The 72,089-nt window shown below is 41.3% G+C and overlaps 1 protein-coding gene across 2 annotated transcripts; it reads right to left on the bottom strand.

Annotated features, from left to right (window-relative positions):
• Window positions 1–15,558: 15,558 nt before the first annotated feature.
• ABCB7 (ATP binding cassette subfamily B member 7) lies at window positions 15,559–62,751 on the bottom strand. 2 transcript variants are annotated; one of them, XM_035113544.2, is made up of 15 exons: window positions 62,570–62,751; window positions 49,876–49,962; window positions 43,843–43,962; window positions 33,928–34,060; window positions 33,262–33,530; window positions 32,014–32,102; window positions 31,838–31,925; window positions 30,038–30,212; window positions 28,993–29,150; window positions 28,119–28,282; window positions 27,864–27,993; window positions 26,067–26,238; window positions 20,333–20,436; window positions 18,970–19,077; window positions 15,559–16,203 (listed from the first exon to the last, which is right to left on the bottom strand). In XM_035113544.2, exons 1-15 carry the CDS (start codon window positions 62,726–62,728, stop codon window positions 15,985–15,987), a joined length of 2,175 nt encoding a protein of 724 aa, XP_034969435.1. In that variant the 5' UTR covers window positions 62,729–62,751; the 3' UTR covers window positions 15,559–15,984. The 2 variants fall into 2 exon arrangements, with proteins under 2 accessions (XP_034969435.1, XP_034969437.1); XM_035113546.2 differs by lacking the exon at window positions 20,333–20,436 and having other exon boundaries at window positions 16,060–16,203.
• Window positions 62,752–72,089: the final 9,338 nt, after the last annotated feature.

Raw genomic sequence — 72,089 nt, 5'->3', positions numbered from 1 at the left:
GTCGGAATCTCCTTTTTTGCAAAATGATCTTAACAGTTGAGAAACCTGGGCCCAAACTAACAACGTACTGCGCTTAGGCAGGAAGAACCAGGCACACAAATATAAGATGTGGGGGGGGGGCAATCAGGCTTACTAGCACTACATGAGAAAAGCATCTAGGAATCTTGGTGGACCACAAGCTTAACATGAGTCAACAGTGTGATGGAGCAGCAAAAAAAATCTAATGCTATTCTAGGCTGCACCAACAGAAGTATAGTTTCCAGAACAAGGGAAGTAATAGTACCACTCTGTTTTGCCTTGTTCAGACCACACCTGGAATACTGTGTGTGGTTCTGAGTGCCTCAGTTTAAGAAGGATATTGACAAGCTGGAATGTGTACAGAGGAAGGCAACTAAGATGATCAAGGGTCTGGAAAGCAGGCGTTATGAGGAGCGGTTGAAAGAGCTGGGTATGTTTAGCCTAGAAAAGAGGGCAATGAGAGGAGATATGATGATGATGGTGGTGGTGGTGGTGGTGATGATGATGATGATGATGATGATGATGATGATGACAAAGACAACAATTTGACTAGGTTGGCCCAGCCACTCTGAGTGGCTCTCAGCAAAAAAAGGTAAAAACACAAGGCAACATCAAAACTAAAAACTTCCCTAAAACTAAAATATCCCTGAACAAGGCTGCTTTCAGAGGTCTTTTAAAAAATAGCATAGCTGTTTATCTGTTTGGCATCTTTGGAGGTCTTTAAGCAGAGTCTTGACAGCCATATGTCAAGAATGCTTTGATGGTGTTTCCTGCTTGGCAGGGGGTTGGACTGGATGGCCCTTGTGGTCTCTTCCAACTCTATGATTCTATGATTGTATGATTCTATGATCTGCTGGGAGGGCATTGCACAGGGTGAGCAACACTACTGAAAAGGCCTTCTGCCTTCTTCAAACATCTCAAGTTCTGCCACATGCAAGATGGAGAGCCAGCATCCTGTTCTCACAATGGCTTACTAGATGCCTGTGAAGATCCAGCAAGAAGGACCTGAGCTATAAAGTAAATCTGCTGGTTTTTCAAATCCCTGGACAGTATTTTCCACATAAAAGGCCCAAATTACATATTGGTATAAAATGTTGGGGTTTTTTTAATTAAATTTTTTGATGCAGCAGCATTTTATGAGCATGGCTTGGAATTATTTCAAAATAATAGTGTGCTTTTGTTTTGTTGTCATTTATAAGCTGCCTTGAGTGCAGTATGACAACAGTTGGGAGACCACATAAAAAGAATATATTGACTCAGATGATAACCATCTTGATGAGTACCCATTGCTAGTTTCCTCCTCCATATACCGGTATTTAACTACAGTAATACCTCGGGTTACGAACACGATCCGTTCTGGATCGCAGTTCGTAACCCGAAAAGTTCGTAACCCGAACACGACCCGAAGCGCCATTTTGCGCATGCGCAAAGCGCTATTTTTGCTATTTTTGTGCTTTGCGCATGTGCAGACCGCGTGCGCCGCTTCTGCGCACACACACGCGGCGAAAACACTTCCGGGGTTGCGCAGTTCGTAACCCGAATTGTTCGCAAACCGAGGTGGTCGTAACCCGAGGTACGACTGTAATCATCTTTTAAAGCCATCCAAGTTGGTTTCCATCACTGCCTCCTAAGGGAGTAAGTTCCAAAGTTTAACTCTGCACTATACAGTACGAAGAAGTATTTGCTTTTATCTGTCCTAAATCTCAGCATTCAGCATCACTGGATGCCCACAAGTTCTAGTTGATATGTCAGAGGAAGGGAAGCATTTTTCTATCCACTTTCTCCATTCAGTGCACAATTTTATAAACTCCTGCCATGTCACCTCTTACTTGCCTTTTCTCTAAACTGAGTGGTAGTATTCCCAAAACAGCATTATACTTCCTGACAATTGCCCTTCATAAACATAAAACCCAAGGATGTTTTTTCCAAAGGAATTCATGAGAAGAGGGCAGCTGCCAATCATGTTTCTTTACTTTATTGTTTTCAGTAAATGAATGCCAAGCTTTAGAAGAAGAAACAAATGTCATTCATTTTTGAATGCCATAGGGTTTGGGTACGTTTTGCTAACTTTTCATTTAAAACAATGGTACCAGATCTGGAGGTACTGATAATCTTGCAAGTCACCTGTAGCTAACGTCCAGTGTCTGGCCATTGTGAGCCTGGCCACTGTGAAAGGAATAAAAGTATCTTTTTAATGGAAACCTCCAAACAAGCATGAAAGGGCCATCATTGGATGTAATCTGGCCTATTGACTTCTCCTTGACAGTCCCCTCCTTCCTTCCTTCCTTCCTTCCTTCCTTCCTTCCTTCCTTCCTTTCTTTCTTTCTTTCTTTCTTTCTTTCTTTCTTTCTTTCTTTCTTTCTTTCTCTCTCTCAAAGTAATCAAGAAAGAGAAAAAGGTTAACCATGGATGGTGGCACAGTGAGGTTCCATCACAAGCTAGTGCCAATTAAAATTCTCATGAATTATAGGGAGCCAGGGGTGAGTAATGAGGGAGCCACATCTGGACAGGTGATAAGGCTGGCTTTGAAGATAATTTGGAAAATGCAGTTAGTCCAGAGCACAGTAGTTGCATTGCTAATAGTGATCAGGGAGAGGCACCATGTATTGCCTGTACTGAAACAACTCCACTGCCTCCCAGTAGGTTTCTGAGATAGTCCTGCATTTATTTGTTGAACTGCCTTGTCCCATACCTGTCCACTGAGATGTGTTATTCTCAGCTCCCCCCCCAACCTCACCTTCTGAAGGGCAGCAGGTGGCAACGGGAATGAGCAACACTGGGAGTCGGGTCAAAAGTCCATTTAGCTCAGTATTACCATCACAAACTGGCAGAGGCTCTCTGGGGTTTCAGACAGGATCTTTCCCATCCCTACCTAGAGATGCTGGGGATTGAACCTGAGACCTTTGACATGCAAAGCAGGTGCACCACCACTGAGCTGCAGTTCTTTCCCCTATATCCCTTTTTGTGTGGGATGTTTGTGTTTCCCTGTCTTTGGGACATCCTCCTGGAAACCTTAAAGAACTGCTGATATATGCTTTTCAAAAATTCTTTCCAACTTAGTTCAATTTAATTGTTTGAATGAGCTGCTGCTTTAGGTCGCTGTTTCGAAGTTCTGTATTGCTGTATTTCTGCATTACTTTGTATGTTTACATCCACTTAGCACCTCCTGCAGCAAACTCCTTTTCCCCTAAAAGATGCCCCACACCCCTCTTGTGGCAGTTGAAGTTGTGCGTGCTATGATTCTTTAGCTGGGTGTGAGTGGGTGGAAGCAGTTCTATACCTTCTAGGGTAAGAGCCTGCTCTGGTTTAGATCTGGTGAGTAGTAGGGGACCTTGGGGTCTCAAATTTCGGCGGCACCCTGTGCGACATAAAAATTCAGCACTCCCTGCCTCTTGCGCTCCTTAATCTAAACAATAGTTGTAGTGTCCCCTGCAATGCCCCCGAGGTGCCAAACCCACTGTGACCCAACTGGTCAAGCCTTTGTGGTAAGAGATGGGAGAGAGGAGTATCAGATGGCTGATTGGGAGTGGAGCATGAGTCAGCCACACCTGTCTTTACAGTATCTGTGGCTGAATTCAGCCATCACATCAAACCATGGATTGTACTAACCCAAACCATAACTGAGGTTTTTTGATCCAGGATTCACACCATGCCATACCATTGATTTCACAGCTTAATTAGCACTAACCCACTTCAAAACATGGTTTCCATTGTTGATTGCTTGGCAACATATCACGCTTTGTCAATTCAGATACAGAAAACTGTAGTTAAGCTTGTGTCATCTAACATTAAAAATATCACTCAGCTTTGGCACACACATTGGTGCATTGTGGAGATTTAAGAAATCAAACACTTCACTTGGTATCATTTCAAGATTTCTAGTGAGAGCAAATGTTCTTCCTTATTCAGAACCATTATTTTGCCTTTCAATTTTCAAGTGAAAGAAGGCACATAAAATTTCAAAATGCATTAGAAAGTGGCGAGGGGGGGAGGGAATGGTAGGTGGGGGTTTTTTGGTTTGTTTTTTTGGCAGATTGCTATTGGTACCAGAGCCTTTTTGAACATATATTTATAAACAGCTTGAGTCCTAAAGCTTGACCAGATGGAAACGTGCCTACAAAGAATTGGACTTTGTTCACGATGGGCCGACTGCCAATGGATGAACAACTTGCACCAACATATGCCAAAAATGGTCAATCGTGTAATCTTTAAGTGTGTCTCTTACACAGCAGATGCCAAATCTATGCAAACAATTTTAAGTGTCTTTTCAGAAGACAGGGGAGCATTGTACAAATCCATGCCATGGAGATTAGTAGCAATGCCTTACTGAAACAGCCCACTGAGTTTCAGCCCTTCCACAGCTGGCTTAAAAAATAAAAAATGGTCCAACTTAATAAACATTTTTCAGTCCATCATAGCTTAGTTGTTGTTTTCATCTTGCCAGTACTACAGTGATAAACCCCAATTTCCTTGGGACCCTGAGTAAGAGAAAAGCTCTTCATGCACACATAATTTTGTAGTATCTACTTGAAAAAAAAGTGCCTGTAAAAAAAGAGAGAAATAATAGAGGGATTACAATAAATAGAGATGTAATGGGTTTGGTGCTGCCTTCTCTTGCCCACTGAAAGAGTCTGGCAAAAATCCTAAGGACAGAACCTTTGCACAAACAATCCAGACAGGAAAAATGGTTTGTACACAATAAGAGCATTCAGGTGCCATCTAATGACTCAGGAACAACACCAGATTACCTCCCTGCAGGTACTAAACTAAATTGGCAGAGACGCACACTTGGCTCAAGCAACCTCAGAGGATCTCCCCCTCCACACTTCATTGGTGATAACTATAGTCCCTTTAGTGAACACAGAACTAACAGGATCACTTTGTCTTTTCTCTGGTGGCATTTAAGGCTTACTACAGCCATCAAATGGATAAAAAAGATCTTATAGTTAGGCTGCTTTGCAGCTCCCTAAGCAACAGGGAGTTCAGAGCAACCTTCACAGGTTGCTTTTTCTCTGAGGAGAGCACTCTGACTTCTAGTACCTTGGCAATTATTTTCCAATAAGCCTAGGAATCTTGTTGCCGGCTCCAGCCTTGTTGATGCCTGCCACTGGGGATAGAATTCCAGGATTTGGCTCAGTCTAACATTTGCTTCCTACAGTGACCAACTGCATGCCTCTGGAAGCAGCATTAAATACATCTAGGTTCAGGGTTGTCTGAGCAGAAGCAACTAGGAGTGGCCCTTGGTGATGTCACAGGAGTAGGCACTGGAAGCAGAGGGGAACAGAGGGATGCAGACCCCTTCCCACCAAGTGTCTGTGCTGTAACTGGCAATAAGCTCCTGCTGAGCTGAAGCTTGCAAGCGGCATGCACAGTCTTCTTCTTTTTAAAAAAGTAAATGCATTCTAGCCCACCTGGAGACTCAAGCCCTGTACCTGCCACTTGGAGGTGGGGGATGGTAAAAATCTGGAGAATTCAGTTCAGACCTGAAGACTGGCATCACAAGCTATACTCTAGAGTGGCCTCCTGTCTTTGGAAACTGAGGCTCCATTTGGGTGTTATGGCCAACATCCATTGAGATGCGTTCTCTCACATGGATTTGTCTAGGAAACCCAATACCCTCCAGACCTTGCTGGAGTTAAATTTCCATCAGTCCTAGTCAGTATTGCTAGGGTTGCCACCATTGTTTTGGCAAAATACAGGACCATGGGGCAGGGCGGGGTGGGGTGGGGTGAAATATGTATATGTATATTAAGTGAAACGGCATACAAATTACATACAAAAATGTGTATAGGAGGAGAAATCAGCACTATTGATAAATTTTTGCTGAGAGCATAAAAAAACAATTGCAGACTGGTGTGGAAATGTGGACTGAACTGAACTCAAGACTGGAAAAAATGGGGACCCAACAAGGACATGTCTGCCCCTACCTCCTTGCTTCAGCATAATTGAAAAATATTTGAAGGGCTGGAAAAGTTTCCCTATACAAAGCAAGAATACAAAGGTGCCTTATAGCAAATCTGCATATTTCGAGCGGGGGTGGGAGCAAACAAAAGGAAGTTCACCTATCTGACAAAATTCAGACGAATGAAGTAAACCTTGACCTTTTAATTAACCCAGAATTGGAAAGGATAATTATATTGTTAACACATTATTTTGGTAAAGTTTGCTTTATATGTTTTATTTTGCTTTGACTTCAACTCTTGATTATCATGAAATGATGATGATGATGATGCAGTGCAGAGTGCTGTCCTCATTGACTGTACCACCTCAGAATGTGGAGGTGGGGGGAGAGCTTTAATACTTAATACCATATAACACTCTTGCTCTCTCGGAACACAGAAAACCAAGCATATGGAGAAGGTGAGGCATGCTGTCTTTTCAAGGATAGGGTTTAGTTTGGTTTTTTAAGTAGAGAATAATTTAATCATGTGGTCTATCACTGCACAGACCTACGTAACTTGGTTGGTCTGTGTTCTTACTCTGAATGGATAGATTGGCCTTTGGTCTCCTGTCCTATGAATAATCAGAACATTCACATTGTTAGAAGATTAAAAAAGGTAAAGGGACCCCTGACCATTAGGTCCAGTCGTGACCGACTCTGGGGTTGCGGCACTCATCTCATGTTATTGGCTGAGGGATGACAAAGCCGCTTCTGGCGAACCAGAACAGTGCACAGGAATGCCGTTTACCTTCCCGCTTGGAACGGTACCTATTTATCTACTTGCACTTCGATGTGCTTTTGAACTGCTAGGTTGGCAGGGATCTGAACCGCCAACCTTCTAATCAGCAATCCCTAGGCTCTGTGGTTTAACCCACAGTGCCACCTGCGTCCCTAGAAGCTTTACATACACTCTAAGTTGGCCCAAATATTTAATGGCTAAAAATGTGTAGCCACAGGTAAACTTTTGCATACAGTGTGCACAGAGCACTTTGGTGCAGTCCTCCACCAGTTCTTAACAAACAAACAAAAAAGTAGCAGCCAGTAGCAGAATTTAAGCACTAGAACCATTGCCAATTTCTGCTAATGTGCCTTAAGGTTCTCAGATTCCAGAGGGATGACTGATAATATGTTGCAGGAAACTCAGCCTTGTGGAGGGCCACAGATAAATTCATGGGGTGGGGGGAGAGAAGTATATCAAAACAGGTTAAACACACACACCATTTTAAAAGAACAATTTGCTGTGCTGTTTACTTTCATGGACTAAAGTTCACTTCATCGTATGTGCGAAGAGCTATCCTCAGTTGGAAGGCACAGATAAAAGTTGCAAACAGTGAGCCCAAAAGGCAATGAACCACAAGAGATCCAGTTGGTCTGTGACACTTTACATGCAAAGCTCAAAAGTATACAAGATAAGAACAAATCTCATCCTGGCGGCTTTTGTATGTGTTTCAGCTTTGCATAAAATTTCACAAACCAACTGGCTCTCCTCCACTTCTTGGTCTCTCATAATTTCCCCTTTCCTCTGTATGTGTGTTTAGATATACAGTACGATCACATCTTATGCTCAGGTTCGGTTTCAAGGGTTCCACATAGAAATGAAAATCACATATACACAAACCCTTGGAGCTGCCCCATGACTAGGGAATGAGGGGGGAGATAGAATGAATCCCCTGTACTCACAGAGCCAGCATACCAGGTGGGCCTTGCCCACCAAGCAAGGCAGAGAACTTAAAAGCTCTTTTCATGCCAGGTAATCCCAAGCAGACCTGGTGTAAAGAGAGTTTTCATCTTGCTTGAATTTAATTTGCACAATTTTGACAAGCTGGAACATCTGCAGAGGAGACTGACCAAGACTCTGGAAACAAAGCATTATGAGGAATGGTTGAGGGAGTTGGGGATGTTTAGCCTGGAAAAGATTGAGGAGACATGATAACCTTCTTCAAATATCTGAAGGGCTGCTGCATGGAAGATGGACCAAACATGTTTTCTTCTGCTCCAGAGGGAAGGACCCAATCAATGAATTCAAATGACAAGAAGGGAGATTCTGAATAATCACTGGGAAGAACCTTCTAATTGTAAGAGATATTGGACAGTGGAATGGACTCCCTCGGAATGTGGTGGACTCTCCTTAACTGGAGGTCTTTAAACAGAGGTTAGATAGCCATCTGTCAGGGATTATTTAGCTGATTCCTACACTGCAGGGTGTTATAAGAAAAAACTGCTCCTTTTCCCTTATGAGCCGTATAGAGTCCTTATGTAGGTTCTCTATCGGTAGGAGAAAATAATGAGGCCAACCAGAGAATATTGAGAAGCAAGGCAGCTAATAAGCATGATCTTTTATTAAACTGTTGCAACAGGGTCCCCTACTCAACACATGCAGCAGAGGAGAGGAACCCCGAACAATGGTGTGCCAACTCTTATACTAGGCGTCCCCAAACTGCGGCCCTCCAGATGTTTTGGCCTACAATTCCCATGATCCCTAGCTAACAGGACCAGTGGTCAGGGAAGATGGGAATTGTAGTCCAAAACTTCTGGAGGGCCGAAGTTTGGGGATGCCTGCCTTATACTGTATAGACTTTTGAAATTGCCCACCCTGTAGCTCAAGACCAGGGGTCAGCAACCTTTTTCAGCTGTGGGCCAGTCCACCGTCCCTCAGACCATGTGGTGGGCCAGACTATTTTTTTGGGGGGGGGATAATGAACAAATTCCTATGCCCCACAAATAACCCAGAGATGGATTTTAAATAAAAGGACACATTCTACTTATGTAAAAACATGCTGATTCCCAGACTGTCCACGAGCTGCATTAAGAAGGCGATTGGGCCACATCCACCCCATGGGCCTTAGGTTGCCTACCCCTGCTCAAGACTATCCCCTAAAACATCACACATATATCACTGAAGGGGGTGGTCTACAATAGAAATCCTGTCTGGCAGGATCCTGATAATGGTCACTGATGACTTTACCTGGGCAGCCTGGCCATTCCTTTTGAGATGTTAAATATACTTAGTTCCTGAATCCAGGTCACAGGCTCACCCTATTCATACAGAAATACACCCTTAAGACAGGATTTGTGAGCAAAGAGACAATGGGGTGGTTTTCCAATTTCCTTCCTCACTGCAGATAATTTTTGAGGTGGCTGGAGGAGTCAAAATGGCTTCGGGATGGTTCTCTTGTACTATTTCAGACACGTGGTTTATATACAGTGGTACCTCTACTTACGAATTTAATGCGTTCCGAACGCACATTTGTAAGTCGAAAAAAATTGTAAGTCAAATCCCATAGGAATGCATTGGGAGAAAAAAATCGTAAGTAGAAGCAACCCTATCTAAAAATTCGTAAGTAGAAAAAATCCCTATAACACAAGGGGTTGGACTAAATGACCCCTTGGACCACTTCCAACTCTACAGTTCTATAATTTCACTCCATCTTGAATCCTTGGAGAGTCACTACTAGTCAATATAGAAGGGAACATAGAAGTCCAGAGATGTCTGACTACCATTCCCATCAGCCCGAGCTGGCATGGAAGAGAGAGACCCTCCTTTTCGGTTTCTGGCAGATTTTGAGTGCCCTCTTGCATTTGGTATAAGTATTCAGTATTCAATCCATTTCCAGCTCCGAAAGCTTAAATCTAAAGGCTTATCCCTGTCAAGCCATTTTACGGTCAACAATATTTTTCTCCTTCTTTTCCTTTTCAATTTCCTTATGGAGTTGTTATCCAGGCCTTCCTATTGTTCTCCTTTCTTTCAACTTACCATCCATTATGTTTTCAATTAGTCCTGTATTTCTTAGAGCTTGCCCTACCATACTTGATCGCCTCGTCTGCGCTCTGCATTAAGCCCTTGTACCTCTCCAATATCTCTTTATTAGTTTTTCCTCTCTAACTCTACACTTGCTCTTCCAAGACTGCATTTCAAAAGCTTCAAGTTCTCTTTCTTCCATTTTTAATCCAGTAATGTACTACTAGTTTCAACTAGTGCTGGTAGAAGCAGCTGACCTTCACATTATATTCTCTCTCTATATTCATGTTTATTTTCTGTTTCTCAGAATTTCCCTGGGTTAGGACAAGGCCTATAAATCTGAGCTCAAGGCATGTTGCTTGAATAGAGATTCAAAAGGATGCTGTATGCACAAACCAGAGTCCAGAGTCCTTACTACATTTTACTTCTTCATACTGTAGGTAACACCCTTCCAAAAACAAACAAACAAACAAAAACCCTCACACACAAACCCAAAAACTTTAAAGTAGGGGTAGGCAACCTAAGACCCGGGGGCTGGATCCCGCCCAATCGCCTTCTAAATCCGGCCCGCGGACGGTCCGGGAATCAGCGAGTAGATTTTGCATGAGTAGAATGTGTCCTTTTATTTAAAATGCATCTTTGGGTTATTTGTGAGGCCTGCCTGGTGTATTTACCTGAGTAGAATGTGTGCCTTTATTTAAAATGCATCTCTGGGTTATTTGTGGGGCATAGGAATTCTTTTTTTTTCTCTTCAAAATATAGTCCGGCCCACCACATGGTCTGAGGGGCGGTGGACCAGCCCATAGCTGAAAAAGGTTGCTGACCCCTATTTTAAAGGGCATGTTTTAAGGCCGGGGTGATGTGTTCTCATTGACCATTTTACTGATGGTGACAAAGCATGAAAGAACAGTAGTGAACATGCCATGCTGCTAGGATGGCAAATTCATGTCAGTTCTTGAGATTCAGCCTTACGTATGGCCTCAGGCAGCTTTTAAAAATGTTGTTTCTTCCCATCATAAAAAACCAGTACAATTTAGTACAATGGGTTGTGCCTGATGGATGAAAGGCAGAACGCAATGATGGTGGCTGTGTATATCGAATAAAACTTAGGTGGACTTGGAGCTACATGCTGAAAGGATGCAGAGCATCAGCTCATCCTAAACCTACCAGAAACTGATTCAGGGACAAGTGTTCATCACAGATCAGCACTGGTTGATTTGCTCCTGGGCCAAGTTCAAGGTATTCATATATATAAAACCCTTAAGAAGAAGAAGAAGAGTTTGGATTTGATATCCTGCTTTATCACTACCCGAAGGAGTCTCAAAGCGGCTAACATTCTCCTTTCCCTTCACTTGATTTCCAGTTTTTCAAAAAATGCAAAAAAACCCACACCCCCATATATGTTTTATTCATTGTTGCAAGTAGCTTTGTATTACTTTTGTTAAAAAGCAACGAAGAAATTTGAGAAATCAATAATAAATAAAACCCAAGTTAAGCTAGCAAGGCAGCAGAGCGTTTCTTAAGCTTCTGTGGAGTGTTTCACAAATGCTGAAGATCTCCTAATAAAAACTAGTCAAGAGATTAGTTCCCCCCCCCAATAATCTACTAGGTGCATAAGAAATTACATACCTGTACATGCAGATCAACCTGCCCTCGCAAAATTTCCATCAGAAGAGTAATTTGCTACCAAAACTGTCTGAACTATGGCAGGTATTTGGACAAGACTTGTCTGTGGTGGCTCCCAGATGCTAGAATGCCCCACCAAAAGAAACAAATGTGTCTTATGCTAGAATGCCCCACCAAAAGAAACAAGTGTGTCTGGACAGCCAAGACATATTGTCCTCAGCAGGCATCTTTAAAAGATGGATCCCACTTGCTGCTGTATGTGTAGTGTAATTCTATTATTTATTAATTAATTAAATTTGTATGCCTCTGGTCTTATTATTTGGAACTCACGTGTGCTTGAATAGCTCCTTGAATATTCCAATGGAAAAGCAGGATACAAATGTTGAAAACTGATTAATAACCGAGCTGCCAACCTGGGTCACCGCCGGCCAGGAAGCTCCCTATCAATTTAAATTAATCTTAGAAAGAACTGCCAGTAAGAGGTGAGTCCACTTTCCCCAGAGTTAAATTGGGGAGGTTATACTGTTAGTAAATGAAATCCTCAACAGCTTAGGACCCACTTGGCTGCTTCAATCCATGGAACTGAAACCTTTATGAGTGCCAAAAAATGCTTGTTCTGCACTTGCAAGGAACCAATTCTTCAGGGTGATGCCACCTATTTCTCAGGAACCCCCTGACCACTGACATTAGGTAGGCACCTTCACTGTGCTTTCCGTGCCTGCTAAAAACTTGTTTCTGCAAGCCTAGCAAGACTTTACCATGAATTGTAAATTTAAGGCAAGGGGAGTAAATTTAATACATGGGCATATATACTTACCTGGACACTTTTTGAATTTAGCCAGCTTTCTGGATGGTTCTGACAAAAGGAGGGGATGCAGGTCTCCATCAATTTCCTCCAGCTGCCTCCAGCTCCTTTCCTCTCAATACAGGCTCTGTCCTCACTCCTACTGCAGTCGAGAGCCAGTATGCTGTAGTGCTTACACTACCAGACCTGGATTCAAATCCACTCAGCCATGAGGCTCAGTGGGCAATTAATGGCCAGTCACTATCTCCCAGCTGAACTTACCTCACAGTGTTGCTGTCAGGATAAAAAGTAGGGAAAGCTCCTTGGAGGAAAGTATAATTAAAACAAACCACAAGGTGGCTGTAGCTAAGCTTAGTGAATATTGCAAACACTTCCAAGCTGAGTTCAAGGATTTTCTTTGGTGAGGCGAGAGAACAGAAGAGAGAAGGTATCCTTGCTACTTTCAGAAAAACAGGTTCCTATCCAATAACATCTTTCTGATCTATATAAATACTTTGTGGCTGCACAATTACAAAGCTTTGATATACATAATCTGGCAACATCTTCCCTGGCACAGATAGGCTAAAGGCGAATTGTGACCATAGCTAGATTAAAAGGTGTGATCTAAAATCATTAGGCAGAGCAACTTCCATACTTCTAATAATGAGAAAGATAATTGTGGGAGGTGACAAGGCACATAAAGAACTCTCCCTTCTTCTAAACAGTCATGCAAGATTTTCCACCAACCACTGTTGTTGTTTAGTCATTTAGTTCGTGACCCCATGGACCAGAACATGCCACCAACCACTATTAGAACTCAAAACACTATAATTTCTTCTCATATCACTTATGTTGCAGAATAATTGCAAGACTGCTCTGTCAGGGCAGATGTGATCAGGGCTTTTTTTCCATACGAGGGACAGAGAAAATGTTGGGTTCCCCTCTTGGAACTGATGTTGAAGCTGGCTACTATAATAAGCCATGTTAACAGGACACTCATTTGTATTCAGAAATAATTTATTCTAGTAATAATTATCTACACACACAATAAATGAATGATGATAAAGTAACTTCCTGATGAATGTTTTGTATACAACAATTTTACTATGGGTGCTTTGGGGGGGGGCACTATTATCTGTACTGTACAAGTTGCAACCGAAATAAAGACCTGATATAATTTCATTTTTTAAAAAATGATATTATTAGGAATAAAAATGCAGTCAGGAATAAAAGCCAAAAGAAATTTCCAGAGGTATGCCTATTGACAGCCAATGTGTTGGCTAACAGCATCCCATCCCCCCTGGCTATTTCACAGCATTCTGTTTTTAAGGAGTTTGCCCATTAATTGCAACTATTTAGGAATTATGTCTAAGATGTTAGAAGAAGCAAAAAAAAATTAAAGCCGTGAACTACTCCCCTCTACAAAGGCATACACGGGGACAGATCAGACACCAGTTCATATCTAGGTCTCTACCTGGGTGAAAAACAGGTATTGGCTTTCACCATGTACTCCACATACTTCAGCTTGCAGGCAAGAGGCAAGCAATGAAATGGGAGATCCCGTAGAACTTACCATTATCTATCCTGCTCCATTTTGATGTTATATGCTTTTTATTTTGTTATCTGGTTGAGCTACAGCAAAATGACCCATCTTTGCATCATTAGAATATGCAGATATGTTTATAGAGCCAAGAGATTCTACGTTTACAGCTGTTGTCCATGACTATTAAACAGCTTCAGTGTTTTGCATGGCAAGACTGGTGTTACATTACAACATCCAGTTGCCTCAAAAGGCAAAACCAAGATTGCCTTGCAATTTCTATATACACAAATGACATTTGAGCTCAGATGGAATCCTACCAGGTCCAATATAAGTATTCAATAAGTTGTAAATGAGTGTAAAAAAATAATCAATGCCAGCTTTGTAGCAAATATCAAAAGCCAAAATGTGAAGACCACCCATAATGCAAAACTACTACTTTTTTTCAACAAAATCAAGGATATTAACAAAGTATCACTGTTCCTTTAGGGTAAAGGTAATGAATGAGAACACATTTACAGTTTTTAAACTGAACTTAAGCCCAAAGTATACAGAATGTGCTCATCTGCTAACATGTTTCTTTATTTACAGCTCTCCACCAGATGCTTCCTTAAGGAGAAAAACCTGCAATAGGAACAAAGAAAATGCCACAGAACTAGAACTCAACAGTAACAGGTAAGTGTATCTGGACTAAATGTCATCAACCTAATATGTTAAAAGTTTAGAAGAGTCACTATTTATGAGAACAGTATATTTTTAATCAAAGTCATGTCATACACCAATTTATTACATAAATACATTTTCTTCATCAATACTTAACAACCTACTTGGGCCCAAATGAAAGGGACTCCTAACGGTGCCCACAGATTTGAAGACACCCTGCACCGCTCAACAGAAAACTGACTTATTGGTAAAACAATAACTGACAATATTTTTATTGAATTTTCATTGGAATTTAACAGAATCATTTCCTGAAAGTTTGATTCTTTTCTTCACACTATTCAAAAGTTGTTACTTAAAATATTTATAGAATTTTGCTCAAATATGAACCCAGACACTAAATAGGCTTAAGAATGACCATCACAGAGTTTTGGGAAAATGTAGATGGTGGGGTCAATCTTACTACTTGGTAAACTACTGTGTGGTATATTGCCCTGCTGGAAAAACTAAGGAAGAAGCTGAGAGTCCTCAAGGACTAAAGAAAAAGGAAGTACATTGCCAAGGACCCCACCTGGCCTACAAATGAATACAGCTGATACAGTGTCTCAGGGCGTTTGAATACTTCAATTAATTTCCCTTTCTATAATAGGGTCCATGTTTTATAATCCTGTCTTATTTCAGCACTGTGTCTATACTATAAACAGTTCCAGTCGCTGCCTTCTGTGCAGTCACATACATGTAGTTTATTTATTTGGTTTTATTTTATGTTAGTTTTGTTTGACAGTAGTCTATAATTGTATATGGACTATGTGTACTATCATCAGATTCTGTTTGATAACGCTGTATTTTGCAGAATTTGAGATAACTTTCTTTTGAAAATTCATTTTTAAAAAATGGGGGGAGGGGAATCAATTACTTGTGCAGTTCCAGGAGTAGCTGAGAATGGAGATGACTAACCTTCATTATTTTACCTTGCAAGGTACACTGATCATTTAAAAAGAGACATTCTCTTCATAATTTTGGGAGCTTAGTCCCCCCAGAAATATGTATTCTTCCCTTGTGCTATAAGAAAGGGAATGAGTTAAGGGACTAAGCAGAAATCTTTGTGTTTTGAATTTGCTGCCACAGGCTTGAAATCCATTATTCCTTACAAAGGGATACAAATTCTAACAAACCAAACAATTATTAAAGAATGTTAAAAAATCATTTTCTTCACTAACAGAGACATTTTAGTTAACTGGCTTTTGTTAAAAAAACATTTCTAATCCACCATCAGTGGGGAAGAGTAATATAACACAAACATATCACAAGGCAGGTCATATTATTATATTCTGGCCAGAGCAAAGGGATTTACACCACTTTACAAACAATTGCTGAAAAAGTGTATACATGTCTTTCACCAAAAACATGTTATCAATCAGATGTTCTGAGGCAGTTTTGACTTGATTCCTATGACTTCATTAATATCTGAGGTAAGGGGAGGCAGATGTAAAACCATCCTTTGGTTAAAGAACTTGTGTTCCACGGGGAAAAGCCTTTTCTTTATTTTTTTAACATGGACAACAGAATCTCTGAACTGTTTCTTCTGTTGAATGCAGAAAACAGCTTCAGTGTGAATTTGTGCCACCCTTAAACCAGGGTTGGGATGAAGAAGGGGACATGAATTGAGCTCACACTCAGCAAGAACAATTCCCACAGCCTTTCACGCTGTTGATGATCTCTTCTTGCAGCTTCTTCCTTTCCTCGTCTTTGGACAGGTGATTGGTTCTCTCCTCCCACCTTTCGTTAGTATTTCTGTTCAGCATCCTGCTGCTCTGCGTGTGCCACATTTCATAGTAGAGGCTGCTGGGACTGGTAAGGAGATCTATATGCCTGCCACGCTCTGCAACTTTACCCTGTTTTTTTTAAACAACAACATGAAGTTGGTGATCAAAACAGACTCGAGCAGGAAGGAACAAACAGTGCACATATAGCCACCCTGATTTTGAATAAGGAAAGAGCACCCTTGGCTACTTGTGTATACTCTGTTTTCTCCTTTCTTCCATGCCCTTCTTACATCTTAGCTCATCTATAATGTTGCCTCTTACTTGTCTTCTCTATAAACCAAAAAGTTCTAAATACTGCAACTTTTCCTCATAGCAGTCATTCCACACACCCCTGATCATTTTGTTTGCTCCTCTTTGAACCTTTATGAACTTGACAATAACCTTTTTGAAGTGAGGTAACCAGAACTGCACACAGTATTCCAGAAGTGGTTGCGCCATAGATTTATATAAAGGAGTTGTGCTATAGACAGCTTATTCTTCATTTCCTAATGATCCCTAGCATGGAATTTGCCTTTCCCACAGCTGCCACACCCTGGGTCAACATATTTATCAAGCTAACTGCTATGACCCCAAGGTCTCATTTCTAGACAGTCACTGCCAGTTCAGGCCCCATGAGCGTATGTGTGAAATTTAGATGTTTGGGCCCTGACATGCATCACTTTACACTTGTTTACACTGAACTGCAAAAGTCCTTTGGGAGCTCTTCACAATCTCTTTAGGTTTTAACAATCCTAGATAATTTAGTATCAGCAAACTTGGCCACTTCAATCTCTCTCTTAACTCTAGATTGTTTATAAACCAGTTAAAAAGCACAGGTTGCAATATTAATGCACTTTCTACACCTCTCCATTTGAAGAACTGTCCATTTATACCTACTCTTTGCTTCCTGCAGCTTAACCAATTTCTGAACCACAAGAGGACTTCTCTTATTCCTTGGCAGTTGAAAGCTTTTTGAAAGTCCAGGTACATTATTGTTAACCAGATCATCTTTATCTATATGCTTGTTGGTACTCTCAAAGTATCTGATAGGTTCATAAGACAGGACTTGCCCTGCTGGCTCTGCTTCATTACAACTTGTTCTTCTATATGCTTGGTTATTTTATTTTTAACCACAATTTCTACCAGTTTTCCCAGGACAAACATTAAGCTAACCAGGCTGAAATTTGCTGGATCCATCCCCATAGATACTTAAAAAAAAAAAACTGGTGTCGGAAGTACATAGAAGAGAGACAATGGGAAAAGATGGCTGTCCCACACCCAGCACTCTGTTGTAAAAGATTGGTGGTGGTGCAAGGCACTTTAAAAGAAACTGGGATGCTATTACTAATTGTCTCATCAAGGAAAATCACAGAAATGAAAGCCACTCCACTAAAACAGAATCTGTTGGATCCAAAAAAAAAAAAAGAGGACACATGAACATGGGAGAGAACTGTGTATGAACAGCTTAAGGTTTTCAAGTGATTTTCCTTGCAGCCATTCCCACCAGTGAAGGAACAAACACTCTTTCACTTTATTTCCTGCACACACACACACACCCTATATTTGGGTGCCAGGCAGAGACAGCAGACTAGCATAACTCTTTTGCAGTACATATTATTCAAACAGGCCCTATCCTGCCAGATAGTAATTCTAAAACGAGCAACAAAAGTGCATTTGGAAATTTGAAATGAAGCATTTAGAAGTTCTCTTCTCTAAATTCTTCTGCTTAACTCATATATTTAATAAGAGGAACAACACGGAAGTTTAAAATAAGCAACACTGAAGAATTCATTGTTGAACCGGAAACTATAAGAGCCACTTAAAAAAACATTTTTATCTTGTTACTTTCCTCCAGAATTTGTTGATTTTCCCCCACCTCTTTTTTTAAAGTCAATTGGTCTTTATTTTATTGAATTTACATTGCATTTTTTTAAAAAATAAGTGGGTGTGGGACCCAAAGCAAAATGAGTGCTCCTTTTGGGGTCCCCACCCAGAGGCTTTCCAGGGATACTCCATTTCCCTCTCCTAACCCTGATTTTTTGTCTATCATGTCTCCCAACTCCAACAGTCAACATTTGTGACTGCTGAGAATGTTTGGTCCTCATCAGGCTGTTTCCCCTCACCCACCTCAGTTTTCTTTCTGAATCTATTTTTGTTACTTCTGCAAACCTCAGTGTCCCCCTTGAGTCTGATGATACCCCCCCTTGTGCACGGAACTGGCATTTGGACAGTGGAGTCTGCTGTTAGCAAATACGATGCAAGTTGCCTTGGATAGTTTTGTGGAAATGTGGGTTACAATTTATTTAAAGCAAGGGGGGGGAAAACCTAGAGATTTTGCAACAGGGTCTAGTGTATTAAATTTCTCATTTAGTGAAGAGTATCTTGCTGCAGAAGAAATGTCCACAGGGATGTGATCTTATTGTCAAATTTCTATTGAATGGCAAAACAATTGCAAGCTTTTGAAAAGTAGTCACATTCCTGGTACGCTTTCATGTAGATGCACATTAGAAATACAGCAGAGTAAGAACAGAACAAATGCACTAGGGTTTATGAAACACACAATGCTTCTTCCACCACCACCAAGTCACCCAGTGAAACTAAGTAGGCAATATTACCAGTTTGCTCCTATGTCCTTGAGTGTATGTGAAAATGCACGCACACTTTCAGATATTGATAACTGATGGAGAGTGTGTTTGTAGTGAAATGACCTTAAAGAAAGCTGGGCTATATTCTTTAGCATGACTGGATTTTAAGAAAGATTGCATAATTCCAGAGAGAAGATTACAAATTGTGTACCTTCGAAAGACTCACACCCAGATTACTACAGCAACTTTCTACCAGGAAGTTGGGTCTCACCTGATCCAGGACAATGATTTCATCTGCATCAACCACTGTTGACAATCTGTGTGCAATAAAAATGGATGTTCTGTGTTTCACCACATCCCTCATGGCATTCAAGATGTTCTGTAAGATTAAAGATATGTGAAGCATTGAACATTTTATGCCTTTCAGGGCAGAGGGACCATCTTAAGAAAGCCATCAAATGAAAATAATTTAATCACTTGTTAAGAAGGGTCACCAGCAATTCCAAAGTTACTACATAAGAAAGAGGTGACTAGTTTGAGAAACAAAAGTTCAAGGATTCAGGGGTTAGCTACTTTGAAAACTTCCAATACTGATTATTACAAAAGTTTTTCCAGTCTAGATACCCCATCAGGGGCTTTGCTGGGCTTCTAAATCTAGTTTCTAAATAAGGGTAATGTGCACCTGGGGGGGGGGAGCATTTTTGCTTCCTTTAGAAAAGCAGTTCCTTTAAAAATGAACTTGGGCAGCACAAGACATACATTTTGCTACTTTGCTGATTGCTTGGTGCACACATTGGCGGGGAAAGACGTGAATTTTTAACTTGATGCTTTTAAAGTGCAGCTGTGTTGTGTAAATATTCAGCTTCGTTTGACAACCTCACAATAATTATATCAAAATGAAAAGGCAAGAAGTAGAACATTCACTAGAAATTCACATTCCAATCTGTGAATAGAATCCAATGAGGTTACTCTTGAAAGGTATATATTTTAACTTACTACACACTAGAAGGGACCATGTGCTTCAACTGACTGCCAGCAGGCTGGCAACCTTATGAGTGGAGGTCAACAGGTTATTTACTTCAAGTAATCTAAAGTGAACAGAGACACTTAGCAACCAACAACTACGTATTTGCTATAGACAGGATGATTGGTTTAGAAAATTATTGTTGGTGCTGAGATTTCTGTATTTAACAGTTTCATAAGTCTGATGCAGTTGCTACAGTAATGTCATGACATGTGTGTCACAACATCTTGATGTTTTACAGCTTTGCTTTTGAATATAAAGTGATACCAGGCCAGAGATCTATGTGCACCCAACCTGTATTTCAGTTAGGATGCTCCACAAAAAGGTTTTGCAACAAGAATTTACAGGAACTATTTTTATGAATGTTAAGTAGCAACAATCTATTTCCCTTTCATATCACACTGAGCAGGACAGGTGATCCCAAGTACGGTACTTCACAGGATACAAGAGATTATGCTGGAACCTATTTAGAACAGGTCCCAACTATTTCTGCATCCAGCTCAAGAAGGGTTGCACCCAACTTCTGGCCTTTGTGAATTTGGTAGAGTGGCAAAGCAGGATTGTATAAGGATGAAGCAGGAAAACTAATGTGTTCTGTAGCTTAATTTACCTCTTCTGTAATTGAATCTAAAGATGAAGTAGCTTCATCATAGAGGATAATGGGAGGATTCTTCAAGATTGCTCTGGCTATAGCAATTCTCTGCTTTTCTCCACCTGAAAAGATTAAACAAACCCACTGAGGGTTATTTTTACCCTTGAATAACCCAACACCAGCACATTTTCTTCACCCACCCAGTGAAATGTCCTTTGCTCCTTCAAAGCTATCAAAGACTCCAAGCAACTCAGATGAAGGCTATAGTTTAAGTATAATCAAACAACGAACAAAACAAATGCAGCATTGGAACAGCAAGTCTTATCAGAATGAATGAGACATTCTTCTAGAAAAGTCATAACATACAATCAACTGTCATTCCATAGCTAAGCTACTATTTAGGGCTGCATTCAGACAGGGTTTTCTGAGTATCAGGTGGGCTCATGCAGTATGACTGACAACTGCAGGTGATGCGGAAATTTTGCCTCTTAGAGGAGCACATATTAGCAAAAACAGCATCTATTTTAGAGTCTATTCCTGCACAACACACATGTTGCCAGTTAAAGCTGGGATCATAAAGACTTGGCTATAGAGGAACCAGATGTATCCAGGGTGCATTTTTCCCCCAATTCACTAAGGTTACCATTAGGCCAACTTTTCCATGCCACTTTGGATACAAGTTGTGCTATTTTTTATTTTTAAAAATACACCCATTTGGGGCTTTAGGGGCACTGCAAGTAATTAATGGCTATATATGCATCTGCCTTCCTGTACTGCATTTCAAAGATTTGACAAGGCTTCCATTTAATTCTTTCATATTCCTGGTGATATGACCTCCTAACTAACACTGACTTGTTTTAGCAAACCACTTTAGGAGGATAATAATCTCATTTCACTTTGAGCCTTAAGTGGCTGTGCTGAAGCTGAGCAATAAACAGAAATTGAACTATTCACCCAAGATGAAAATTCTGCTTTTCTCCCCCTTCATAACAGCCTAGTCCGAAGTGTGTTGCATTTTTTACTGCCTGTATTTGAAAGAGTATGCAATGACCACATAATGCATAATGGCCTATTTCCCCATGTCTCCTCCCATGTCCATTTCACATTCTATGCATGTCACTCTCATGACAAAAAATTAAAATGTGAGAAGGATTTCTTTAACACATAATTGCCCAGACAGCACTATGTGGAGCTCAGCATGGGTTCATAGAACTCTTGTGCTCAAGGGTCAATTCAAATGTGACCCAATGCCTCCATGGAAAGTTATTCTGCATAAGAAATTGTATTGACCATATGAAAATGGCACCCATTCTTTTTGCTGCATATACATGCACTGCTAACAGATTGGATTCCCAACACATACATCTGAGAATATTGTGCAAAAGTTTCTTATTTGACAATCTCATGACACTTTGGTAGTCTGATTGAAACATTGTGTTTGCCTAAAAAGCGTGCAGGAGGTTCGTGGATTTCATCCCTGCCCTGTACCCCCCCCCATTGCTCTAATTATGGTTTAGTATTATGTCATCAAGGCTAACTGTGGCTAATGGTAACTAGATTTCCGTGTAACTAGGATTCTGCGTACCTCATTTCAAATGGTTACAAATTGGGTTTTTTAAAATAAAACAAGGGTGTTTTTCTCTGCAGCAATGGTATAACATGAAATGCAGTCCTTAAACATCTGTTTTCCTGGAAATGCAGTTGCTGTGTATTGCTCTCCCCATATCATATTGCAAAGCTGTTAATTTATAACTGCAGTTTCTATGCTTCAGATCACAATTAAATTCATCCTTACTCCATCTTCAAATCCTCATGACTGAAATCCTACAACATTCTGAGTGTGCAACTCCTATAAAATTAGTGCCAAACATACAAAACTACACAAAAGACTGCAGTCATTATTGGCTGTGTTCTGTCCAAAATAATTTCACAGGTTCATATTTTCAAATAAATCAGGTGTTAAGCACACTGTTTAAAGGTTTAAACCTAACAATAATGAAATGAAGGGAAAGATTCATCATTATTACATAAGTAGTAAATGAAGAAAGCTTTACTTTCATTATATTTAAATACCACATATGAAATACAGCAACAACTTTCTGACACCACATATTACACCCCCATTGCATGTGACTCTACTAACAGGATCACCAGACCTATTAAACAGGTTATGCAGGGTGGTTTGGCTTTAAATTACATTACATCTACAGAAGGTGGTTATTTGATTAACCAATTTCCTAGAATACCTTGTTTCTACATTTTAACTAAGATTCAGAAGGTGGGATTTCTCCCATCTGGAAGACCTATTGTCTCTGGTAGTAATTCCATTCTGGAACCTTTGGCTAAATTTGTAAATTGTTTTCTGTTACCACTCATACCTAAGATTCCGTCATACATTAGGGACTCCATGGATTTCATTCAACAATTTGAATCAGTGGTAATTCCTTCTGATTCTCTCCTGGTGACTCTGGATTTTAAATCTTTATATACCTCCATACTTCATGAGGAAGCCTACACCTGTGTCAGACTCTCTAGAACAACATACCTTTTGAAATCCTCCAAAACATTTTTTTAATGGACTTATTAGACATAGCTTTGGAGAACAATTTTTTAAGATACAGATACCTTCTATCTTCAAGCGAAGGGTATTGCCATGGGTAGTCCCATAGCTCCTTCCATAGCCAATTTATTTATGCCTGAATTTGAGCATCACTTTGTGTACTGTCCTAATAATCTTTTTGCTTCAGATCTGGCTTTCTATCTAAGGTTGATTGATGATATCTTTTTGATTTTTAAAAATGCCAATAGATATCCTGCCTTTTTATCTTGGATGAATCAACTACTGCTAAGGTTACCATATTTTTTTCAATGAATCAGGGGACACTTTTCAACTTCCTACTAAATAGATGGGTTTTGTCAGGGGACTGATTTGTAAATCCAGGGACTGTCCCCGGGAAACGGGGACGTCTGATAGTCTTAAACGACTCTTCTCATTGGTGTTTTGACCATAACACTTCTTTACATTTTAAATTGTATCATCCATACAATCTCAAACGTAACCTATCTTTGGGCCAATTTTTGCAGAGGAAAAGGAATTCCCCTACGTGTACAACGAGTGGGACGTGAGCTAGAGATTGCCCTGGCAAATAGAGGATATCTCCAGCATATTATTCATAAAGCCCAAGTGAAAGTAGATGCATGTGACAGACGGGACATTCTTGTACTCAAAAGCAAAATACCACAAAAACGTATCACCTGCTCTTTTGAATTTAGCCCACAGACGATGGAGGTAAGACAAATCATAAACAGATACTGGGGCATTGTATCTCATATTGTGGGTTGTGATCTCCCTCCCTTGATATGGTTCTGCAGAACCCACAATTTAAAAGATTTTCTGGTTCACAATGATTTTAAAAGACCACAGAAAATTTCTCATCTACCATTGGGACACTTTTAAGTGTGGAGGCTGTCTAGCCTGCAACCAAGCTATTGGAATGGCCTCTTATCTTGTCCCTAACAGCTCTACGATTCTGAAATCGAATGGGTTCACTAACTGTGGCACCCAAAATGTGATTTATTTAATCTAATGCACTTGTCAGTTAATATGCATTGGTGCCATCACCTGCCCTGTTAAAGCTCGTATTTTAGAACACAGATCCTGCACTAGAGGCAAAATCAAAGAGGATCTACTGGTTGAAAACTTTATTGAACAATAAAGTTGTTGTGATGACTTTTGCTTTTTTGTTGTAGAGCACATATCATCAACTCACTCCACTGGCATTACTTTCCCAGATGGAAAGTAATACACTAGTAAAGTAAATACACTAGTTCCACATTAGAGTTCGCAGGAATCATGTAATTACATGCAGCTGTGTTTGTGGACTTTCCACTGCTATGTCTTTAAATTTGTGGGCCCTACTCATGTTTCCCAAGGAGGTTTAACAAACTGAAGGACATCGTCCTGTTTCTACAGTGGTACCTCAGGTTACAAACACTTTGAGTTACAATCACTTCGGGTAACCCGGAAGTAGTACCTCGGGTTAAGAACTTTGCCCCAGGATGAGAACAGAAATTGTGCAGTGGTGGCAGCAGGAGGCCCCATTAGCTAAAGTGGCACCTCAGGTTAAGAATAGTTTCAGGTTAAGAACGGACCTCCGGAATGAATTACGTTCATAACCAGGGGTACCACTGTACTACAAACAGATTCATTACTTAAGCAAGCAAATACTTGCAGATATTTTAAAAACAAGTGGATTTTAAAAGAGCCAGTTTCCTTTTTAGCTTATTCAATTTTTGAGTTTTAATGAAGTCACTGTTCTTTTTATGTTGAAAGGATGTTCACCAGGACTACTGTAGGAATACTGCATATTAATTATATGAAGTATGCAGCATTAGCTTCCTCCAGTTAGAGAAGCAAATCTCCTGCGGCCACTACTATGCTGTGGAAGATGGAATCTGTTTCTTAGAAGCCTGAGAAACCCCACAGTTTCCATTACATTGGGCTCAGCATCTGAATAGGGCTATTATTACTATTATTACTACTACTGCAATTGAAACACAACATTGATATTAAAACGATGTATTGTGCAGTATTAAAAACCATTAAAAACAATTTACACTGTTGACATGGGATAGAATTTATTTCACACTGTACAAAGATCAATGTCCTTTATTTCAGGTTCATCTATCTCAAACACTTTAGAGCCATGTAGTCATAAATCCCCCCCAAATATGTAATAAAAACTAAGCACTCTAGCCTCCTTCTGCCCACCAATCTATGAAAAAACAACAACGACAAACCAAGCAGAGTGGTGCAAATAAAAGCAATTCTACCAGTATTGCATAATATCTACTTACAACAGAATGCTTCCCTCCTTAACAATGTATTTTTAGGGTTTAATGCCAAAGAATCCTAGAGATATTATCCCACAAGACAAATAGTCACTGTTTTCTTTAACATGAAAACAACATGTCTGATATCCAAGAAATTCACAAAAAAGCTACCGTATATTCCGGTGTATAAGACGACTGGGCGTATAAGACAACCCCCGACTTTTGAGAAGATTTTCCTGGGTTAAAAAGTAGTCTTATATGCAGGAATATACTGTAAAAGGCCAGTGCTAAGGGGCAGAGGATAGGGATAATGGGCTCCCAACCCAGCACCATTTATCATCATTCCCCTTAAGCCCAATTCTGACATTAAATCCTCACATTTACACACAGCCAAACAGCACATTACTAGGACCATAAAATAATTCCAGTCTTTAATTACTTCATTTTCAACATGACCTCCTAACATAGGCTAGTACTGTATTTATTATAGAGAAGTTGCACATTTACAGCCAATCCTTTTTACTCAGATCAGATGTACTATGAAATATCTTTATACTTGCCTAAGACTAAAAAGCATACATTTTTCATTCCACAGAGCAGCCATGAATCATCTAAATTCTAGTTAAATATTTTGTTGAACACAGCTGCATTATTGGCCACATTACATTTTGGGAGTGGGGAGGAATGAAGAATAATGGTAGCTCTCTGCTCTCTATACCACCAGCTTCTAATTGGCTTCATGGTCAGCGCTGGAATTTCAAGGCAGCTGGACTACCGTTTAATAATAAACTCGGCATTTACCTTACTGCACAGCAAGTCAGCTTACCAAAAGCTGGGGGGAGCTACAGACTCTGCAACAAGCCTGAGGCCAGCAGAAAGACTGGAAACATGGAGAAAAGTTGCACATTTGTCAACCTACCTGACAGCTTCAGACCTCGCTCTCCCACTTGTGTGCTGTACCCATTGGGCATTCTGAGAATAGCATTATGGATTCCTGCCAGCTTTGCAACGGCATAGACTTCTTCTGCAGAGGCATTCATGTTGCCATACAAGAGGTTGTAGAATATGGTGTTATGGAAGAGAACAGAATCCTAGGACACATGCAAGCAGAACAACACCTCTGAAAACATGAAATGCCAATTGACAAGTCAGAGGGTTTTCTGAAATGCCAATAGTGAATTGTCTGGAATCTTTCACTAAGCCCCTTCAGGCAACAGCATTTCCAGTGACATTTTAATGAGGGGTTAAAGATGCTGCAAGGATAATTCTCCTCCAGGAAAGCAAAAGGGGTGTGTGTGAGACAAGAGCGAATAGATAATTTCTGTTGTTTTGGCAGAAATCAGAATGATTATATAACTTAAGATGCAGCACTGAAAGCTCATGGGGCTAGCTGAAATAGCTTCATTCACATTCTGATACTACTAAATTATCAGAGCTTCCTAAACCATGAAAACTTGGCATTTTTTCACTTTATTTACAATATTTGAATTCTACCTTTATGCTGCTTAAATGAAAGCAGGTAAGATAACCAACAGTGTATGATACAAAATCACATAGAAATGAAATCACATTAACAAATGGATGGTAAGATGCATAAGGGCAAAAATACAAACTAAAAACAGCAACATGTCAAATAAATTTGATCTATGATGATACCTGAAAAACATATGCAAGAAACTAGCAAACATGTCTCAAAAGAAGACGTGAGTCTCCAGTGGAGAGACCCAGATTCTGTTAAGTACCTAACCACAGAGAACAGAGGTACTTCCAAGGAGGCTTTTACTGATGGGCTCTGCAACTCTCTTTTTTGGAGAAGTCCATTTAGGCCTCCTCTATGATGGTGGTTAGCTCTTTTATCTCCTGTTGCTTCTTTTTGATGTGTTTTATGACCCTGCTTTCTTGCTTGTTCTTCTTCTATATACTATTATGTAATTTATAGAATTATTTTATTTTGTGCTTTATCTAATTTGCCTTGGGCAGCATTGTGTGGAATGGTGGAATAAAAAGAACTCACTCAAAAACTTCATTTAAGATTCTTGAAATGGACAAAACATACTAGAAAAGTGAAGACAAGAGCTGGACACAATTTCTATTTTCTGTCTACCAAATATTCTTATTTTCCGCATCACTGGTATTTTTAGTGTTTTTGTAATAAATATACGTAATACGTTTTTTAAAAGTAGTAATCAGTAAAAGCTGGAAGGCCTTATGTCTCCACATGGGCCTGCATGTATTCCTCTATTCATCAGAGGCCCTTTGGCTTCCCCCACCATCTGAGGTGGCTACTAGGTGGTCCCCTGGCTTTGGAATTCTCTCCCCACAGAGGCTTGCTGGAAGACCACTCTGCTAAATAAAGACCTTTTTATTTTGCTTTAACTCTTACAGATTTGCTATTTGGATGCCGCTTTTGCAGAGAAGCTGTTACAGTTTATTTTCAGTCTACTGGCTACTTCATTATGTTGCAATATTTTATGGTATGACAGCCTGAAAATGTGTTTGAAGAGCAGTTTGTAAATCTAAATAAAGACTGAGAAAACTGTAATTATTGCCCATGTTCAGTGAAACTCTTTATGGTTGTTCTTCCTTTGTGCCCTGGACTGTCATCCTGAGATGCTTCTTTGCTCCTGTTTTCAAATCAACACTGCAGTAGCAGTGGCTACTTTGTAGGGAATGTTTGTAGGGAATTATGGGTTCCAAAAGAGAAGAAGCACAATACCTGAGGTACAACTCCTATGGATTTTCTCAGGCTGTCCAAACTGATGTTTCGTATGTTCTGGCCAGAAATGTAAATCTCCCCCTTCTGAGGTTCAAAGAAGCGAAACAATAATCTTACTATTGTGCTCTTCCTTTAAAAAAACAAACGAGAAACAAAGTTAGAACTTGGTTACTTGCTTGGTATATCTTTATCACGATTTTAAAACAATAAATAAATAAATCAATGATGCAGAATTTTGCACATCTGTTTACCCACCCTGACCCACTGCCTCCTACAATGGCCACTTTTCTTCCTGCAGGGACTTCAAAAGACACGCCACTGAGGACTTTCTGCCCCTCAAGGTACTCAAAGTGCACGTTATCAAAGGCGATGGTAGCAGTCTGTGGTGTGATCTGCAGGGGTGGAGCCAGCTCTTTATCCTATTGAAAGAAAAGCGCTGCTTTACACACTGCCCAGAAGGTATTTCAAAGAGCTTAGCAAGCTAAACAATGGATCTAATTCAGTGCAAGCTACAGCCACTGTTGTCTCCCGGGAGGGGGGGGGGAACCTAGCCATTTCAGTCACACAGGTAAGAGTGTCTTCTACCCCCCCCTATTTTTTCTATAAAGCTCAAGAATTTCTGATATAATAGTCTGTCTTCTAGGCAGCGTTCTGCACAATAAATTCTGCATCATTAATTAAGGTGATAAAATAATACTTCAATGCCTGGCATGCACACAAGGTATGACAATGACAAACTATATATGGGGGGGGGGTAAAAGCTCTTTCAGAGACACAGGTTCAAATAAAGCTTCTCCACTAAACATTCTTCCAAAAGAACAAATGCAAGTTCCTCACATGTAGCATTCCTTTTTCAGAAGAAAAATAGCAATCAGACGAAGCAAAAATAATCCCACAAGGTGACTGCATTCATTCTATTATATTTGGCAAAGGTTTTAAGCAGCATTTTATGGGTAGAATCACAGAATCATAGAATTGTAGAGTTGGAAGGGACCCCTGAGGGTCAGTTAGTCCAACCCCTGCAATGCAGGAATCCCAACATGTAATCCCCCGTCCTGTGTGAAATCATACCAGACCTTGCTTAGCTTTGCATAAAGGGCTAACAGTTTTATTGCTGCACAATACTCACTTTAATTTTTGAGTCTACGTTAAGCAGTGTGAACAAGACATTCATGTCTATTAGCGCTTGCCTCGTCTCTCTGTACACCGTTCCCAGAAAGTTAAGGGGCAAAGAAAGTTGGAACAACAGTCCATTCACCATGACCAGATCTCCAACTGTTAAGTTACCTTAATTAAAAAGAAAGAAAGAAGTGGGATTAGAGTATGTTTGCTTGCCAAACATCTACCACACTTTTTAGTCATTTAGTTCTGCTCTTCAACACAAGCTGCAGCAACTTCAAAACAAGTTATAATTTATCCAGTTAATTAATCCTCTACCTTTAAGGTATGAGTGCAAGTTACTTTCTAATCTAAATGGTTATTAAGTTCTCTGCCTTGCTTGGAGGGCAAGGCCTGCATATGACATCAGCTCTGGAAGCCCAGGGATGCTTGTGCGAGATCTTGCAGGAACTCAGATTGCCAGGCAAGATATCGCAAGAGCCTCCCAAAGCAGGTGTAACCCCAAGTGAACCTGGCATAAAAAGAGCTTTAAAGTTTTCCACTCTGCTGGAATTTAACCTGCACAATTTTAAGTAGTCTGCCTTCAACAGCATATGACTGAAACTGCACAAGTTAAATGCACATGTTAAATGTAATCCTACCGTATTGTCTTTGCTTAGGACTTGTCAGCTGATTTCCACCCATGACGAAGAAGTGGATAATTCTTAAAAACTACTTTGTGGTACTGAATGCTAGGTGCTATCTGGGTGATTCTGCCACAAGATTTCCACAACCAACAAACTGACTCTTTTCCAGAATTTTAAGAATCTCTCCAGTCTGATTGTGATAAAGCTAAAAAATAATCCTTTAAAGTAAACCTATTTGAAGAACTGTCTCAAGAGACAGACAGATGTTGTTTGCAAGGAAAGCAAAATTTAAAAGGTCATCCATTATTTTAGTTCACTTGCTTGCAATTAAGGAATTTAGTGCTTCTATTTAGGACTTTATAAAAAAATTAAAATCCAAGCATGCAGTCAACATAAAAAAGACATGAGTTTTAGACACAAACAGGGTACCTGCAACAATTCCTTTGCTAGCCAGTACCATGATGGCTGTTAGCCCAATGCTGAATATAGCACTTTGTCCAAAGTTCAGTAGAGCTAAGGTAGTGGTAGTCTTCAGTGAGGCATTTTCATAGGTCTTCAAATACCCATCATATCGCTGAGCTTCATACTTTTCATTATTGAAATACTAGTAAGTAGGGGGGAGGACAATGTAAGGAGTCTCAGCATTCTTAGGATTGTACTTCATAAATTATTCTTTAATATAGCCCTCCCCAATCTGGTGTTCTTGAGATTGCTTTGGACTACAGCTCCCATCTGTCTCTGTCCATACAGCCGGGCTAGCTGGAGTTGACAGGAGTTGTAATCCAAAGTGTTGACAGGGGGTACCGGGTTGGGGGAGGGCGTTTTAGTACATAACTAGCTAAACACTCTATAAAGCAGTTTACTGCTGCTTACCTTCCAGCTCTGGACGCATCAAATGTCATGCCTGCCTGTCTCCTGTTCTTGGTGGCCGACAGCTACTCAGTTACAGCTGCTACTGCCCTGCACCCATGACATTTTAAATTTATTCTAATACTATTCACAATATTATCCCCTTTCCTCCTCAAGGGATCCTCCCCCAACCTACCATAATATTATTGCCACAACAATCCTAAGAGGCAAGATTAGGCTGTGGGACAGCAACTGCCCAGTGCTACTCAGTGAGCTTCATGCCTAAGTGGAGATTTGAACCTGGTCCTACGTTTGACTCTCTCACAACTACACCACATATACCATGGAAAAAGCGTGTTTTGAAAAGCAAATCAAGAGGGACAAGGCCAAATACGCAGGATAATCTTTTTTTATGTAACTGAAAAATGGTAAGCAAACCCAGATAACCAACAGGTGTATAAAACTACATTTCTCCACAAAAATGTCATTTTGCTTGAAGATTACAGCATAAAGGTAGAGAATACTCAAAGACAAAATATATGAAAATTCTGGAGAACTACATAAGCTGGGGTTAATTTTGCAAGTCATTATTAATAGAAGGAAGCAGATACAAGTTCCTTTTGAGTAAAATCAAGATACAGTGGTGCCTCGCTTTACGAATGCCTCACACAACGAAAAACTCGCTAGAAGAGTTTTGCGTTGCGCGAGGCATAGAAAGTGGCAAAGGAATATCAGCTGTCAGCGCGGGAAGCTGACAGCTAATCTTCCTTTGCTAGGGAGGATGGAGCCGAAATGCGGCGGTGCGGCGGCTGACCCTGCCTGTCTTCCCCTTGGCTCGGGGAAGACAGGCAGGGGCAAGCAGCGCCCGCTGCGATTCGGCTCCGTCCCCCGCCGCCGCCTCTCGCCTGCCTCCCCTGAGGTCTCCGAAGTTGCGCTCCGTGCCTGAGGTGCGGGGCGAGAGGAGGCGGCGGGGGAAGACCTTCTCCCACTGCCGCCTCTCGCCTGCCTCCCCCAACACGGAACGCAACTTCGGAGGTCTCAGAAGTTGTGCTCCGTGCCGGGGGTGCGGGGCGAGAGGTGGCGGCGGCGGAAGACCTTCTCCTGCCGCCTCTCGCCTGCCTCCCTTCCTCTTGGCTTCGGACCTTCTCCGAAGCCCCGTTGCATGCCGCTGCCAGTCCCCCAGAGCCTATAGGTACGTATTGATTAAGTTTCAATGCATTCCTATGGGAAACTGGGACTCGCTAGACGAAAAATTCGTTACACGAATTGACCCGTGGAACGAATTAATTTCGTCTAGCGAGGCACCACTGTATATAAATGGATAATAAAGTCTATCCTACTTAATAACAATATGAAAAGTTAAAAATGTTAATGGCTCACCTTCACAGTTTCATAATTCAGCAGCGAGTCAATTGCAGCGTTACCTGCATCATTATCTGCTTTATTCATTTCTATCCTAAATTTAGTTCTGCAAGACAAAAGGTTTGCATATAGATTTGTTCTCACCACAGCTCTATAAACCAGCTAATCCTAACCAGTTAGGGAAAATGCCTTACCTCCATTGTGTAACTCCTATTGTGAATACTGCGTATGCTCCTAATGTCCCCAAGGTTACTAGTGCAAACTCTGCGCCACATTTATAATACTGAACAAGGAAAGAGAAAGAAGGGAAAATGTCAGTAATGGTTTTCTATTATTTTGGTTACAATGCTGACAGAGACAAATCTGTTTTGACAAGACATGCCATGAAGTAAAAGGGAAATGATTCTGTAAAGATAAACCAGAAGCACAGTAGGAGGACTGAAAGAAAAACAGTGATATGGGTAATCCATCTCCTTAATACAACACTCTTCCCCATTCTGGTGCCCTCTAGCTGTTCGGGACCACAACTCCCTGTATACTTCCAGTGAACATAGCTATATGATGCTTGGGCTGATAGGAGATGTAAGCCAAAAGATATGGAGGGCACCAGGCATTAGGCTGGGGCAGACAATGTGCTGAACTACATTTGATTGAGGCTGTTGAAAGGTCCAGATGTGCATAGTACAAACTTATGGTCATTTCAGCAGCCCTGCATGTACTCCAATACACACAGATTCACTTTGCACATGAGCTGCTCTATTCAGATTTTTTGCGTCAATGATATGGATGTGTGAAGGGACACACCTAAGCTGTCAACTGAACTCAATGGAAAAGCTGTTTCAGATTCATGTGCTTTGTAGGAACATGTTGGAACAGACTCCTATGAGAGGGTGGACTTTCCTTCCCTGAAGGTTTTTAAGCAGAGGCTAGATGGCCACCTGTTATGTGTGATCTAGTTGAGATTCCTGCATTGCAGGGGAGTGGACTAGATGACCCTCAGGGTCCCTTCCAACTCTACAACTCTGTGAATGAAATTGTTGGTTCATTATATTACACCTGATTTCTAGGGAATGCACTGTGTACTTTCTCATCTACTGTCTTTATGTTCCAGGTCTGATATATAGCAGAAAAACCTCTAGAGCTATTCAGGTAAAAGTGTGGCCATCTGAAAGAGAGTCGTTTTGCATGAGAAACTTTGGCCTGGTCCTCTACACAAAGACTGTACATCAGGAGGTGCCCCAGCTTTGTCCTGACTGAGGTTCCAATTTGGCCAACAGGACTGTCTTTCCCAAATTATGCCTAACTATCTCAATACCCAATGCTTGCCTATTTAGTGCTTATCACATTCAAATGATCAACAAAGTTGCTGTTATAATAGAGCATCACTGTATGTACATCAATAAAAATGACAATTACTGTTGCTTCTGGTAAGTAATACATACCAAAATTCCACTAACGAGTGCCACCTCGAACAAGGTGGGACCCAAATTGAATACTATGGCACTGAGCACAAAGCTGATGCCTCTTGTTCCTCTGTCAATGGCTTTCGATAATGCTCCAGTCTGCCGGCTCAGGTGGAAACTCAAGTCCAGGTTGTGCAGGTGGAGGAATACATTCTTTGCTATCCTTCGGATGGAGTTTTGGGCTACTTTTCCAAATACAGCATTTCTAGCCTCATTAAATAAAGCAGACCCAGCTCGTGAGATGCCATCTGGTTTAAACAAAAAAACCATTAAGATGCATATATTGCTGCTCCTCAATAAGTCCTTAATAGATGGAACATTTTATTTCACATATTTGCCAGTGTTACTTACTAGATCAAAAGTTCAATCGTTTTAAAATCCATACTTCATTTGCAGACTTTAACAAGCCCAAAGAATGAATTGCTATTATGGTAGATTACTGCTATAATCATTGTTTTAGTATTGAACTGGTATTAAATAAATAAATAAGTAAGTAACAAGTTACAGGAACTGGTTGTGAACAAAGTAGGGAAAAACTTCCAGATGCTTAGCAGAGTTAGCAATGAAAAGGTCACGTTCGTTAATGTTCCAAAACCTTCCCAAAGAAAGTCAGCACCTGTCAACAGATTAAAGCATCACACTTACATCCAATCAGAACAGCTGTTGCCATGGTTGCCACAGTATTTGGTGCATCATTCAGGTTCAGAACATTTCCAGACATCTGGTTGAGGTTGTCTACTGCATATTTAAACATGAAGGGAACGACTATATTCATGGCCTAAAAAGCACAAAACGCAGCAATTATGCAAGATGTACTAAAATGTTTATTTATAAAGTATAAATATTTCCCCTGAATTAGCTACAATTATGGTATTTTGCTATTAACTACTTAGAAGGATGGCTCTACAAATTTCAGGGGTATGAGCACTGCAATAAGAGGTCTGCAACCCCAAAGCAGAAAAGCTACCTTCCCACTGGCTCGTTATAAAAATCAGTTTTCATCTCAACTAAACAGTTCATTGAGAATGTGCTTCAGTTCATTTGGGGGGCTCATTAAAGTGATGGCAAGACTGGGAAACACAAAGCAGAAAGACTCAGCATATATTTATAGGGCCATTAAGCTATGAAGAGTTATCAGAGGCAGTCAGAGCATTTCAGCTGGAAATATTTATAGAGTACAATGCAATTGCCTATCTTGACAGGATAACATTGGGCAGGCTGGACAGAAATCCAAGCACTTCTGTCTCCAACCTCAGGAGTACATAAATGAGATTCATTCAAGAAAATTGCACACAAGGAGGATCTAGATGCTTCATTATAGAAGATGTGCCTAAAGTTGAGTTATCTGAGCAGTTTTATCTGCAAAGCTGTCACAGTGTGCATAGCCCAGCACACAGAACAGCTCAATGCATTATTGTGTAATGTCATAATGTGATGAGCAATGTCTTATTTCTGTTGCAGCTAAAGGTACAAGGTGACAAATGCTTGCAGTTTATTAAAAACATCACCCATGGTGGCTCTATCCAAATTTGAATCAAGCAATTTGTTGGCTCCATCATGCAAAGGAATGAAAATTACTATGCCTCTCTACCTCCCACCCAAATTCTTGCTTGCAGTTGCAGGAACATGGCTGCATCTGACTGAATTTTGACTATGGCTGACACTATTTACTACAAGGCTAGAAAATGGTCTTCCTTAAGGTCACAGTTCCTCTTCTATTATATTATGACACCTACTCCTCATAGAATCATGATTCTATGATTCTATGATTCTACTCCTCAGTCATTATATTGTGCACAAGGATACACCACTTGCCTGAATGATTTGTGCGGGTTTATCAATACCAACAGTTTATAAACTGTTTTTACCAATGACTTATTTTGCTCAATATCAAATCCTATATTCCAGGTTGGTTTGCTTTCAACGAACAGCAAGAGAGGAATACAAGATGGACCTCCGGTAAAATGGCATTGCAAAGTTGTGGAGCCATAATTGAAAAGGGCCTAAACATAGTAAATATTATTTTAACATCAGAAAAGAATGGAACATGGAGCATAGCTTCCTTAGTAGATCTCACTGCTTCTAATGACAGGGTTATTGTCCTCTCCTCTCTCTACTCCTCCTCACCCCTTGAAACTGCGTCCCATCTGCTCCACTGCTTTGCAACCATTTGGCATGAATCAGGTGTCCCACACCACTGCTGCCTGAAGTCTAGTTCTGCCTTTAGGCACTAATCTAAATAAGAATTATGCAAACCCCTGAAGAATTCACAGACTTGAGATTCCATGACTGCAAATCACAGTCAATAGGGAACAAACAAAACTGGTTGTTATGGCTGGAAAATAATTTCACAGATACAAAGCTCCAAAGAATTGAGGGTGTGTTAAATAGATTTTAAAGCTTTAAGGAAAGACACTGCTCTGGAATGTTAATTTCAAAATATGCCCTTCAGATAAACAAAAACACAAGTTGACCAACTCCCTTTGGTGTTACTTGCCTAGAAACTCAATTTTCAGCCATCCTTTTAGTTTTAATAACCACAATGCTGCTCCATCTGTGTTACATTGTGATGACCATCATTTAGAGGACATAACACAGCTTTTCCTAGGGGAGCCTATTCAGTAGAAATGAAATTTATTCTAATGCAGATTGCCTTGATTTGCTGCAGATTCCCTTGAAGTCCCTCTGCAGCCATTCTACTTTTCAAAAGCAGGCTACATGGTATGATTTGAGCTACACTTGGAATAGCTGAAGTTCTATTTCTAAAGCTAAGAGGCTGTAGCCTCCTTCAAGCCTCTATCTCAACCTGCAATTAAATTAATTGGCACCACTCTATGGCTTTGCAAGAGAATTTCTCCACCCTCCAATATAGCCCTAAGTATTTAAGTGAAGTTTAAAAATGGTCTCTCTCAATCCCAGAGGGTAAAAACATGAATCAGAACAAGGCAGCATGTTATTAAATCTCATTCACAACCAGTTTTGTGTTCTCATCATCTTCTCCCCACCAGTCCTGTTCAAAACAAAATTGCTAGTTCCACCATCTCTTACCCTCAGAGTGAAAGATTAGATCAGACTTCCACAACCTGGTGCCCTCCAGATGTTTTGGAATACAACTCTCCAGCCAGCATAGAGAGAGCATCAGATTGGGGAAGGATGAATTAGATGCTAAAATAAGTCATGGCTAGATTCTGAGCCATGCTTTGCCTAAAAGTCATTGAATGCACCCAGTGATATTTTTTTTTAATGCTATTTCTTCTTCAAACAGCAATTCTTGACTGCTGCCCAGACCATAATAGAAATTGCTTTTGAAACACCCATGCATTTCCAAAGCAAGTTTGGGAGAAAATATGTTGCTATTCAAGAAATAAAAGAATAAGGCCTCCTCAAGCAAGCCAAAGCAGTGCTGTTCTTTGGACATCAGCTGATGCTTATTTATGGAGACTATCAAGTTTTCTAGAATGTAGCACAATCCTAATGCTCCTATACCGGACCCTAAACAGATACAGAATGCTGTAGTTAAAGTTTTTAGTGCAGATCTTAGAGATAAAGAAAAAAATTATGACATAAATTATCTAGAATTCTAGATAAATAACAGATGAAAAATGAACCTAAACTCTTATCCCTCTGAGGTACTTCAGTGCTTTCATTTCTGGACCACATTAATAAAAATGCAAAATGGCTCACATTCTTCTCATTGCATGCTTGTGGGTAAGCAGTTGCATGGTAATGGCTGCTATATTATTAAAATGTCAAATACTGTTTCTTAGGTACTGCTCTGAAGTAAAGTGAGTACACACATGCAGGTGAAGCATGGAGTCTTTCTGACACTTCTGATACCTTATGAGTTATGATGTGTTATAAAGGTGTCCAGCAGAAGCCTCCATCAGCATATAGCTCTCCTGCAGAAAGTTGCACTTGAGCAACAATTTACATATGACTCAATCATTGTTTGCTACGGGGTACAGGAGAAGTAGGGAGTCCTTTGTATAAGCACCTATATTGTTAGGTGAAAATGAATCACTTGAGTAACAATTTAAATATAATGCTTGATTTTTAGGTATTTTCACCTGCCTGTTCATTCCAGCACAATAGATGCACCCACATTTGTTTTATCCAATGTGGCATCTCTTTCATTTCGGTCTTCACATAAAACACATTGGTATCAATTCAACGAATACCTAGCATGCATGGAGACCCAAGATTTTTAAACCCATTTTCCCAGCAGAATGTTTAAATGTCAAGGAAAGTTTACCATTTGGTTTGCTAGTATCTAGGATGCAGGAGAAGAAGCAGATGGAGCAAACAAATTTTGCAAGTCTAGCTGCATACAAGCATTGGTACATTTGTCTGGGACCTGATGCACTGACACTATGAAGCAAACCTGGCATGTCTTACTGGTACAATGAAGGTGTAATGTTCCCAACCCTTAATGGATTAGGCTGCAGGACTGCCAGCTCCCTCTGCTCTATGCATATGGATCCCACTGTCCATGATCAAGGCAAAGGCAAACAGGGACTTGCTGTTAACTAGGGCCAGAAGTATAAGGACATTACAAGACTTGGTGTAGGGAGAAGAGAAAGAAGAGGCTGGAATACATACACCCAGAGGGCTACTTCTGCATCAGCTGTGGCAACATAAGAGACTGCTCTGAGCTCCTTGAAGGATGGGGCAGGTTGCAAGTGTAACAACTGTACAAATGCAAGTACAGTGGTACCTAGAGTTACAAACACCTCAGGTTACAAATGCCACGGGCCTTATGTTGCCTACCCCTCGGTAAGAGGTACTCACAAAGCAGGAATCATCCATTTTAAGTTCCCATGGCTTTACATATGCACAGCCAGTTCCCCTTCCGAATGTACAATATTAACAGTCAGCAGCAACATAGATACTGTGAAAGATATGCTTGATTCATAAGTAATGGATGTTCAGCCCAAGAGTAAAAGGCCAAAAGTGACTGCAAATGTGACAGGAGGTGACAGCAGCTCATCAAACCCACAAATTTAATCCAGCTGCTATGGATACATACAGCTTGATCCACAACTCAGTTAAAATGAAGGGCTTAAGCCAATTTAGACTACCAGTGTCATCTCTGCTTAATTCTAAGTGCTGCAGTCTTAACTATACTGTGAATTAGGCTGTCACTATAAGAATAAGAATAGAGTTGCACCAGGCAAAAAAGAAAAGAAATAAACCCTCTTGCGCCTAGCAAGCTGGAGCATCAGGACCATATGTCCTAGCTTGTCCACCGATCTGCTGCAGGTCAATGACTCATGGAAGATGGCCATCATTGACCATGAGCTGAAAACACTAAACACTGACATTGCTGTTCTGCAGAAGACCAGAGTTAGTTTGAATGGCAGCCTCTGAGAGAACTACACCATTTCTGGTAAGGGTATCCAAAAGAATAACGTATTACAGTGGTGCCTCACTAGACGAATGCCCTGTAAGACTAATTTTCCACTATACGAATAGGTTTTGCGATCAGAGGTTGCCTCGCAAGACGATGAGTTTTTTTTATGGCCACCGCTTCGTCTTGCGAAGTGTGGCCATAAAAACCTCCGATTGCAAAACCTAAAGGGGCATTCGTCTAGCAAAGGGGAACGAGCTGCAGCACCGGAAGAAGGCAAAGGAAGATCAGCTGAGAAGCGCTGACAGCCGTCAGCGCTTCTCAGCTGATCTTCCTTTGCCTGCTTCCGGCGCTGCAGTTCGTTCCCCTTTGTGTTCCGCTGGTCTCTGCCAGTGAGGGGCAACCGGCAGAGACCAGCGGAACACAATGGGCTGTAGCGCGGGAAGAAGGGGGGGGAGAAGTGGAGGAACTGATCCGTTCCCCCACTACTCCTCCCACCACCACGCCACGGACACCAGGGAGCATCAGACGGGGCTTCGGAGAAGCGCTGCGCCTCTCTGAAGCCCCGTCCGATGTCGGCTTTGTGCCAGGCGGCAGTGGGAGAAGCAGAGGAGCCGCTTCTCCCGCGCCGCCTGGCACACAGCAGCTTGCCTCGGCAGCCGCTGTCTGGCTTCAGGCGGCGGCTGCCGAGGCAAGCCGGCTTTGTGCCAGGCAGCGGCGGGAGAAGCAGCTCCTCTGCTTCTCCCGCAGCAGCCTGGCACACAGCTGCTTCCCTCGGCAGCTGCCGTCTGAAGCCAGGCGGCAGCTGCCGAGGGAAGCGAAACCCCCGCTGCTAACTGCCTTTGGCTGGGGTCTGGTGGCGATAGCGGCAAGAAGGGGTCCTCCCCTTCTTGCCGCTGTCGTCAAGCCAGACCCCAAGCAGAAGGCAGTCTGCAGCGGGGTTTTTTTGTCGTTTGCCTCCCCCTTGGGAGGTGCCGCTGCCAGTCCCCCGAGCCGAAGCACAGCGGGTGCAGCACTTGGCTCGGGGGACTGGCAGCGGCAGCAACACTTGCTCTCTTGGCTCGGGGAAGGCAGACAGGCAGGTGGCAGCAGCCCCGGAGCCGAAGCGCAGCGGGCGCTGCTTGCCGGGGCTGTTGCCGCCTGCCTGCCTGCCTTCCCCGAGCCAAGCGAGCAAGCGCCGCCGCCGCCAGTCCTCCAGAGCCCATAGGAACCCATTGAATTAAGTTTCAATGCATTCCTATGGGAAACCGCAACTCACAAGACGAATTTTTCATAGGACGAATTGACTCCTGGAACGAATTAAATTCATCTTGCGAGGTACCACTGTATGGCAAATGTCTTGGTAGAACTGTGGAAACCTCATTACTGAACAACTACACAAAGTGTACACCACCTACCCATTAGGTCGTGTTGAATTTTACATCTTTAAAAATCCTGATTTGAGGGGTGTTAAAAAGTTGTGGTATGATTAGGTAATTTGAAATCTATTTTGGTTACTTGTAAATATTGAGGTCTTGCTTGGTAAATATCTATGTGAAAAGTTCCTACTTTTTAACATTTTTTTAAAAAATTCTGTCATTTAAACATATAGGTTATTCCCCAATTTTCATGAAAACAGATGTTGATAAGTGCCTAAAATTGATTACAAGATACAGTGGTACCTTGCAAGATGAAAATAATTTGTTCTGTGAGTTGCTTTGTATAGCAAAAAATTCATCTTGTGAAGCATGGTTTAATTTTTTCCTGGTTTACCCGGTCTACCCATTTAGTTAATGCGTTCCTATTCATCTTGTGAAGCGCGGTCATAGGAAACTTCATCTTGCGAGGCGCCTCGCGCAATGCAAAAAGCTTTCATCTTGTGAGTTTTTCATTGCACGAGGCATTTGCCTTGTGGGGTACCAGTGTATTGTAGTTCTCTTATATATGTATTGTAGTTATCTGTAATATTAATATTAATTTTATACAACAGTATATGATATCTTTTTTGCTTTATACCACCAGTCCACCCACTTAGGTCGTTGAGATTTCAAAGCCGAAATGCTCTGACAAGTAGATTTATCGTCTATCCGAGATAGACAGAATGGGGTGGCATGAGGATATCTAACCAGCCCTAGCAATTGTCTTCTGTGTTACATTGGAGACTAGGGGCTGGGGTCTTGCTTGAATATGTTACAGAGCATCTCTGGTACCAGAACAATTGTGTGATCATCAAAGGAGCTGGGATCCTCACCCACCAACACCATTTTATTATACTATACTATCTATCTATATCTAGATCTAGATCTAGATCTCTATCTACACACACACTATATTCAGCAAAGAATTGTGTCCCTTTGTTGCTCACTCCCACCCTTTGCAAACAGAATTTTATTCCCATGAAGGAGAAAAGCATGTTTTCTTTGAAGAATAGCTATGATGATAATGAAGTCTATGCAGAGGACTGGATAAACTACTTGGAGGTGTTAAAAATACACTGTAAAGTAGAGCTACCAAAGTTCAGTCGAGTGACGGTCTTTCCTTTTTGGATAAATTGGGGGTGAAAAAACAGCATTCTGATAGTGTGGGATTCAGGCTGTTGGGCAGGCACCCAATCTTAAGAGAAGGATTGCCACATTTTAAGAAAGACAAGATTTTAGTTCCTTCAATAGTAGCATGGATAATAAGCATTGGTAACCCTTCTATCACAGTGATGGAAGGATGGAAATACTATATATTCTCCTGCTTCAGAACCATTAAATGAACAGAAGTCTTGACCTGCATGGAATATGGTTTCTCTAAGTCTGACACCATCTTTGTGAGAATCAAGAGCAGGCCTTTAGATTCTACAGGAATCAAATTTTAACAGTGTACACTTATTTTGAAGAGCATGTCAGTGGCTCTCCTGCTCAGATGTGGGCCCTCAGCAGATACATGATCATGTGACACCAGCCCTTGAAGTTGTTCATTTATTATTCTTTTTTTACTATAATAGGACGTTATAAGATAAAGTAATGATATGTTGTTACAGCTGGAAACAAAATTTCTTTATATTTTCGCTTGTATAAAATGATTATAAAACTTTAACTTTGCTTCAAAATGCGAGTTTTTGGCTTCTTCTTTTTTTAGTGTATTTCAAACAGATCTCGATTTACCAAGCTAAACATCAACCAATCATAAAAATAATTGCAGATTTGGATTCCTCATGTGCAATAACATATTTTTAGAACCCTTCATTGAGCAAATTCGCAAAAAAAAGTCTTAAATGACACGCCCTACTACCCATCCCTTTCCCCCTGCCATTATATCCATGGCTGTTGCTACTCCAATGAAGTTTTTATTCCTTGTTCGAAAGCACTGTATACTGGTACTTAAGCATATAGTAATATTTTAATTAAAAAGGCTTAGTGGATAGCCCCTAAATCCTTATCCTGATGAAATAGATCCCCACATCCTCCCAGCCCTAAGGAAAAGCAGCCCATTCCAATTCTAGCAGCACACACTCTGATGAAGGGGATTTCTTTTTCAAGATGGCAGTTCTCCACACTTGCACTGGAGCACATGGTGATCTTTAAAATAAAAATAAAAATGAAGAATAAACTGATATATCTCTCCCCCCCAATCCCATTTTAGAAAAGCCTCTTTACTACAGAAGTGATAAGGGCCCAATAAGTCTGGGGTGGGTGTGTAGAATTGGGCAGGTAAAAAAAAGGGGGGAGAGGTCTGATTATACAAACCTGCCTATTTTTGCTGGTCTTTGACCGTATTAAAGTTTACTACTACTTACTACCAAACCTGCCTATCATGTAAAAAAACAATCCCAAGAAAATTGTGCTACATCAGTTCATGTTGAAAAGTCCTGTCCTATTATTGCAATAAGGTAAAGGTAAAGGGGCCCCTGACCATCAGGTCCAGTCGTGTCCGACTCTGGGGTTGCGGCGCTCATCTCGCTCTATAGGCCAAGAGAGCCGGCGTTTGTCCGCAGACAGCTTCCGGGTCATGTGGCCAGCATGACAAAGCTGCTTCTGGAGAACCAGAGCAGCGCACGGAAACGCCGTTTACCTTCCTGCCGGAGCGGTCCCTATTTATCTACTTGCACTTTGATGTGCTTTCGAACTGCTAGGTGGGCAGGAGCTGGGACCGAACAACGGGAGCTCACCCCGTTGCAGGGATTCGAACCGCCAACCTTCTGATCAGCAAGCCCTAGACTCTGTGATGTAACTCACAGCGCCACCTGGGTCCCATTATTGCAACAGAAACCCTTAAAATTGTTTTAAATATTATGGGGGCATGAGAGCTCGGCTGCGCCTTAAGGTGACTCCTCCGCTCACCGGTAAGCTCTCTTTGAGAGCCCCGAGTCAAAGCGGAGTTGCAGTCACGGGCGCCATTTTCAAGCAAATCGCTACCCTCACAGAGCGAAGCTCCCAGCCGGCAGTGGAGAGCAGTGGATTTTTATTTTTTTTTAAGGATTCGGAAAACATTGGACACCGTGAGTAACACAAAGAATTAAAAAAATATATATTGAAAGAATTGGCCACGAGAGATTTAAAATAGGAAGTCGGTCTCCCCCATTGAGAGAACAGCAACGCAGTTAACAGCCAGAGAGTTTGACAGGACTTTGACAGCTTCCAAGGATTGGTTTTAAAACCTTCCCCCTGAGGCAGGGTAAAGGGGAGAAGGATTGATGACATTAAAATCCCTGTAAAATTTCTAATTTGGACTGGGGGAAGCCCCCCTTGGAACTGGAGTCAGGTCCCTGGAGGGATCAGCCAGCCGCCATTATGACATCACAAAAGAAAGGAATCTGTTTACCTCTTTGAGGCTGAGAACTGTTAATTTTGAAGAGAGAGCAAATATAAGGCTGTGTATAGTATATCAACAATGATCCCAGTTGAGGCCAACCGTGGTTCGCTAAACTGCAGCAAAGGCAGGCAAAGTTTGTGCACCAGAATGCAGAAGCCAGAGGGATGGAGCATCCAGTCCTGCTTTACAATGGTTAGGCAAATGCATGGGGATTTAGCCCATTAATGGAAAAGTACTGCAGGCACTCAAGGCCTGTCACAAAGACTGTGATGAAATGCAGAGGCTGAGACATTTAAGAGTTCTTTAAAAGTGTTTTTTAAAATGCTCACAAAATCCAAATGAACTGATTTAAACCCGTCTCTCTCTCTTTCCCGGTTTCTGCACTTATTGTAAAGGCTTTGCACCCTGTTTCAAATTGATGAAAAAGCTCTTACCTTTGCACCTGCTAAAAATCCTAGTGATATGGCAACTCTGGCACGTAGGTCAGGCCTATCTTTGGGCCATACGTAGGAAAGCATTGCTTTGATTATTTTTCCACCTTGTAATTCTTTCATCTGAAAAGAGAAAACATTATGTTGCAGAAGACAACTCAAATGATGGTTGCAAAATCTCAACCCAGAGATATACTTCCCTTCTTCAAATGGATATTCAGAATAGACGGGAATTCAGTACAGTAATGTCACACACTTAATACTAAGAAAATTGTTCTAGGTGGCTTAATACTGTAGTGTGCAAAATGTCATCACTCCTTTTTAGCAGAATGGCTCTGAAGTTGGGTAATCATGCATTATGAGGCCGTTTAACAGCCAACTGAAGTGCTATAGTATAGCTTCTGTGTTATTCCATATTTTAAAGCTCAAACCAATCAATCACAGCTCATTTCTTACTTTCAGAGCCTTTCTAAAGCCAGGTAAATCTGAAAGATAGCCAAGATTTTTTATGTTCAAGTATAAAAGCCAAAAACAACTTTCTATTTGTATTCCCAAGCTAATGCTATATGTCATAAAATTGTGCATCATTTCAAACCCTTGCTATATATATTCCTATACCATAAAATCATCTATAGCAACAATGAGCAGTAGGGACCAGTACAGATGTAACACTAGCTGCCCAGTAACCAGGCTTTAGGGATCAGGCTACAGAATCATATGCTACTCCCTCATATTGCACATAAAGTAAGGGGCATTCCAAAACTAACTTTTAGACTCTAGGATTATTCCTGGGTTCTGAAAGCTATTCAAATGTTTCAGGTTTGTATAAACAAAAAATTAATATTTAGACATTAGACATTAAAATCAAGGATCAGAAATAATTTGGGAGATGAGGTGGGATCAGGCATCAGCAGAGTAGATAGCTGCTCAGGTGCCCAGTACAGCACACACATCCTGCAGCCAGGGGCGGGGAGAGCTGCATAGTGCCTCTCTGCTGCCTCCCCCTCAGCCATAGGGTGGCTGAGGGAGAGGTGGAGGGCAGACACAAGTTCCACGCTGCTGTTTGAGGCAGCACAGAGCCTGCAGGAGCCCAAGGCACAACGTCACTCCCAGGAGAGACGAGTGGCTTGGGCACACTGCAGGCCCCTGCGGTGTGGCAGCCAGTGTGGCATTCCATGTTTCGTTATGTTTCTTGACTGAACTAAAAAGTTTCAAGAGTCCAATTTATTTATTTATTAACTCATATTTTTGTCACCCCCCTCAGTGATGACACCTGGAGCGGCCCGCACCCACCGCATCCCCCTTACTCAGCCACTGTCAGGCATGTAACCTAATCCTGATCTCTTAATCAGTGTTACTGGCCAGCTAGCATTATAGAATCATAGAATTGTAGAGTTAGAAGGGTCTTCAAACGTTGATGTTTATAGATGCAGAGAAAGCATTTGATAATGTTTCTTGGGACTTCATGGAGAGGGTGATGGAGCAAATGGGTTTTGGAGTAAATTTTAGTAGGGGGATACGAGCTGTTTACTCAAAGCAGAATGCAAAAATAATTGTAAATCAGGTAATGACAAATAAATGTAATAAACAAAAAGGAACCAGACAAGGCTGCCCATTATCACCATTATTGTTTATTCTGGTCCTGGAAGTATTGACTAGAAATATAAGAGAAGATAAAGAAATAGTAGGAATAAAAGTAAAGAAGAGTGAACATAAACTGAAGGCCTTTGCAGACAATTTGGTAATCACTGTAGAAGATCCAAAAAGTTATCTCCCTAAAGTAATTGATAAAATTCAAGAGTTTGGGCAAGTGGCAGGATTTAAATTAAATAAAGGTAAGACCAAGTTGTTATTATAAAACCTTAAAGAACAGGAAAAGAAAGAAATAACAGAAAGGATAGGAATAGAAGTTCATAAAAAGTAAAGTATCTGGGTATATGGTTAACAGCAAAAAAAACATTAACATATATAAAGATTATTATGAAAATTTTTGGCTAGAAGTTAAAAAAAATCTTGAAATATGGAATAGGATGAGTCCCTTTTAGGAAGGATTGCAGCAATAAAAATGAATGTACTCCCAAGAATGTTATTTTTCTTTCAGACAATACCAATAATAGTAGGGAATGCATGCTTTAAAGAATGGCAAAAAGAAATCTCAAGATTTATCTGGAATGGGAAAAAATCATGGATAAAAATAAGATACTTACAGATGTGAAAGAGAGAGGTGATTTCTCACTTCCAGATTTAAAACTGTATTATGGAGCTGCAACCCTAATATGGATCCGGGATTGGATCAAACTTGACAAAGAAGAGATAACAGACATGGAAGGAAATGATAACAAGGTTTGGATGGCATGCCTATCTATGGTAAGGGAAAACAAAAATTCACAAAGGATTCCACAATCATAAAATAAGGAGAGTGTTGTTTAAGGTGTGGGACAAATTCAAAGATCTATTAGAACCTAAGACACCTTGGTGGTTATCACCTATTGAGGCACTATCATTAAAAACATTGGGGGGAAAGGGAGAATGACCAACATATAGAGAACTGCTAGTAATAATAATAATAATAATAATAATAATAATAATAATAATAATTTATTATTTATACCTGCCCATCTGGCTGGGCTTTCCCAGCCACTCTGGGTGGCTTCCAACGGAAAAATGAAATAAAATGAAATAAACAGGGCTGCCTTCAGATGTCTTCTAAAAATCTGGTAGCTGTTTTTCTCTTTGACATCTGATGGGAGGGCATTCCACAGGGCGGGCACCACTACCGAAAAGGCCCTCTGCCTGGTTCCCTGCAACTTGGCTTCTCGCAACAAGGGAACCGCCAGAAGGCCCTCGGTACTGGACCTCAGTGTCCGGGCAGAACGATGCGGGTGGAGATGCCCCTTCAGGTATACTGGACTGAGGCCATTTAGAGCTTTAAAGGTCAGCACCTTTAGAACAAGAAGGGAAGTTAAAATTGAAAGAATATGATTAAATAAAAGAACATCTTCAAAGTTGGTTACATCATAGGCAGCTAAAAGATATCTTCAAAGAGGATAACAATAAAGGCTTTTTATACATGGTTTCCAAATTCCAAAAGGAAGTAATAGAAGAGAACACAAAACTACTAAAGAAGATGTATAATATCCTTTTGGAATGAGAAACAAAAGATGAGGAAGTAAAAGCAGTTATGATTAAATGGGCGCAAGATATAGGTCACAATATACAATTCAAAGATTAGATAAAACTTTGGAAAGTAAATTTGAAATTCACGGACTGTATATTGTTAAAAGAAAATTATATGAAGATGATGTATTGTATAGATGGTATATTTCACCGGTGAAATTGCCCAAAATATATAAAAATGAACAGAATGTTGGAGGTGTAAAGAGGTTGAAGGGACCTTTTACCATATGTGGTGGGATTGCAAAAGTGTTAAGGTATACTAGGAAATGATATACAATGAATTTAAAAAATGTTTAAAATAACATTTGTTAAGCAGCCAGAAGCCTTCCTGTTGGGTATTTTAGGACAAGATATGCCAAAAGAGAAAATGACATTATTCATGTATGCTATGATGGCGGCAAGAATATTGATAGCACAGAACTGGAAGACTGGAGAAATTCCAACAAAAGAACAATGGCAAGAAAACTGATGAATTATGCGGAGTTGGCAAAGCTGACAGACAGACTTTGGGAAAAGGACAATAGGGATTTTGAAAAAGAGTGGGAACCCTTTATATTATATTTGCAGAAACAAAGAAAGAATATTGACTTGATGGTAGGATTTAAATAAACATTCACAATTTTATGGATAGGGAACAAAGAATGCAATAAAAGGAAAAATATGGTATTTGTAGAAAATAGCAGAATATAATAATGAGGATAATAAATCAGAAATGGAAGTTGAGGGAAGTCCAAAGGGAGGGAGGGGGAGACGTTATGTAAACTGTATGTTATACAGTAAGTATATTTGTAACAAGAAAAAAGAAAATTAATTAAAAAGGGGGAAAGGGTTTTCAAGGGACATGTAGTCCAAGCATCTGCATTGCAAGTGTCCCAGCTAAATAATTCCTGACAGAATACAGTAGGACTAGTCCAAAGACAGCAATTAAAAGCCAGACTGTCCAGATGAACCTCTGGGCAGGTTATGTCTGTACTACTACCAAATCATAGCTAGAAACCACAATCAGGTTTTCAAACTGAACCTTGGACTGACCAGGGCCGTCCCTAGGCCCGGGCTGGGTGGCGCAAGGCGCCAGGGCGCCTGGCCATCAGGGGCATGGAAGGGGCGCCGAACACTGGTGTCTGCCTCCGGGCGCCTCTGATGTTGAGCGGCTTCAGGCCGCTCTCCAGAGGTGCACGGGCTGCGCTGGCCTAGGGCTGCCTGAACAGCTGAGAGGCGCAGCGTGGCGACCCCAGGCTCGCGCTCCCTGCGCGCCTCTGGAGCTTCGCGCGGGGAGCGGGAGCCTGGGGCCACCCCCTCCGCGCCTCTCAGCTCCCCGCACGCCCCTCCTGCCCGCCTCATTCACGGGGGGCACCGGAGGGATCTTGGCACCAGGGCGCCAGATATGGTTAAGACAGCCATATCATTTATTAAAGTAAATGAATAAAATGCAGATATAGAAGCAAAAAAAAATTCATATTCCTTTTCTGTTGCTGTTTTCTCCCATAACCCACCCTGCCCCCACCAAGTGTTAAGATACACTTAAAATTGTTGACAATCTAAAGTATTTGAGAGCAGAAACCATTATAAGTACCTTTCACACATCCTTCAGAGGGTACATATTCTCTGCTGACAACTTATAGGCCTCAAGTTGGTAAAAAATAAATTTCTGCTTATCCCTCACTCTAAAGAGAAGAGCAATAGCATACACAGAAATCCTTCCCTTTTAGGTAGACACAACCTCAGATTTTAAAGCAGGGAGAAGAGATGTTTGAGCACCATTAATAGTTTGGAAGGAAATGGAAACATCTAGTTAATATGACAGCTACTTGTTCAAATTAGATATTGCTACTAGCTCATCACAGAGGAATGTTGTTTGAAAGAACCAGGAGGAAACAAAGTGACAAACCTAAGGAACTGAACCTGATTGGTTACAAGGCAACAGAAAACACAGAAAGCAGTTGCAAAGCAGAAAGTGGATTGCCATGAACTATTAAAAAGGGCAAAGGGAAGATCAAGGTAAAGAAGGTGCAAAAAAATTATTTACAGCAAAGGTCCAGATTTACTAATCAGAATACAGAATTGAATTAAATGCAAGTGTAAAAACAATTAAAAAGATACATGAATCTTTTACAAGTGGCTTCCACATAAAACAATCTTTTAACCAGGGTTATGCTTTATCTCATGCATTCTTGTGTCCAAATTGTGGCTTCACATCATGGTTTGTTGCCACGTAACAAACCATTGTTAGCCTGCTGGGCTAAGTTTGGATGTTCAAGCAAATCACACTATAGCCAAAGAAACCATAGCTTAACATTACATAAGCACCAGACCAGTTAGCTGCCTGGAAGGTATACTGTCAAGCAGAAATAAATATTACAAATAAAATAAATAACCCCATGTCCCTGAGGACCAGGAGTGCTCTGATATATATAACTGAGGATGCAAAGAAAGTGGAAGAGGCATCACTCTCTCTATTTCTGACTTTCCCATGAGGAATGTTTATGTTTACATAGTCAAAATGGCACGACCCACCCAGCAGAGGGTGGCACCATCACATTTTTGGGAAAGGGTCTGAAGCACCTCGTCATAGAATCATGGAACTGTAGAGTTGGAAGGGACCACAAGGGTCATCTAGTCCAACCCCCTGCAATGCAGGAATCTTTTGCCCAATGTGGGCCTCAAACCCACAACCCTGAGATTAAGAGTTTCATGCTCTACTGACTAAGCTTAAAATTATTTATGATAAGAGTGGCTTAGCAAATAAACTTGATGGAACATTTTGAGAAACCGCCAGAAGTTTCCTGTTCTCCAACAAAAGTTAAAAGATATGCTATATTGTGGAGCTATACAGAAACAAATGGGCTGAGCAATATTTACCCCTTCCTTTGGATCTGAATGGAGTCCTGCACCTGCATGTCCATGCCAGCATGTTCTTTTATCAGTCTGAGACCACCCTTGATGATTCTGTGTGAGGAAGAATACACTGAACAATGACTTCAACCATTTTTTTAAAAAAATCATTATGAAACAGATTGCAGACTAACTGTTCAATGAGTTCAACTAGTAACTTAAGTTGAGCTTTATTTAGCTTCTCTTGCATCGAAGAGGCTTGACTTGTGAAGGACATGACAACACAGGAGAACAGGGTTTTAGAACTACCCTAAACATATTTGCTTATAGCTGCTTTATACATTAAGTATTTCCCTTGTAGAAAACATTTCCATTTAACATCAAACATGAAACCTGTTTGCAGATTGGGGTGGGAAACCTTTTTCAGCCTAAGGGCCACAATTCTTTCTAGGCAAATTTCTGGGGCCATACACCAATGACATGTGGACCCAGAGGAAAAGTGAGCAGAGAAACAAATGTAAATTTCACCTTTGTACAGTAGCCTAGTTTTTTCACACACATGACCTCTCTACCCTCCATCAAGACAAGCAACAAGCATTATCAAATACAAGGGCGTTATCAAAGTTTCAAAGTTCAGTCATGCCCCTAACTTTGAAGCATAGTTGGTGCAGTGTGTGTGTGTGTGTGTGTGTGTGTGTGTGTGTGGCTAAGGAGGGAGATGGCCTGGAGAGTGTGCCAAGGATCAAACAGAAAGGGATGGAGGGCTGCATTTGACCCCTGATATTTCCCACCATTGTAGTACATCAACACATATAGCAATTACTCGCAGGTATTTTATTTGAACACCCATGAGGTGTTTAACCTCAAGGCTGCTTACAAAAGTTTCAGATCTTAAGTAGTATAATTAAAAACAGAGTAAAGGAATAGTAATAATCCATACAGCACCAAAAATATAAATATAGTAAAATCCCTATGAAATAATACTGAAATTATTCTGAGGAGCAGCTGCATTCTTCAGAGAACCAAGTATCCTCTGAAAGAAATACCCTGAACTCCATTTGGTGAAAATTAATACTATAGTTTTATTGCTTTTGACCAAAGACCACTGCAGCTTTCCAAAAAAAATAAATTTCAGAACTACAAACTCTAAAAATTAAGAGCATATAAAATGTGTCATAACTGAAGCCTGATGAACTACGGTAGTATCACAGGTTTTTTTACTCCAGGTCTTCCATTTTCAAGTAAAGAGAGAAATGCTACATTTAGAATCTCCTTTTTCAAGGTGCAACTAGGCTTTAAACAAAATGCTTAACATCTCTATTATGCCAGAACAGCAAGAGCAAATTGGCAAGCATCGTAACAACCATGTAAAGCACTTATACAGACTTTAAGAAATGCTTACAAGTACTCTAGAAAACATTAATTCACAGCATTTCTTTGCAGAAAACATCATTGATTCTGCTTTGCAGAAGGGACTTAGGTGGTTATAGTGAAAGAAACACTATAAAGGAAAATATAGCAACGTGTCTTGAATAAATATTCAGTCAGCAATCCCAGGCCATGTAATATGTGAAAATATCAAATCTGGGCTGAATTAATGCTTTTTGAAAGCTTTAAATATGCATTTTACTATTTGTACTTCTTCAAAACCACTCCCAACCGTAATTCTTGGTATTTGGGAGGGGGAATATATCTTAAATTCTAAAATCCATGTTCTATGGTCCAATTTGGGCTGCAAATCTGTGTTCCAGGGTACCAGGGTACTTGTTCCATGTAGGTACTGTAAACACTTGATAGTAGTAGTAATATTATTACAAGGGTTTATTATTTATTGGATTTATATACTGTCATTTTGCCAAGGCACTCTAGGTCAGGCATCCCCAAACGTATAGTTGCCATACGTTTGTGCCACCGGACATTCATACAAGGTGTAGAAAGAGATGCAGAGTTGTTTACATTTCTCAGAATTTTTGATTGTTTTGTGTATAGATCCTAAGCAATTTGATGGGGCTTGTAATCTTGCATGAGGAATTTCAAATTCTGTTCCACTTATCTGTTTCCTGGGTCAGTGTCCTGGGCAAACACATACAAAGGAACACTAGTGGTGGGCATGGTTAGTATCAGTTGATAGATTTTGGAAAAGAAGCATTTTGGATTTAAGGAAAGTTCAGGGTAGCTTGGGAGCTGGTAGACTATCTAAAGCTTAATTATAATATGTACTCTCTCAGCCGGGATAGGATCATAGAATTGCAGAGTTGGAAAGGACCCAGAAGATTCATCTAGTTCAACCATGGTGGTGCTATTTGGGCAACAGTCTTCTGCCCACCTGTGATTCCCAGCAACTGGTACTCAGAGGAATACTGCCTCTGAAAGTGGAGGCAGAACATAGTTGTTGTGACTAGTAGCCATTGATAGCCTTGTCCTCCATGAATTTGTCTAATTCTTTTTTAAAGCTATCCAGTTGGTGGCCATAACTGCCTTCTGTTGGTTTGTGTTCCATAGTTTTAACTATGTGCTGCGTGAAGTACTTCCTTTGATCTGTTTTGAATCTTCCAACATTCAGCTTCATTGGATGTCCACGAGTGCTAGTGTCATGAAAGAGAAAAGCTTTCCTTCATCCAGTTTCTCTGTGACATTTTATAAACTTCTGTCATGTCACTTCTAATCTGTCTTTTCTCTAAACCAAAAAGAACCAAATTGATTTAATATTGGTGGAATCTGAAAAGGATAAAAGAGACTCTGGTACATAAGAGCACAAAGTCCATGAACAGATAATACTCCAAGCATTTCATGTGTACATGTGTACATCGTAGCACACTTAAAGACCATTTGCTTCTGGAAAGGAACAAAAGAAAATATGAATACTGACTGGGGAGAAGGTGTAAAATAAAATGCGTCTAACTATTTAAAATGCTCAATGGCAATGAACCTTCCCCTTCTTTCACTTATATTTCCACCAGGCTTGTGTTCTTTTGTGTTCTGGAAGGCCAAGTCTCTTCCAACTTAATCTTTCCTTCCCCATATACCATGAGAATTTATTTTTAGTAACTCATTTGTTCAGAGCATATTTTCATGCTCTTGTACTTGCTATGATCTATATACAAAACCCAAGCTAGGGGCTTTGACTCCCAGGTCTGGTTTGCGCATCTCATTAAATCACGGTGCATATAAACCACAAGAGGGGAGAGAGCTCTTGCACTTGGGTCCTGCTTGTGGCTTCCCATTGGGGCATCTGGTTGCCTACTGTGAGAACAGGGTGCTGGACAATGGCTATGTCCTATCTGCATGGTCAGAGGCAGCAATATTTCTGAATACCAGTTGCTAGAAACCGCAGGAGAGGCAAGACCTTCTTGTGGGTTTCTCATAATGGGCATCTGCTTGGCCTCTTCGAAAACAGGATGCTGGACTAGATGAGCCTTTGCTTTGATCCAGCAAACTCTTACCTTCTTGTGTGCTGACAGGTGCTTCACTCCTTCCCCACTACTGCTGCTAGGGAAAAAGTCATGGTCTGGCTTCTCATGTAGTCCAAACCCAGGCTCATGATTTGTGTCCTCCAAACAAACCATAAATAGTAACCCAAGAGCAAACCTTGGCTTCCACTTGTGGTTTATTTGGGTGACATGACCAGTCAGATAACAGCTTGTTCCCCAGCAGCAGCATGCTGCTCTTCCATGCTGTGGTTAATGTGGTATGTGAACAAGGACACAGAGGACTTGTCTCAAGGTAGTTCCTCACCAGTTCTTTAAAAAGGCTTGCAGGTAAGACCCTAATAAAAACAAACAATATTGGTCCCTCCCTGATCAAGGCTAAAAAAACACCCAAGGGGGGAAAACAAACAAGTGTCATATATTACTGGAAATAATATAAAATGTATAATAGTCATAAGAACTTTGCTTTCGTTCTTTTAATTATATCTGGGGGTTTTCCAGTCAAACACTGAATTTCCACTCCCTCTGAATTTTCTTTGTTTCTTGGGTATTTGTGCTCAAACTTTGGGTTATCAACAAATATACGGATTTTCTGTGAACAGCATAGATTACATTGTTAGCAGATCTCCTTGTTACCTCATTGTAGGGCCGTTGTTCATTATCCTTGACTAGTAAATACCCCACTTACATGCTTATTTTACACACATTTCCTGGCAAGTCCCATCAATCCTCATGGTAGTTCCTAATGTGAAATGGGTTTAGGGTCAGGGGATGGTAGCCAGTTGCATACTTGTCATATTAACCTCATATAACCCAGGGATTCTCAAACTGACCTTAACCTATGACTGTGGGCATGATCACAGAACAATATTTTTTCATATAAATCATATTCCACATAAGGTGACATATTATTAACCATCCTACTGTCTGCATTTCAGAACCCTGGTCTAGTTCACTTCTTCAGACGATGCAACTGTGTCAAATATGTTCTAGCAGAAAAGCTATGGTGTGTGATGTGTCCTTTATTTTATTTATTTATTTATTTTACTGTGGCTCATAACTCTATTGTAAGAGATATTTACATTGCTTAAAGACAGGATTATTTTGACTAACCCAGGCTGCTTTGCTCCCTATTCTTTTATCCTCAAAGAGCATACAAACTGGAGACAAACCAGACAAACCATTTAAAATACAGTGGTACCTCAGTTTTAAAACGTAATTCGTTCCAGAAGACTGTTCTGAGTTCTGAAACATTTAAAAACTGAAAATTCAAAATGGAAGCCTCAAAACAGAAAACTCAATACGGAAGCCATGTTTCATGCTCAACTTCCGAGGCGCGTTCAAAAATGGAAGCATTTACTTTTGGGTTTATGGCGTTCGAAAACCGAAATGTTTGTCAATGGAGATGTTCAAAAACTGAGGTACCACTGTATTTTAAGCCTGAATGTCTGCAACATGAAAGTTAAACAGGGTTGGAAAATACTTAAATTTGTATTTAATTGTGTATTGGTTGAATATATGAGAATAACTTACTACGTATTTCCCCCCACACTTGTCAAAAGCACTGAAGAATCCTTTACACAAGCACTAAATGTAAATGAAGTGGTTCTAATGTATATGATCTACTAATATGGGGCCTGTACTCCAAAGGTATCAGGCACTGTATTGTTTGTGCCTGTTGTGCCTGAATTTATTTATTTATTAAGATAAGCTTGCAAACGAACCTCTGCCAAAGTGATCCCAAAGTGTAGACTGTTTGACCAATAGTCATGCTATTACTTTTTGTGGCAATGTCATTAGAAAAAATGAAGGACAGACTGCATATATGCTCCTGCCATGCCCCTGATCTACTTTCAATTCCTTGAACGTGGCAGCATTTAATATGACAGTAAACACACAGATTATGAAAATTGTATTTAGATTAATTTGTTTTACAAAAATGAAGAATTTTTCTGCACACTTTGGTCAAAATAGGCACACCTATTTATCTTAGTTCAGTGCCTATTGTTTCAACTGTCCTATTTAAAAATTAGCTATAAACTATGTTAATTTACTTGAACATATTCTAAAAGATCATCATTTATTTATTTGGATAAAGATTAATCAGTGGTGAGGTAGCAGAAAGCAAATATAAATGATCATAAAACTATAAAGGCTACAAGAAATAAAACTATGTGGCCAAGTTGGTATCATTATTTAATACCCTGACGAATGTAAAAAGGGAAAATAAGATGGTCTGTTTATACATGCCATATCTCTATTAAGGAACCTCAGCATTTGGACAGCTCCACACAGGACTGTGCTCCAGCGTTTTCCCCTCAAATAGCCCGTTGTTGTTGTTGTTGTTGTTACTGCTGCTGCTGCTACTACTACTACTTCTACTACTACTACTCTGCCTTTTTCCCTGGCAGGGACACAAGGCGGCTTACAGATAAAAACAAGAACCATACAAAGAATTACAATAAAAACAGGCACCAGTTCTTTAATTTAAAGCAGTTCCAAAAGTCTGTTGGAACGAGAAAGTCTTCACGTGCCAGCAGAAGTGCAAGGTGGAAGCCAGTCTAACTTCTCTTGGGAATGAGTTCCAAAATCTGGAAGCAGCCACCGATCTAACTCAACAGCTTCATTGTTTTTGGAGCTGGGACTCGCTTTTTACCCAAATATGCATTTGGAGACATATTTGGAGCTCTGCTGGATCTGACCAAAGGTTCACCCAGTACAACATTTGTTTTCACAGTTTCCAGCCAGATGCCTGTGCTAAGAATGCAAGCAGGGCATGTGCACAACAGCACCCTCACCACTTTTGATTTCTATCAATGGATATTCAAAGGCTGATACTGGAGGCAGTGAACAGCCACTGATGTAGCCTGTAGGTTACTTATGTGATGCTAGGTGAAGTAGTACTTCCTTTTGTTCTATTTTTTTTCTAAGCAAAGTATTACATTAAAAGTCATTAATTAAACCATGAGTATAATTTGATGTAACAAATATTCTTAAAAGCCTAAATAGTTATTCAACTGCAACTATGAATTTTGACCATGCTAATCTATTCTAAATAAATATTCATAATTGGGGATAGGGGAGGACAGAATCCCTGAACGAATGTCAATAAAACAGATAGACAAGGGTTGAAACTATCAAGCAGCACCACAAAGCAGATAAATTGGAGATATTGTACGCTGACTAGTTTGCAAACAGCCAGAGCAAATAATTTACTTTCTGGAAAGCATTTCAGAGTACAGAATGTGCCAAGAATGCTAAAGGTGTAATTAGTTGTTTCAGTTATTGAAACAGTTACTTATAGAGCCTGAGAGTGAACCTTTAGTAAATTGGAATGTTGATTTTACCAATGATTGGTAAATGTTGGTACAGTGGTGCCTCGCGGGGCGAATTTAATTCGTTCCACGGGTCTTTTCTTATAACGAAAAATTCGTCTAGCGAATCCCATAGGAATGCATTTAAATTGTTTTTGAATTATTATTATTTTTTGCCCATAGGAACGCATTAATTGAATTTCAATGCATTCCTATGGGAAACCGTGATTCGCTAGACGAATTTTTCACAAAACGAATTTGTCTAGTGAGGCAACCTCCACTCGAAAAATCCTTTCGTTAAGCGGTAATTTCGTTAAGCAGGGCATTCGTTAAGCGAGGCACCACTGTACTGTATATGCAGTATTTGTGGGGTAATAACTGTTTCAAGTTTATTTTTAAGACTGAGCTACTCATCTACTTGTTTGAATCAACCCACAAATGCAGAGTATCTTAGTGACAGGATCCATATATCCATATTAGTGTACATGATTCCCTAAGCCCACCCACCCCCACTCATTCTGTTCTAATGACAACCCTGTGAAATGACTAGACTAGGGCCACATTCACACTACATATTTAAAGAACTATGACTCCACTTTAAACATTTGTGACTTCCCAGGAATTCTGGAAGGTAGAATTTGTTAATAGATAAAATGCACACCTATTAAAAATCTAAAAGCCTGAGCAAACATGTCTATCTTCACATGCCACTGAAATGACAAGTGTTGGCACCTGACATATCTGTAAGGAGGCAGAATTCCACAAACAGGGTGGTGGCACAGAGAAAGCTCTGCCTCCCCAACAGAGGAATGTGAAGAGATCCATCCGCTGGTCTTAAAGTTTGAGCAGACTGATAGATACTCCTTGAGGTGTTCAGGTACCAAGCTACTTAAGGCTTTAAGGATACACTCAAGCCTCTTGAATTGGGCTTGAAAGTGAATAAGCAGCTAATGCAGTTATTTGACGATTGGTATTATATTGTTACAGATCTGGGTTAAAAGAGTTTGGGGGTGCAAGGGCACCCATAACTGCTAGAGTTAGTGAATGTCAGAAATAAATAATGTGGTAGAATTTAGCTGTTTTTTGGAGAATGAAGGGAAGATGCAAGATGTTAGATTTAAAATACAGGCTGAATCAGTTCTGCTGTACAGGAGATCACTGGTAGTGATGCCATTAAGAACACAAGGAAAACTAATGGCGGGCCATTAATGAACAATTGACCATGCAGGTGCTGTCCTTCCCCCAGCTGTATGTTAGTTAGCAGAAGAAATAGCACAGCTGGGAGAAGGATGTTATAGGAAGCATGATTTCACAAAGGAAAAATGTGTCCTTTTTAAAGAAACAGAAGTCTGAAGAAGGCAGGAACAAACAGATGGAAGGGGAGGTGTTTTTTGGCAAGGTGTTCCTGGAAAGGGGGGGGGAGGGGGAATCCATGCAATGCTGACAGGAGGCTGCACTGAGAGACTGGGGGCCATGACTGGCTGCTGCTCTGGACCCAAGCTCACTTGAAACTATTGAAAGGCACCATCAGGGACACTCTTGGGGGATAATGTTCTGTGCCCCCTCCACTGAAGGCTTTAGGTGTAAATAAGTGTAAAATAAACCACATTTTTAAGGACAGTAGTCTCCACTGTGCCTCGGTTTCCCAAAAGAAACACAACACTGGATGAGCACTAGGAACCCCCTGGAATCTTGCTATAACTTGGCAGAGATTGGGGGTGGTACGAAACCTTTGTAACAATATGATCTCTGCTGGCTATACCAGTCAAAATTCTGGCAACAGCATTCTACACTAGTGGCCAAAATTGTGAAAACCTTTTGGAGAAAGTGTATTTCCGAAGTTTGGTGGCTTATAACACCACTTTCTTTTGGAGTAATACCATAAAATTATATATCAATGGAAATTTAATGAAGAATGTAATGCAATGAAGTTTGTTCAATTATCTGTATTCTACCAAACGTTAGAGCCAAATAACCAGAAAAAGGAGTGTTTAGAGAGCCAATCAGGTGCCATCTTGTTTTGGCAATAATGGCTCATAACACCACTTTTTTGGGAGTAATACCACAAAATTATATCAATGGAAAGATAATTTAATGAAGAATGTAGTGCAATAACTATTATGAAGGATTATTTATTACAACATAAATAAGGACATTTGCCAGAGTGTTATGTGATTGCTATCAAGTTGGTTGGGGTTTTTTGTTCTTTCACTTATTGAGCTTGTAAAACATAATAAAATTAAAGAAATGGTGCAAAGAGTTGACTGGTCACCCAGAAAGTACTATGTAAAATAGTACTATTAAGTGAACAAGGCTACAGTTATGAAGAAAGTAGAAGAAAAATTGGTGGAAACTTAACCAAAGGTGGCATTTCTAAATTTTTGAAGAGGTATAAGGAGACTCAGTCACTACAAAATCAGACTGGTAAAGGCAGGAAAAGGTGCACAACAGCAAGTGAAGATAGAAGAATTGAGAGACTGTGCCTACATGACAGAAGAAAATCATTTGGATGTATACAAGATGACCTGGCGCAATGTAATGTGAAGTTGAGTGCAAGGACTGTCCGGTGCAGACTGCAGGAATATGATCTAAATGCTAGAACTCCAAGGAAAAAGCCATTGTTATCTCTCAAACAAAGGTTGAAAAGATTAAACTGGGCTAAAACCCATGTTAACTGGACAGTGGAATAATGGGACAGTGTTATTTGGAGTGATGAGACCAAAATCTCCTTGCTTGGTACTGATGGCATGAAATACGCAAGGAGAAAAATCGGAGAAGATTTATATCCTACTTGCATTACACCTACCGTGAAACACCCAGTTAGTGTTATGATCTGGGGTTGTATGACAGCAAAAGGTGTGGACAGAATTTGAGTCATTAATGGGAATGAAAATGCCCCCAAATACATAGCCCATACCTGAATCTATGGAGCCAACTAAAGAAACTTGTTAGTCATAAGCAACCCAGCAATAACACCCAATTCATAGAGGCAATAATTCAATCTTGGTTTCACATTATTACAGCTGTAGAACTAAAAAACTTGGTTCACTCCATGGGAAGACTAAAGGTTATCCAACTAAGTATTAACTGACATGGTAAGAATTTTTGTATATCTCATTTTTTTCTATGTGTTTCATGTTTCTTATTTATGACTGCTGTTGTAATAAATAATCCTTCATAAAAGATATTGCATTGCATTCTTCATAAAATATATTGCATTACATTACAATCATGCTAAAGTTCAGTTCATGCATCCACCTGGTCCTTCACAAACATATTTTTGGCCAACTAAGAATAACTACTGCTGGGTGCCCTATGAAAAATAATCAGAGAAGTTCCATTTTCTTCATCATCAACTAGGAAGGATGTATATCATAGACGATAAGGTTCACAAACAAGTTCAGAAATTGGCAAAAAGTATTATATAACCTTTCACTACAAAGGTAAGCTAACAGTGAAATACTGTACAGTAATGTAAAACTAACATCAGATGACAGTGTAACATAAGAGGGTGCAATTTTAACTACTCTCACGAATGTTGAGTTATTTCAAGCTCAAAGAGACCTTAAACTTGTACACACACACAAAAAAAATATTTATTTTTGTAAAATAATTACTTCAAAATCAATATATTTTATAACCACAAAACACCCTTATTTTTAAAACATAAAAAGTACATGGTTAGCACATTCTATAAAAAACGGTATGATGCATGTGTTAGTTGTGGTTTGCGCGCTAGGGCTTATTGAACCTACCGAGGTATAAAATGACTAAAATTCACTTTGAATGGCCGGGGACCCTTTTCTGTTGTACTTGATACCATTTTTATACGTTATTTTGAAAGAGACAAAAATTAGCTTTATTTTGATACCAACAAAGCCCAATTGGTTGAAAAATAAGCGGAAGAGGAGGTTTTTTCCTAAACATGACACGGACATCACATTAGCCTAAATCGCGCAAAAATCAAAACGTTAAAAAAATTCTCCTGCACCCAATTTTGGACCAAAAAAATCATTAAAAAATTAATTTGAGGTTATCTCATAGGTATCTATGCACAAAAAAAATTCTGAAGAAAATTTTAGTCTAGAGAGCACGGTTGAGTATTAAAATCAGGTGATTTGGCGTGGAATGTTGTTTTTGTGATCTATTTCTTAAAATAAACAATATCACAGCAGAGAAAAGAAAATGTCATGTGAAAAACAAGTAAAAGTTGATACATTTATAATTTTGATGGACAGGATTATGTGATACATTTCTCTTTGTTCATTGGTCTCCTGTCAGTTTCCATTAAAGGGGAAACCTCCTTCTATACCTAATAATTAAAATTTATGTGGATACCCAGGGTTATGTAGAGTGTATTTATTAAATTTATAGCCCAAATCTCCTCCCTAAAAGGTGCCCAGGGGAGCTAACAATATAAAATCTGATGAACCCCTATTCATTATAAAATCACAGAGCCTAAGTGTACCCATCCCCTTCCAAAAGTCTGGACAAACCACAAAGAAAACCCTCTCACATATGCAACCTCCTAGACATCCATAGCAGTGGTATTACAAGGAAGGCATATTCCTCTCATTGTAAAATGCAGCTTGAAACCCATGGGAAAAGGTGCTCCTTCAAGAACATGGTTCCCAGGTCTACATCTGTATTAGAATTATTTTAAGATGTTTTAATTGCTTGTTTGTTTGCCGCCCTGGGCTCCTTTCGGAAGAAGGGCAAAATAAAAATGTTAATATGGTTATTACTATTTAGGCCATTATCAGTGCTTTTTTCAAGGAGTACTCAAGGGTATGCAGTACCAGCACCTTTTTTGTTTTTAAAAAGTGTGGCACTTACTGCAGTAACTTCATGGTAAGTACTAGCACCTCTCTCTTTTTGGTTAAAAAGTGTGACACTAACTGTAACAACTTCATGGTGAGTTACAGCACCTATTTTTCTGTTTTAAAAAAGGACGGGGCATTATATACTAGTACCAACATTTTACATTTGCAATAAGATCCCCAATAAGGCTTTTTTCGGTCTGCTGACATGGCAAATGGCTGGAGTTTGCCCCCAAAGAGCCGTGTTATTTTTATTTTTTATTTTTTGTACCATACATTAATATTACATGTGCAGATACACAACTGCACCTCTCCCCGTATAGCCCATGTGTGGGTCTGGGCCATCTAAGAGACCAGAGGGCAAAGTTTTCTCTCACACCAGCAGCTTTTGATTTCCACACAGGCAGCAGACATTCCACCATGTGGGGAAAAGTAGAAGGGACATTACCAGCGAGCCCAGCTTTTGAGAATCCACAGCTGCCCTTATCTACATAGGCCCAGGAGGGTCCTGGCAGCAACTATTATCGTTACAAAGGAGCACTATCAGTTTGCATGGCTTACAAAGCACCAGAGCCCTACCTAGAGGAGCTTACAATTTAGAATTCAGTCCAGGAAAGAGAAGGAGGAAAGTTTCGTTGCTGTCCCTTGATCACAAAACAAGTGTGGTAAGAAATATTAGGAACTGGGTTTTACATGAAATCATAAGCGGAGCCTGCTGGATCAGACCAACAGCCCATCTACTCCTGTTTTCGCAGAAGCTAAACAGGTGCCTTTTATGGGAAACCCGCAAGCAGGACTCGCCTCGCCTACGGTTTCTAGCAACTGGTATTCAGAAGTATTGCTGCCTCTGACCGTGCAGGAAGGACATAGCTATTGTGGAGAGAAGGCATTGATACTTAACACACTCCATGAATTTACCTAATCCTCCTTTAAAGAGATCAGGGCTGGGACAAACAGCTTCGCATTTAGGAGACTCTCGCTTGGGACCCCCTCGTAACCCTCCGACTACAATCTCCCCGAAGTCTTACCCGCGCGGAATGACCGGCCTTGGTCCCCTCAGGGCGTTCCCCGCCCCTCAGCCTCCCCTCAACGCTCCCGCGGCGGAGCGAGCCCACCTCTCCGCCCGCTTGCCCGCCTCGCCTCAGCCCCACCGGCGCACCTGCGATATCCCCGGGGGCGGACGCCCCCACTTCCACGAGTGAGTTCCCGCCGCCGGCCGCCACGGCAGCGAAGCCAGCAGTAGTCTATACCGCGGAGAAGCAGCCGCACCGGGCGTGACGCCCAGCGCCGCCGCCGACAGAGCCCTCAGCGCCGCCATGTTGGCGAGCGCAGAGAGGTGAAGAGGCGTCGAAGGGCGCCGGAGGACCGGAAACGGAGCCGAGGATAGAGAGAGGGGGGAGGGAGAGGCACCGGAAGTGGGTGGAACGCGTGGCTGGAGGCAGAATCCGCGCTGGGTCACCTCGGGCCCCTGGTAACGCATCTGCTTGGCCTACCCCGCAGGGTAGTCGTGAGGATGTGGAGGTGGTGGAGAGGAGAAACATGGGTGCATATCCCTTATTTACTTTTTTTATTCATTAATCCGGCTCTTCGGAGATCAAATAAGAAGAAAAACGGATCCCAAATACAGTAGTTGGTTACAAATGTTAGTGGCTAGAGCTGCCTTTCTCCAGACGTTGTTGAACTACAACTCCCATCATCCCTAGCTAAGAGGAAGGGTAGTATATAAATGGAATAAACAAATAATAATAAAAGAAAGTGAAGCAGGGAAACCAAACTGCTTTCTTGCTGGAATCAATCACTATTTTAAAAAACAACCAATAACAAAAATAAGTTTCTTAGGCACTGGGGAGGGGTAACCTTATTTAAATGTCTCGGGACCACAATACCTCATGGGCCACCTTCCTCGATATGAACCTACCCGGACCCTGAGATCATCCTCCGAGACTCTTCTTCATAGTCCTCTACAGGAGGCAAAACAAGAATGGGCATTTTCTGCAGTGGCTCCCCATTTGTGGAACGCTCTCCCCAGAGAGATTTGGCTGGCACCTACACTTTTAGGTGCCTGGACCAAATGTTCTTCTTCAACCAGGCCTTTGTCTGATTAACATCTGATGCCCTTTTAAATGTGCTGTGGTAGGGGGAAGCTTACTAGTTTGTTTTTGTTCTTTTATTATATATTTTGTGGTTTTTATATTGTAATTTTATGTTTGTAATTTTACTGCTCAGATCTACAGATGAAGGGTGGTATACAAATTTAATGAAGAAGTAGTAGTTATTTCTTAGTAAATATGGATAAAGGGAAGCTGGCAAAGGAAGGACAACAGGTGTCTAGAAAAAAAGCACCCCCTGGCTACTGAGTTCCTAAACGGCTGTATGACTGGAGGAAATTCAGTTGGTAAAGATATTTTCTTGTCCTTACACCTGCATACAAAGAGGAGTGATGGGGGAAGCTTCTCCTGATGAATTGCCACCTGTGTGCAGTTGTTAAAGGTGTAGGAGCCCTGCTGGAGGTGCATTGGGGAAGCTGGCAACTCGAGATAGCCAGTTCTTACTGAGATGAGTTTTGAACCAGGTACAGCCTGAGGATTATGCATATGATGCTTTTGAATTTTGGTGCTGGAGGAGACTCTTGAGAGTCCCATGGACTGCAAGAAGATCAAACCTATCCATTCTGAAGGAAATCAGCCCTGAGTGCTCATTGGAAGGACAGATCCTGAAGCTTGGGAAAGATGGAGTGTACAAGGAGAAGAGGATGGCAGAGGACGAGATGGTTGGACAGTGTTCTCGAAGCTACAAATATGTGTCTGACCAAACTGCGGGAGGCAGTGGAAGACAGGAGTGCCTGACTTGCTATGGTCCATGGGGTCACAAAGAATTGGACACAACTAAACAACTAAACAACAACAAATAATTACAATTTCTTTGTGTGTCACTAGGCAGACTTTACCCCAGGGTAGGCCAACTTTTCCCACCAAGTGGACTGCAAGAGTACTTTGACACAGAACCCACAGGCTGCACACTGCCTTGTTACATGGGGGTACCAAAATTTGACACACACCCCTCCCCATGCTGCCTTCCCAAAACTGGCTAAGCAAGACACCGGGCTTTGGGAAGGAGGTGGAAGGCTCTGCCAGGGTCCTATACCCCTTCTATCTCCTTCCCAAGGTTGGGAAAGTGCAAACTAGGCTTTGGGAAGGAGGCTGGAGGACTCGAGAACCCTTTCAGAGTCCTCACAGCTCCTTCACAAAGCCCAGCACCTCACTTATCTGACTTTGGGAAGGCAGCATGAGGGCTGTGGAGGAGGGCAGTCAAATGTAGCTGGGAACTGCCAAAAAAAGACCTCAAGGGCTGTTTATTGGACCACCCTGCAATCTAACCACTATCATACTTGACAGTGCTTGATCTGAATACTGCCACCTTCTGGAATATTGAAAATTAATCAAATGATTTACAAAGCTAACTATATTTTATAAATCCATTATTGTACAAGCAATTTTGGCATATAAGGAGTATATACATTAATAAACAATAATAACTTTATCACAAAATAGATTTTTAGTTAATAGTTAAAAAGTAATATTGGAAATTATATGTTTTTAGCTTTCTGTATTTTATCTGTGCTGTTTTAATTTGTATAAGCCACCTTGATTTCTGGTCTGGGGTAAAGGGGGATATAAATAACTACGGTATAAGTGATCTACAGCAAACCTTTTTAGAACTAAAATATCCGCCTGATGAAGTTAAAACAACAGATCAACAGAGTCAGACTGATACCCAGAGAGAACTTGCTGCAAGATAGAGTAGACCCAAAAAAGGAAATAACAGACACCACTAGTAATCACAAACAGCTCCCAAGTTAAAACAGTTCAACACATCATCAGAGATCTACAACCTCTCCTAGACAATGAAAGTTCTCTTTCTCAAGCTCTGGGAGGAAGACCTTTCATTGCCTACAGACAGCCACCCAATCTTAAACAACTCCTCACCCACAATAATACAACCACCAGACTTAACATGGACACTGGTACCAGAGCCTGCAATAAACCCAGATGCCACCTTTGCTACCACGTACACCCAGACAACACCATTACTGGTCCCAACAACATCAAACATACCATTTCAGGACTATTCAATTGCTCATCTTCTAACATTGTGTATGCCATTAAATGCCAACAGTGCCCTTCAGTTCTCTATATTGGACAAACAGGCCAAACCCTACGTCAAAGGATAAATGGACATAAATCTGACACCAGGAATTACAAGACAGAGAAACCAGTAGGAGAACACTTCAATCTCCCAGGACATTCTATACAAGATCTCAAAGTAGCTACCTTAATGCAAAATAATTTCAGAAAGAGACTGAAAAGAGAAGTTGCTGAATTGCAACTTATTACCAAACTTAAAACCATGGAGAGACCTGGTCTGAATAGAGACATTGGATTCTTATCTCTTATAGCTATTTTTAGCCATCTCACCCCTTGCTTTTTCCTGTAAGACCAATTGCAGTCGTTAACAGTCATCAACAGGTTTACCACACCTATCAGCCAATCACCCATTCCCACCACCCTTCTGAGTAATACCCCTCCCCACCCTTTCACTATATATATAAGGGTCTGGTGACTTCTGTTTCAGTGTATCTGAAGAAGTGTGCATGCACACAAAAGCTCATACCAATGACAAACGTAGTTGGTCTCTAAGGTGCTACAGGAAGGAATTTTATTATTATAACAAAAATAAGGTATCCATTCACTTATTCCAGGGATCGGCAAACTAAGGCCCTGGATCAGGCTCACCTGGGTTGTAAATCCGACCCGCGCCATGAAGCCGGAACCCACGGCGAAGCCGAGACTCCCGGTGATGGCAGCGGGAGGAAGAGGTCGAGCGGCAGCGGCTCTACCACTCAATTGCCACACCTGGTTTACCTCAGTGCGGTGTGGGGACGTCTCTGCCAATCAAATGCTGCACCTGGTTTACCTCAGTGGGGTTTGATTGGCACCACATCAAGGTAAACCAGGCGAAGCGTCTGATTGGCAGAGCCGCCGGTGCTCGGCCTCTTCCTCCCGTTACAAGGAGGCAAGGCAGTGCCCACCGCCGGCTCCGGCTCCTCCCACCTCGCCACCTCCAGAAGTCCGCTTTTCCTTCCCCGCCAGCTTCCACCTGCGCTGCCAGGAGACGCCAGGTCTTGGCGCATAGTGGCACCCTGCCCTGCCGTTGGATGCATAGACGCTAAGAGCCCCAAATACGCGCTCAAGCCCACTGAGATGAAATGCGCTACAGATTGCACCCCTGGGAAAGTATGCGCAGAGGCTGGCCCCCCTCGCCTCTTTTTCCAGCTCCCCGCCCCATGCCACTTCTCTGGCCCGCCACAAGGTCTGAGGGACAGTGGACTGGCCCGCAGCTAAAATTTGTTGCCAACCTCTGACTTAGTCCTATCGACTAAGAGTGTTTCAAATGAAAAAGTCACCAGGAGGCCCATTGCAGTTTCCACAAAAAGAAGATTGTTCTTTGCTTCTTTGTTTAATTATTTAATTTTTAAAGATTTCTCTTCTTCCTTCCAGCTAAAGCTACCTAGTTGACTAATAAAATTAGTACTAAACAATTAAAATTAAATTAAAGCAATAAAATATTTTAAAGCAGAAAAATAGAATAAAACAGCAGTGAAAACAACAATAAAAAGCAGAATAAGAAAAGTAATAATAAAACCAATTCTCCATTAATGACTGTGAAGAAAGGCCTGGAACCTCGCCTCCTAAAAGCCAAGAAAACATCTATCTGAGGACCTTCCAGTCAAGAGAGCACAAGACTTCTGCATTCTACACTGCTAGGATATTTGGTTGTACCTGTTAAAACCTTTAATGGTTGTTGCAGAACAGGCATCCCCAAACTTCAGTCCTCCAGATGTTTTGGACTACAATTCCCATCTTCCCCAACCACTGGTCCTGTTAGCTGGGGATCATGGGAGTTGTAGGCCGAAACATCTGGAGGGCCGCAGTTTGGGGATGCCTGTTGTAGAAGATGACATTTGGCAAATGTTACAGGTAGGTAGCCGTGTTGGTCTGAGTCGAAGCAAAATAAAAAAAATTCCTTCAGTAGCACCTTAAAGACCAACTAAGTTTATATTTTGGTATGAGCTTTCGTGTGCATGCACACTTCTTCAGATACACTAGAAACAGAAGTGTCAGACCCTATATATATACAGAGGGTGGTGGGGGTGGGTGGGAATGGGAGATGGGCTGATGGGAGTGGTAAACCTGTAGATGGGTGTTAATGGCTGCTGATGGCTGCAATTAGTCCTGGGCTGAGGTGCTAAAGAAAGCTTGATCATGCATAATGAGATAAGAATCCGATATCTCTATTCATCCCAGGTGCTTCCATGGTTTTAAGCTTGGTAATGATTTCCAATTCAGCAACTTCCCTTTCCAGTCTGTTCCTGAAATTTCTCTGTAATAAAACAGCTGCTTTGAGATCTTGTATAGAATGTCCTGGGAGATTGAAGTGTTCTCCTACTGGTTTTTCAGTCTTATGGTTCCTGATGTCAGATTTATGTCCATTTATCCTTTGGCGTAGGGTTTGGCCTGTTTGTCCAATATAGAGAGCTGAAGGGCACCGTTGGCATTTGATGGCATACACAATGTTAGAAGATGAGCAATTAAATAGTCCTGAGATGGTATGTTGGATGTTGTTGGGGCCAGTAATGATGTTGTCCGGGTGTATGTGGCAGCAAAGTTGGCAACTTTGTGCCCTTCAGCTCTGGAAAGGGAAGTTGCTCTGGAAAGGGAAGTTCCCATCAGCCCATCTCCCATTCCCACCCACCCCCACCACCCTCTGTATATATATAGGGTCTGACACTTCTGTTTCTAGTGTATCTGAAGAAGTGTGCATGCACACGAAAGCTCATACCAAAATATAAACTTAGTTGGTCTTTAAGGTGCTACTGAAGGAATTTTTTTATTTTGATTTGGCAAATGGTCACTCCAATGAAGTGAAGAGCTGCGGAGATATCCCTCTCCTGGTAAAACCCAGCCTTGGAAAGAGAGGTACTATGACAGAAGATTATGGAAAGCTAGGCAGTAAAAGGGCACATTTAGCCCCAATGGGCAGACCAGGAGGTATCTAGGCAGAAATTCTGGTGTGATTGCTGTAGGTGGGGAGGCAAGGCCAGTTGCCTCTCAATCTCATACCTCTATAGCAGGCATAGGCAATATTAGCCCCCCCCCAGATGTTTTGGGACTACAACTCCCATCATCCCTAGCTAACCGGATCAGTGGTCAGGGATAGTCCCAAAACATCTGGAGGGCCGAGTTTGCTTATGCCTGCTCTATAGAAGCAAGTTCCCAATATTCTATCCCCCCATGGAGTGACAAAGAAACAATGGCTGTTGCTGCCAAGAAAACATCCATAGGACTATAAGCCTAATTACAGGTGTATCTTATTTTATTGTGCTTTGCAGATATTGCTGCTTATGAGGACGTGGGTGCAGCTGCAGGCATCCCAGCCGCTTGAAAGCCCACCCTCCATGGCTACCCCTCTTCTGGCCAAAAGAGTGGAGCTGGCTAGGGCTGAAGCCAGGTTCCCCCCCTCCTGCCTCTGCAGCCAAGGGGGTGTGGCTTAATAGACTATAAGCATAACACTTATATGCACTACTAGGAAACCAAAACGAATTATGTGACTCACTTTATTGTGATATTTGCTTTCTTGTGGTCTGGAACTGAACACACAATATCTCTGATGTATGCTTTCATGTGTCTTTGGCTCTCACTTCCACCGTTTGCACTCCATGTAAATTCTGTTAACACAGTCAAATGTATGCTCTAGCCAGCATAGCCTTTATATTATGAAAACAGCCCTGGTACTAAAATGGTCAGAATGAATTTCAGAGTCATAATTTTGTTTGCTCTCTTCTTAGTAGTTTATTTCCCAGGGCCAAATTGCACAAGACATTACTTTTGTGTTCAAATAAGTGAGCTTAACCTTTACTCTCTTATTCTGGAGAGAAAGGAACTGCAAAGGTGCAATTCAGAACATGCTACCAATCTGGCTGTTTCCCCCACCCTGCCCCACCCTGCCCCAAAGGGTGGTTTACTACAAGCAGCACCTCCATGGACATATAACATAGAATCACAGAATCATAGAGTTGGAAGAGACCACAAGGGCCATCCAGTCCAACCCCATGCCAAGCAGGAAACACCACCAAAGCATTCCTGACAGCCTCTGCTTAAAGACCTCCAAAGAAGGAGACTCCACCACACTCCTTGGCAGCAAATTCCACTGTCGAACAGCTCTTACTGTCCTCCTAATGTTTAGGTGGAATCTTGTTTCTTGTAGTTTGAATTCATTGCTCCACTGCTGCTGCTGCCCAGGAGGACTCCCCTGCGTGAGTTCCTGCAGGTCCTGTCCCTGCCTCTCACCATGTGGCCTAGGGCGGGGCCTGGCAGGCCTCAAATAGGTCTGCTGCTTCCACTGCTGCTGCTGCCCAGGAGGACTCCCCTGCATGAATGCCCCGTTCCTGCCGCTCACCACCTGGCCCAGGGCAGGGCCTGGCAGGCCTCCTAGGGACTGTTGCCCCCAGCGCTGTTGCTGTCCAGGAGGATTCTGAACTGTGTAGAGTTCTTTTTAAAATGTTTTAAATTTTCTTTTACCATTTTAAACACGTTATTGGGGGGGGGTTGGTTTTTTACTTGGGTTTGGGAATTTGTTTAATTTGTTACATCTGTAGTTTTGTTTCTTGGTTAGTATTGTTTTATTGCATTTTTTGTGTGTTTTATATAGGTTTTAATTTGTTCTTTGGGGGAGGGGTCAGGGCTGCCTGGGAGTGGATCCCAGCCAATAAAATGGCGGGGGCAGGTTCCACAGGGGTGGCGGCACTGGGACAACCGATCTCAGTGATCACGGGTAGGAGGAGGAGTTACACTAAGACCAGACCATGTCATTACCGAGGAGGCAGGCTTAGTCGTTGTTTGAGGACTATCCCTGCCTCCGGGTCTGGTCTTCACCGGATGGATACTGGAATCAGCAAGGGATACCCACACAACCTGAAGGTACTGCTGTGCAATGCCAGGTCAATGATTCATAAGACCACTGCCATCCATGACTTGTTCGTGGGTGGAGGACTTGACCTGGCATGTGTGACAGAGACTTGGTTGGATGAGGCTGATGGGCCTGTTTTAGCTGCTGCTTGTCCACCAGGTTTCTCTTACGCACAGCAACCCAGGCCTTGTGGGTGGGGAGGGGGGGGGTTGCAGTGATTTTTAGGAAGTCATTAGTTTGCACCAGGTGTCCCATTGGGAAGACCCAGTTCTCTGAGTGCATGTTCTGGAAGTTGGGCAATAGGAGCAGTACAGGATTCCTTCTGGTGTACCGACTTCCCCGCTGCACCAAGGATTCCCTGCCTGAGCTGCTTCAGGTCGTGGCGGACGTTCTCCTGGAGACACCTAGTTTGGTTGTCCTAGGGGATTTTAATATCCATGCCGACACGACCTTACAAGGGGCCGCTCGGGACTTCGTGGAAAGCATGGCCTCCATGGGACTGTCCCTGAATAAGTCTTGCCCAACTCATAGCCACAGACATGCCTTGGACCTGGTGTTTACCTCTATGGATGTTGGTGATCTGACACTAAGTAAAAGGGAAACTAAAGAAGTGCCATGGTCAGATCACTACCTGATGCAACTGGACTTCTCTGCAACCCTTCCCCTCTGCAGGGAGGTGGGACCGATTCAGATGGTCCGCCCCCGCCACTTAATGGATCCAAATGGTATACTGTGCAGATTATAAATGCACAATAAATAAGGCAATTCGGGGAAATTCCTACCCCATTCCAGTAGTGTCTCAACTGCTGGCAAAATTGGCTGGGGGCAAGGTATTTGCAAAGATCGATCTCGCTCAGGCGTACCAGCAGCTACCTGTAACGCCACAAACAGCAGAAGCTCAAACTATTCTAACCCACAAAGGGGCATTTAAGTTGAACCGATTGCAATTTGGAGCAAGTGTGGCCCCAGGGATATTTCAGGGCATTATGGAGAGGTTATTAAGGGGGGTGCCTGGCAACCTCGCGTACTTTGATGATGTTTTAATATCAGGAAGGGACCCCCATGAGCTGGAAAGCCGCATCAGACTGGTACTCAAAAAGTTCCAGGAAGCTGGGCTCCATCTAAAAAAGGAAAAGTGTAGTTTTGGAGTTCCTACGGTGGAGTTCCTCGGTTACACCATTGATGCTGCGGGAGTGCACCCCATGGAAAGCAAGGTTAAGTCCATCGCCAATGCCCCCAGGCCCAACAACAAAACTGAACTCCAATCTTTCTTGGGTCTGGTGAATTTTACCATGCGTTTTTACTGCACAAAGCAGCAGTGGCAGAGCCTTTGCACAGGCTTCTGCAAAAGAAGTCTGTCTGGCATTGGGGAAAGCCGCAACAAAAGGCTTTTGAAACCATTAGGGGAATGTTGTCTGCTGAGAGCGTTTGGGCCCATTATGATGAGACAAAACCCCTCATACTCGCTTGCGATGCATCTCAATATGGACTGGGAGCTGTGCTCAGCCACAGAGAGGCAGATGGGTCAGACAGACCCATTTCGTTCTATTCAAGGACTCTTACTTCCACAGAGAGGAACTACGCGCAGATCGACAAAGAGGCTTTGGCTGTGGTAGCGGGTGTAAAGAAATTCCACGACTATGTTTATGGAC

The sequence above is a fragment of the Zootoca vivipara genome, chromosome Z, assembly GCF_963506605.1.
Source record: "Zootoca vivipara chromosome Z, rZooViv1.1, whole genome shotgun sequence".
Classification (NCBI taxonomy): domain Eukaryota; kingdom Metazoa; phylum Chordata; class Lepidosauria; order Squamata; family Lacertidae; genus Zootoca; species Zootoca vivipara.
The sequence above is the reverse complement of the archived record's forward strand: the minus strand, read 5'-3'. Positions and strand labels throughout refer to the sequence as shown.

Coding starts and splice junctions, on each gene's coding strand:
- ABCB7 (XM_035113544.2), bottom strand. CDS start 62,728: ATGGCGGCGCTGAGGGCTCTGTCGGCGGCGGCGCTGGGCGTCACGCCC. Junction 31,926..32,013: donor ATAGGAGTTACACAATGGAG/GTAAGGCATTTT, acceptor TTTGTCTTGCAG/AACTAAATTTAGGATAGAAA. Junction 20,437..26,066: donor GCGAGGTCTGAAGCTGTCAG/GTAGGTTGACAA, acceptor TAATCTTTTCAG/GTGGAGAAAAGCAGAGAATT.